Below are 70,913 nucleotides of genomic sequence, written 5' to 3'. Positions count from 1 at the left end.
AGCCTTGGCAAAAGTTTGTGTTCAAAGTTTGTAATTTTCAGGTTTCGCATATTCACCCCCCTATAGGCGACTTCCATAACTAAATTTTGGTTTTTGAAGAATGGTAACCGAATAAAGCTACGTTTTGATTGGATCCAGTTTTTTCGGTTTTGGTATTTTCGGTTTCGGTTTTTATGCCTAGGCCTAGTGGGCACAAGTAGGGGTGCCGAGGACAACCCACTTCCTCTGTCATAGTATGTATCTAAAAGTATATCTACGCCCTAAGTGGTTTTTGGTGTTGTAACGCCCTGAATTTGGGGGTAGAATTTTTTCTTCTTTTCTCTCACCAAATTCGGGCGTTACTCTCTTTTCTCTTCCCTGTTTCGCTCCTTCTTCCCAATTTCAAACCAGTATAGCGACAGGTGTCTGTGTCATGTATAAACCAAAACCTAAGTGTCATGGGTGTTGCATCATGCCGAAGCACATTTCTTTGTCTGATGTTGAGTGTTCGTCTCGTTCTGTTCCGGATTTCGATTCGCGATTTAATTCCGTTTAGTGGTCCGTGCACGTCGTGGGTTTTCGATCCGCGAAGTGGCCCGGCCCGGCCCGGTCCGGCCCGGCCCTGCTGAGAGCACCTAGAGGGGGGGTGAATAGGTGATCCTGTAAAACTTGAAACTTAAGCCACAAAAACTTGGTTAAGTGTTAGCACAATAATGCCAAGTGGCTAGAGAGGAGTCTCACAAAACACGATAACCACAAAGATATCAATCACAGAGATGGCACAGTGGTTTATCCCGTGGTTCGGCCAAGACCAACGCTTGCCTACTCCACGTTGTGGCGTCCCAACGGACGAGGGTTGCAATCAACCCCTCTCAAGCGGTCCAAAGACCCACTTGAATACCACGGTGTTTTGCTTTGCTTTTCTTAATCCCGTTTGCGAGGAATCTCCACAACTTGGAGCCTCTCGCCCTTACACTTTTGATGTTTACAAAGAATCACGGAGTAAGGGAGGGATGAGCAACTCACACAAGACACAAAGATCACAGCAAATACGCACACACAAGACCCAGACTTGAGCTCAAAAGACTAGCACACTAGAACGGGGCTCAAATCACTAGAATGGCGAACAAGTGCGCAAGAATGATGTGTGAGTGATCAATAGTGCTCAAAGGATGCTTGATGTTCTCCTCCATGCGCCTAGGGGTCCCTTTTATAGCCCCAAGGCAGCTAGGAGCCGTTGAGAGCAATCTGGGAAGGCAATTCTTGCCTTCTGTCGTCTGGCGCACCGGACAGTCCGGTGCACACCGGACACTGTCCGGTGCCCGATTTCTTTCCTTAACTGGCGCAGCCGACCGTTGGCAGCCAGAGAGCCGTTGGCGCACCGGACATGTCCGGTGCACACCGGACAGTCCGGTGCCCCCTTCTAGCCGTTGGCTCGGCCACGTGTCCCGCGCAGATCGCGCGGCCGACCGTTGGCCCGGCCGACCGATGGCTCACCAGACAGTCCGGTGCACATCGGACAGTCCGGTGAATTATAGCCGTACGTCGCCGGTGAATTCCCGAGAGCGTCCAGTTCGCTCGAGCCAGCCTGGCGCACCGGACACTGTCCGGTGCACCACCGGACAGTCCGGTGCTCCCAGACTGAGCAGAGTCTTGGCTGCTCAAGCCAAGACAATTCCAATTCGATTTTTCCTGTTTCCAGCACTTAGACACAATACATTAGTCTCTAAAACAATGTACTAAGTCTGAGAAACATACCTTTATCCTTGATTTGTACTTTGTCCACCATTTTACACTTAGGCACTTGTGTTGGACACTAAATCACCAAAATACTTAGAAATGGCCCAAGGGCACATTTCCCTTTCAATCTCCCCCTTTTTGGTGATTTATGCCAACACAATATAAAGCAAGTAGAACAAATACAAACTTACTTCAAATAAGAACTCAAATTGTTTTGATTCAAATTTGACATATATGGATCACTCTTTGCCACCACATGGTTTGTTTTTGCAAATCAAACTCAAATTTCTATCTCTAAGTCAAACACACATGTTAAGACATAAAGAGAGTCATTCCAAGAGAAATTGATTCAAGATTTCAAAAACTCCCCTTTTTCCCATAATCAACATTTCTCCCCACAAGAAGCCAACTTTTGACAAGAGAGACAGTAAAAGAGTTTTGACAAACCAAAAGCTCTATTCTACTATTTTCAAAATCTCTCAAGTGGTAGCTGATCCATTTATCGCTTTGGCCTTTATTTTCTCCCCCTTTGGCATCAAGCACCAAAACGGGATGAATCTTGGCCCCAGAACCCCATTGCCTCACCAAAATCTTCAATAAGAATACAAAGGCAATAAGAGTACATGAGATGAACTTGGAATAAGTTACCCTCTCATCGGAGTGCAGTGGAAGTCTTTCATGGTCCAAGTCCATCTTTTCCCTTTCAAACCTCCTTTGAGACTAAAACAAGCAAACTCAAGCACATGGTTAGTCTCAAAGGGTCAAGTTGTAGCACAGCCCCCCCTAAATATGTGCATCATTTGCAAAAAGGACTTGTGAGGTCCGGGGAGTGTTTGTACAACTTGAGCACCATAAGTAAGCAACGAAATGTGTAAGGAACATGATCAAGGGCATAAACACATGTATGCTATAAATCAATCCAAGTTCCGCGAATCTAAGATATTTAGCTCACTACGCAACCTGCAAAAGGTCTTCTCATCTAGAGGCTTGGTAAAGATATCGGCTAGCTGGTTCTCGGTGCTAACATGAAACACTTCGATATCTCCCTTTTGCTGGTGGTCTCTCAAAAAGTGATGCCGGATGTCTATGTGCTTTGTGCGGCTGTGTTCAACAGGATTTTCCGCCATGCGGATAGCACTCTCATTATCACATAGGAGTGGGACTTTGCTCAGATTGTAGCCGAAGTCCCTGAGGGTTTGCCTCATCCAAAGTAGTTGCGCGCAACACTGTCCTGCGGCAACATACTCGGCCTCAGCGGTGGATAGGGCAACGGAGGTTTGTTTCTTAGAATTCCATGACACCAGGGACCTTCCTAAGAATTGGCACGTCCCCGATGTACTCTTCCTATCGACCTTACATCCAGCATAGTCGGAATCTGAATACCCAATTAGGTCAAAGGTAGACCCCTTTGGATACCAGAGCCCGAAGCAAGGCGTAGCAACTAAATATCTAAGGATTCGCTTCACTGCCACTAAGTGACACTCCTTAGGATCGGATTGAAATCTAGCACACATGCATACGCTAAGCATAATATCCGCTCTACTAGCACAAAAGTAAAGTAATGACCCTATCATTGACCGGTATGCCTTTTGATCAACGGACTTACCTCCTTTGTTGAGATCAGTGTGTCCGTCGGTCCCCATCGGAGTCTTTGCGGGCTTGGCATCCTTTATCCCAAACCGCTTCAGCAAGTCTTGCGTGTACTTCATTTGAGAGATGAAGGTGCCATCCTTGAGTTGCTTCACTTGGAACCCAAGGAAGTAGTTCAACTCGCCCATCATTGACATCTCGAATTTCTGCGTCATCACCCTGCTAAACTCTTCACAAGACTTTTTATTAGTAGAACCAAATATTATGTCATCGACATAAATTTGGCACACAAAAAGATCACCATCACAAGTCTTAGTGAAAAGAGTTGGATCGGCTTTCCCAACCTTGAAAGCATTGGTAATTAAGAAATCTCTAAGGCATTCATACCATGCTCTTGGGGCTTGCTTAAGTCCATAGAGCGCCTTAGAGAGCTTACACACGTGGTCGGGGTACCGTTCATCCTCGAAGCCAGGGGGTTGCTCCACGTACACCTCCTCCTTGATTGGCCCGTTGAGGAAAGCGCTCTTCACATCCATTTGGAACAACCTGAAAGAATGGTGAGCGGCATATGCTAGCAAAATACGAATGGACTCTAGCCTAGCCACAGGAGCAAAAGTCTCCTCAAAGTCCAAACCCGCGACTTGGGCATAACCTTTTGCCACAAGTCGAGCCTTGTTCCTTGTCACCACTCCGTGCTCGTCTTGTTTGTTGCGGAACACCCACTTGGTTCCCACAACATTTTGCTTAGGACGAGGCACCAGCGTCCAAACTTCATTCCTCTTGAAGTTGATGAGCTCCTCTTGCATGGCCAACACCCAGTCCGGATCTAGCAAGGCCTCTTCTACCCTGAAAGGCTCAATAGAAGAGACAAAAGAGTAATGCTCACAAAAATTAACTAATCGAGATCGAGTAGTTACTCCCTTGCTAATATCACCCAGAATTTGATCGACGGGATGATCCCTTTGAATCATTGCTCGAACTTGGGTTGGAGGTGCCGGTTGCGCTTCTTCCTCCATTACATGATCATCTTGTGCTCCCCCTTGATCGCACGTCTCCTGTTCATCGTCTTGAGTTGGGGGATGCACCATAGTTGAGGAAGAAGGTTGATCTCGCTCATTTTGTTCCTGTGGCCGCACCTCTCCAATCGCCATGGTGCGTATTGCGGCCGTTGGAACGTCTTCTTCATCTATATCATCAAGATCAACAACTTGCTCTCTTGGAGAGCCATTAGTCTCATCAAATACAACGTCGCTAGAGACTTCAACCAAACTCGATGATTTGTTGAAGACTCTATACGCCTTTGTATTTGAATCAAAACCTAACAAAAACCCTTCTACAGCTTTGGGAGCAAATTTTGAATTCCTACCCTTCTTCACTAGAATGTAGCATTTACTCCCAAATACACGAAAGTACGATAAATTGGGTTTGTTACCGGTTAGCAGCTCATACGACGTCTTCTTGAGGAGGCGGTGAAGGTAGACCCTGTTGATGGCGTGGCAAGCCGTGTTCATAGCTTCCGACCAAAAACGCTCGGGGGTCTTGAATTCTCCAAGCATCGTCCTCGTCATATCGATTAGTGTCCTGTTCTTCCTCTCTACCACACCATTTTGCTGTGGTGTGTAGGGAGCGGAGAACTCGTGCTTGATCCCTTCCTCCTCAAGGAACTCCACTTGAAGGTTCTTGAACTCGGACCCGTTGTCACTCCTTACCTTCTTCACCTTGAGCTCAAACTCGTTTTGAGCTCTCCTTAGGAAGCGCTTGAGGGTTCCTTGGGTCTCAGACTTATCCTGTAAAAAAAATACCCAAGTGAAGCGGGAAAAGTCATCCACAATAACTAAACCATACTTACTTCCCCCTATGCTTAGATAAGCGACGGGTCCGAAGAGGTCCATATGTAGCAGCTCCAGGGGCCTTGATGTGGTCATCACATTCTTGTTGTGATGTGCTCCTCCCACCTGTTTACCTGCTTGACATGCTGCACAAGGTCTATCTTTTTCGAATTGCACGTTAGTTAAACCTATCACATGTTCTCCCTTTAAAAGCTTGTGAAGGTTCTTCATCCCCACATGTGCTAAGCGGCGATGCCACAGCCAGCCCATGCTAGTCTTAGCTATTAAGCATTCATCTAGACCGGCCTTCTCTTTTGCAAAATCAACTAAGTAAAGTTTGTCGTCTAATACACCCTTAAAAGCTAGTGAACCATCACTTCTTCTAAAGACAGACACATCAATGTTTGTAAATAAACATTTGTATCTCATATTGCATAATTGACTAACAGATAGTAAATTATATCCGAGAGACTCAACTAAAAACACATTAGAAATAGAGTGCTCATTTGAGATTGCAATTTTACCTAACCCTTTTACCTTGCCTTGGTTCCCATCACCGAATATTATTGAATCTTGGGAATCCTTGTTCTTGATGTAGGAGGTAAACATCTTCTTCTCCCCCGTCATATGGTTTGTGCATCCGCTGTCAATAATCCAGCTTGAACCCCCGGATGCATAAACCTGCAAGGCAAATTTAGGCTTGGGACTTAGGTACCCAACTCTTGTTGGGTCCTACAAGGTTAGTCACAATTGTCTTAGGGGCCCAAATGCAAGTTTTATCTCCCTTGCATTTTGCCCCTAATTTCCTAGCAATCACCTTTCTATCCTTTCTACAAATTGCAAATGAAGCATCACAAGCATGATAAATTGTAGAAGGTTCATAAACTTTTCTAGGAATATTGACAACATTTCTCCTAGGCATATGATGAACAATATTTCTTCTAAACACATTTCTACCATGCATATAGGAAGAATTAGAAGCAAACATGGCATGAGAGTCAAAAGCATTATAAGCATTACAACTCCTATCATCATGAACATTTCCAGAAAATTTTCTATCATGGTACATGAAGGCATGGTTCTTTTTAGCATTACTTGCCATAGGGGCCTTCCCTTTCTCCTTTGTGGAGATGGAAGCCTTATGGTTTGTTAAGTTCTTGGCTTCCCTTTTGAAGCCAAGCCCATCCTTAATTGAGGGGTGTCTACCAACCGTGTAGGCATCCCTAGCAAATTTTAGTTTATCGAACTCACTTTTGCTAGCCTTAAGTTGGGCATTAAGACTAGCCATTTCATCATTTAACTTTGCAATAGAAGCTATGTGTTCACTACAAGCATCAATATCAAAATCTTTACATCTATTGCAAATAACAACATTTTCTACACAAGTTTTTGATTTACTAGCTATTTCTAACTTAGCATTCAAATCATCATTAATGCTCCTTAAGCTAGAAATTGTCTCATGGCAAGAAGATAATTCACAAGAAAGCATTTCATTTCTCTTAACTTCTAAGGCATGAGATTTTTGTGCTTCTACAAATTTGTCATGTTCTTCATACAACAAGTCCTCTTGTTTTTCTAAAAGCCTATTCTTATCATTCAAGGCATCAATTAGTTCATTAATTTTATCTACTTTGGTTCTATCTAGGCCCTTAAATAGACATGAATAATCTATTTCATCCTCATCACTAGATTCGTCCTCACTTGAAGAAGCATAAGTAGAGTTTCTAGTACATACCTTCTTCTCCCTTGCCATAAGGCATGTGTGACGCTCGTTGGAGAAGAGGAATGACTTGTTGAAGGCGGTGGCGGCGAGTCCCTCATTGTCGGAGTCGGAAGAGGAGCAATCCGAATCCCACTCCTTGCCTAGATGCGCCTCGCCCTTTGCCTTCTTATAGTTCTTCTTCTTCTCCCTCTTGTTCCCTTGATCTTGATCACTATCATTGTCGGGACAGTTAGCAATAAAATGACCAAGCTTACCACATTTGAAGCATGAGCGCTTCCCCTTTGTCTTGGTCTTGCTTGGCTGCCCCTTGCGACCTTTTAGCGCCGTCTTGAATCTTTTGATGATGAGAGCCATCTCTTCATCATTAAGTCCGGCCGCCTCTATTTGTGCCACCTTGCTAGGTAGCGTATCCTTGCTTCTTGTTGCCTTGAGAGCAAGTGGTTGAGGCTCATTGATTGGACCATTCAATGCGTCGTCCACGTATCTTGCTTCCTTAATCATCATCCGCCCGCTCACGAACTTTCCAAGTATCTCCTCGGGCGTCATCTTGGTGTACCTAGGATTCTCACGAATATTGTTTACAAGATGAGGATCAAGGACAGTAAAAGACCTTAGCATTAGGCGGACGATGTCGTGGTCCGTCCATCGTGTGCTTCCATAGCTTCTTATCTTGTTGACAAGGGTCTTTAGCCGGTTGTATGTTTGAGTTGGCTCTTCTCCCCTTATCATAGCGAATCTCCCGAGTTCGCCTTCCACCAACTCCATCTTGGTGAGCATTGTGACATCATTCCCCTCATGAGAGATCTTGAGGGTGTCCCAAATTTGCTTGGCATTATCCAAGCCGCTCACTTTGTGGTATTCATCCCTGCACAAGGAAGCTAGAAGAACAGTAGTAGCTTGTGCATTTTTATGAATTTGCTCATTGATAAACATGGGACTATCACTACTATCAAAATGCATTCCATTTTCAACTATCTCCCATATGCTTGGATGGAGAGAGAACAAATGACTACGCATTTTGTGACTCCAAAATCCGTAGTCTTCTCCATCAAAGTGAGGAGGTTTACCAAGTGGAATGGATAATAAATGAGCATTTGTACTATGCGGAATACGAGAGTAGTCAAAAGAAAAGTTTGAATTAACCGGTTTCCTTCTCTCGCAATCGTTGTCGTCGTTGTCCTTTTGGGAAGAAGTGGACTCATCGCTGTCGTCGTAGTAGACGATCTCCTTGATGCGTCTTGTCTTCTTCTTCTTCCCATCTTTGCGTCTGTGGCCCGAGCCCGAGTCGTTAGGCTTGTCATCCTTTGGCTCGTTGACGAAGGACTCCTTCTCCTTGTCGTTGATCACGATTCCCTTCCCTTTAGGATCCATCTCTTCGGGCGGTTAGTCCCTTTCTTGAAGAGAACAGCTCTGATACCAATTGAGAGCACCTAGAGGGGGGGTGAATAGGTGATCCTGTAAAACTTGAAACTTAAGCCACAAAAACTTGGTTAAGTGTTAGCACAATAATGCCAAGTGGCTAGAGAGGAGTCTCACAAAACACGATAACCACAAAGATATCAATCACAGAGATGGCACACTGGTTTATCCCGTGGTTTGGCCAAGACCAACGCTTGCCTACTCCACGTTGTGGCGTCCCAACGGACGAGGGTTGCAATCAACCCCTCTCAAGCGGTCCAAAGACCCACTTGAATACCACAGTGTTTTGCTTTGCTTTTCTTAATCCCGTTTGCGAGGAATCTCCACAACTTGGAGCCTCTCGCCCTTACACTTTTGATGTTCACAAAGAATCACGGAGTAAGGGAGGGATGAGCAACTCACACAAGACACAAAGATCACAGCAAATACGCACACACAAGACCCAGACTTGAGCTCAAAAGACTAGCACACTAGAACGGGGCTCAAATCACTAGAATGGCGAACAAATGCGCAAGAATGATGTGTGAGTGATCAGTAGTGCTCAAAGGATGCTTGATGTTCTCCTCCATGCGCCTAGGGGTCCCTTTTATAGCCCCAAGGCAGCTAGGAGCCGTTGAGAGCAATTTGGGAAGGCAATTCTTGCCTTCTGTCGTCTGGCGCACCGGACAGTCCGGTGCACACCGGACACTGTCCGGTGCCCGATTTCTTTCCTTAACTGGCGCAGCCGACCGTTGGCAGCCAGAGAGCCGTTGGCGCACCGGACATGTCCGGTGCACACCGGACAGTCCGGTGCCCCCTTCTAGCCGTTGGCTCGGCCACGTGTCCCGCGCAGATCACGCGGCCGACCGTTGGCCCGGCCGACCGATGGCTCACCGGACAGTCCGGTGCACACCGGACAGTCCGGTGAATTATAGTCGTACGTCGCAGTGAATTCCCGAGAGCGTCCAGTTCGCTCGAGCCAGCCTGGCGCACCGGACACTGTCCGGTGCACCACCGGACAGTCCGGTGCTCCCAGACTGAGCAGAGTCTTGGCTGCTCAAGCCAAGACAATTCCAATTCGATTTTTCCTGTTTCCAGCACTTAGACACAATACATTAGTCTCTAAAACAATGTACTAAGTCTGAGAAACATACCTTTATCCTTGATTTGTACTTTGTCCACAATTTTACACTTAGGCACTTGTGTTGGACACTAAATCACCAAAATACTTAGAAATGGCCCAAGGGCACATTTCCCTTTCACCTGCGCGCCCCTGGCACCCACCCCCCCATGCGCCCCCTTCTCTCTCTCTCATTTGGATCTCCCGCGCAACAACCTCCCCTCTCCCTCTTCCACCTCTCTCTCCCCGTGGTCCCCTAGGATTTGGAGACGGCGATCACCGGATTTTGGACCCCGAGGTGAGCTCCCCTCCCCTTCTCCTCTCTCTCTCTCTCCCTCCTCTTCTTCCTCCCCCGCGCGCGCCCCTCTTTTTTTTCCCTGCTCGCGCGTGCCCCTGCCCTTCCCCGCTCGCCGGCGGCGCGGCCGGCCCCGCCCGCCCCCATCCGCGGCCGGCCCCGCCCCTCCCCGGCCCCGCGGCGGCGCTCCCCGCCCCCTGCCCGCCCGCGGCGGCGCCCCCCGCCCCGCCCCTCCCCCGGCCCGCGGCGGCGCTTCCCCGCCCCCTACCCGCACGCGGCGGCGCCCCCGCCCCTGCCCGGCCCCGCGGCGGCGATCCCGCCCCTCCCCGGCCCGCGGCGGCGATCCCGCCCGCCCCTGCTCGCCGGTGCGCGGTCCCCGGCGCGGCCCCGGTGGCTCGGCCCCGGTGCGGCCCCCGCCCCCTGCTCGCCCGGCTCGGCCCCGGCGCGGCCCCTGCCCCAGCGCGGCCTCGACCCCCCTGCGCGCGTCGTCCTGGCCCTCGGCGTGGCCTCGCGCTCCCCGTTTGCCGCTAGCGCATCCCCGCGTGCGCAACCCGCGCTCGCTGCGATTATTTTTGGTTGGTAGTTAATGTCAAACTCCGTTAGTTAGCGTGCTGCGTCGCGGGCTTCCCCGCGCGACGGATTTGTCTAATTTCAGGTTCTATCTATGTGTTGCGCCGTGCGCTTCGTCGCGCGACGATCCATTTTAATTTCAGGTTGTTTAAGGTGTAACGTCGCGCGCGTATTCACGCGACGTTCCACTTTGGACTCAGTTTAGTCGACGTATGCCGTCGTGCGTTTCGTCGCGCGACGCTTAACGTCTCTTCATAACTAAGGCGAAGTGCCTCGTTGCGTGCTCGGTCGCGCGATGAGTCGTTAACTTCTTAATTTGTTTTAGAGTGCTATGTCGCGCGTCTCGCCGCGCGACAATCCTTTTTTTTATCTTCACCTGCTTATAATGATTAGACATGAAACTTGACTTTACTTTACGCTAAACATAGTGTCTACATTAAATTTCCTTCCATTAAGCGAGTGGGTAATTTATAATCATGTAACGTGACCGTTTCTCGACTGTCTTGTTCTCTTTCTCTCTTAATTGTAACTGCGAGCCCGCATGGAACGTCTGTTTACTTACTGCATTCTATTGTATGGTGTACTGTTCTTTTGTATTAAATGTGTGGATATATGTGTGTTTGCGCTCGCATAGAGGACAATCCGGTCGGAGAACCCGAAGAACTCGCAGGAGAAGCCCCTGAGCAGCAGTCGGTTGGTGGAGGCAAGTGTCCCTTGACCTATCTCTGTCCTATTCATTCTTTAATTCACCTCCCGCATTACACATTTATGCCTAAGGATTGACTAGTTTTGATATCCATGTCCTTGTTTACCTATTTGGGTTGGATTATTATTGTTTAGCTTTATGCTATTGCTCAAACTCTAATCAATGAACATGATGAGTTTATCTATGATACGCTGTTTTCCCTCTTCTTATTATGATGTTATACTTGTGGCCTTTAAGGGGGCTCGAGCGGTTTCTCGAGTGCCTCTCCGTAAGGACCTGTTCTATGGATGTCCGCCCGGGAAAACAGTGCAACCATGAGGGTGGAATGGGGTGCCCTTAGCTGAATAGTTAGAGGATCCGGGGTGTAGTTCGCTTAGCCGTCGTGCCGTCAATGGGGCTCGGTGTATGCGGCTCGATCTGCCAAGTTTGGGTTCGCCCCTTGGGGAGGAGTGCGGTGCATTTAGGAAACCTAACGGGCGACTACAGCCCCGGGGAATCTTTGTAAAGGCTACGTAGTGATGCCCTGCTGGGTCACCTTGGTAGTGATCAATGGAGAGTCATGATCTCCGGGCAGAAAGGGGATCACGGCTTGTGGGTAAAGTGCACAACCTCTGCAGAGTGTTTGAAAAACTGATATATCAGCCGTGCTCACGGTTATGAGCGGCCAAGGGAGCTCCAGTGATTAGTGGTACTTGATCAGACACACTTTGGTTTACAGGTGGCTATGAGATCGATGGTTCTGATTATGACTATGGTGCTGGTAAGTGGTATTCTTTCCGTTTGGAAAGGGTACATCGGGCTAATAACTTGGGTTAATGCTAAAACCTGGCTTTCTATTAGTAAATAATAATCTGACCAACTAAAAGCAACTTCTTGACTTATCCCCACATAAAGCTAGTCCACTACAGCCAAACAGGATACTTGCTGAGTATGTTGATGTGTACTCATCCTTGCTCTACACACCAAACCCCCCCATCCCCAGGTTGTCAGCATTGCAACCACTGCTCAGGCGAAGATGAAGTTGTGGAAGGAGACTTTCAGGAGTTCCAAGACTACGACGAGTTCTAGGCATGGGTTAGCGGCAAGCCCCAGTCGGCTGCCTGTGAAGGCCGTGTTATCTACGTTTCGTTTTCGCACTTTGATTTATTGTAAGGACTATATGGACGTCTCAGACGTATGATGTAATCGACTATTATTTCCCTTTTAATACTATTTTGAGCACTGTGTGATGATGTCCATGTTATGTAACTGCTGTGTACGTGAATTACTGATCCTGGCACGTACATGGTTCGCATTCGGTTTGCCTTCTAAAATCGGGTGTGACATAAGTGGTATCAAAGCCGTGCTGACTGTAGGACCGCTAACCTAGAATAGAATGGTCGTTCTAAGGACTATAGACCTCTGTCCCTGCCTTGACTTTGACATCCCTTCAAAAGTTGGTCATACCGACCAAACCTATGTTCTACTATACATTATACCTTGCTGAAAATTGTGTTTTATTCTAATCCTTCATTTATTTATGATTCATTATTTGCTGGTCATATTAATTCTGTCCTCACCCTTTTGCTTGCGATGTCTTTTGTAGATGGCTCGACTTAGACACACTGCACGAAAGTCCGTCATCCCCTTCTTACCCTCCCGCCTTGCTGAGCGTCCGCTTCGCCGTCCCGTGGCCGGACAGTCCAGCCACTTGGAGAGACTGCACCACCGCCTGCATGAGGAGCAGGAACGTCGACGACAGGAGCAGCAGGGGCAGGGCTCTTCCTTCTCGCTCCAACAGGAGATAGAGTCCGTGAGGAGCTGCTCCCCCGTGCTTCCCCTGGAGGCGCCCCCTGCACCATCACTGGGCGCCCCAGCTTCTGGAGTAGCTGCTGGAGGAGACCCAGACGACGGAGGCGGCGACGACAGCTCGAGCCACGACACCGACTTCTCTGCTAACCATGAGCCGGAAGGATGGGTTGCTCGACCCATCGCTCGCGACGCTGCTCGCTGGTGTCACTTCCATGATGCGCTCGACACCCTGCTACGTCGGGCACTTAACCGGCGTACTTGGTCCATCGAGTATCGCTGTGTGGTCTACCAGCACAGTCGCGGGGTCTACCCGGACCGCTGGGAGGCAACCTGCTTGGTGCGCCGTCCGGAGAACAGTCTCCAGGGTGCAGAGGCCTACTCAGAGCACTATTCTATCTCTGAGCGGGACTCAGCTGAGGCAGCCATGCAAGATGCTGCACGGCGTGCGCTTTCGCACTACTGCTCGGTTCTCGGTGGGGTAGCTGACGGTCTCGACCTGAAGTATTACCCCCGCCGTCCATCTGGCAGCACAGGAGGCGTGATTGTCTCACCTGTCGGTGAGGACAATCCTAGGTTGAGCAGCACAGTCAACCTAGCCGTCGTGCTAAACACAGAGCTGGATCATGCATTAGACGAGCTGAGTAGGGCTCGTGCTGAGATCGCCCTGCTGCGGGCTGAGCGCGCGGAACGTCGTCACCTGGACGATGGTTCCCCCGCTCCCGTCGGGACTCAGCACCCGTACCGCTCACCTCAGCGTGGACACCAGTCTTATGGCAATCCCGACTGCAAGACCAAGATAAATCTAGAACCATAGATCGTTAGAGTTGGATCTTGTAATTAATACAAAATATATACGTAGAAGCTACAGTCTTAGCGTTAGTCTCGCTCTTAGTTAGTCTTAGTTAGACAGGGTAGTTTGCTATATCCTGTGCATTTATGGTTGTCATGATGAACTTTGTTTGGTTTGGATCGTTGTAATGACTGTCACCAGAGTGTGGGTATCCCCTGCATTTTGGTTTACCTATTATGTTAATGGAGTTAGTTATATAGTTGGGAAACCTTTTATTCCACTTTCCTCTTTGTCTGAGAAGCTGTGTGGTCTGTGTTGGAGATCAGTGAAGATGCTCATCTGTTCAGTGCTGTTGAAGAATTCTATACTCTTTTCTTATGCTGCAAGATTTGCCAGATCAGTTCTGATGTGTGGTTGCATTCTGCAGATGTCAGAGAACAGGCGCAGAGGAGGAAGGCGTGCTCAGCAGGAGCGAGCCGCTCAACAGGAAGAGGTGCCCCAGCAACAGCACCTGCCGCCCCCGCCCCCGATGTCGATCGAGCAGATGTTTCTGATGCAGACTCAGGCAGTTCAAGCCATCGGTCAGACTTTGGCCGCCATTCAGCAGCAGCAACAGCAACAGCAGCAGGCCCCACCTCAGCCTCAGATGCCTCAGATGCCCAGAGACAAGCGTGCTGAATTCATGAGAGGTCATCCACCGACGTTTGCTCACTCTTCTGACCCCATGGATGCGAAAGACTGGCTGCGCACTGTGGAGCGGGAGTTGCATACCGCTCAGTGCGATGACAGAGAGAAAGTCCTGTATGGTCCCCGTCTGTTGAGAGGAGCAGCCCAGTCATGGTGGGAGTCTTACCTCGCCACCCATGCCCACCCTGACGCCATCACCTAGGAAGAGTTTAGAGGAAGCTTCCGTCAGTACCATGTTCCTGCAGGTCTGATGACAGTGAAGAAGGAGGAGTTCCTGGCCCTCAAGCAAGGGCCAATGTCTGTCAGTGAGTACCGGGATAGGTTTCTGCAATTGTCTCGCTATGCTCCTGAAGATGTCAACACTGACGCCAAGCGGCAGTACCGTTTCCTGAGAGGCTTGGTTGACCCTCTTCGGTATCAGCTGATGAATCACACCTTCCCGACATTCCAGCACCTGATTGACAGAGCAATCATGATAGAGAGGAAGCGTAAGGAGATGGAGGATCGTAAGCGCAAGACCAGTGGACCCCAGCCTGGAAGCAGCAGTCGTCCTCGTTTTTCAGGCAATCAACCTCAGCAGTTCAGGCAGAACCAGCGTCCACCTCAGCAACATCAGCAGTTCCAAAGACAGTATCCTCAGCATCAGTATCAGAATCGTCAGAGCAATCAGTCAGGAGGTCAGTTTCAGAGGCAGAATCAGCAGACACCTCGTCTTCCTGCCCCTGCAAGCCAGCAGAGCAATCAGGCAGCACCATCTCAGGTTGGAAACATAGCATGTTTCCACTGTGGAGAGCAAGGCCACTGGGTGATGCAATGTCCGAAGAGGGCAGCCCAGCAGCAGTCAGGCCCCAATGCCCCAGCCAAGCAGAATGTGTCTCAGCCTGGAGAAGGCAATCGCCCTCAGCCGCGCTATAATCATGGAAGGCTGAACCACTTGGAGGCTGAAGCAGTTCAGGAGACCCCCGGCATGATAGTAGGTATGTTCCCAGTCGACTCCCATATTGCAGAAGTGTTATTTGATACTGGAGCAACACATTCTTTCATTACTGCATCATGGGTAGAAGCACATAATCTTCCAATTACTACCATGTCAACCCCCATTCAAATTGACTCAGCCGGTGGTAGAATTCGAGCCGATAGCATTTGTTTGAATATAAGTGTGGAAATAAGGGGGATAGCGTTTCCCGCTAACCTCATAGTAATGGATACTCAGGGAATAGATGTCATCCTAGGGATGAATTGGCTGGATAAGTATCAGGCAGTTATCAGTTGTGATAAAAGGACCATCAAGTTGGTGTCCCCACTAGGAGAGGAAGTGGTGACCGAGTTAGTCCCGCCTGAGCCAAAGAAAGGAAGTTGTTATCAGATAGCTGTCGATAGCAGTGAAGCAGACCCAATTGAGAGTATCAAGGTCGTGTCCGAATTCCCAGATGTGTTTCCAAAGGACTTACCGGGTATGCCACCAGAGCGGAAAGTTGAGTTTGCTATAGAGCTTCTTCCTGGAACCGCCCCTATCTTCAAGAGAGCTTACAGAATATCTGGACCAGAGTTGGTTGAGCTTAAGAAGCAAATTGATGAGGTGCCAGAGAAAGGTTACATTCGGCCAAGCACCTCGCCTTGGGCCGCTCCTGTCTTGTTTGTGGAAAAGAAAGATGGCACCAAAAGGATGTGTATTGATTACCGAGCTCTGAATGAAGTCACCATCAAGAACAAGTACCCTTTGCCCAGAATAGAAGATCTGTTCGACCAGTTGAGAGGAGCCAGTGTGTTCTCCAAGATTGATCTGAGGTCAGGTTATCATCAGCTCAGGATCCGACCTTCGGACATTCCGAAGACAACATTCATTTCCAAGTATGGGTTGTATGAGTTCACGGTGATGTCTTTTGGTTTGACCAATGCACCGGCCTTTTTCATGAACTTGATGAACAGTGTATTCATGGATTATCTCGATAAGTTTGTGGTGGTATTCATTGATGACATTCTGATTTATTCTCAAAGCGAAGAAGAGCATGCAAGTCATTTGAGGATGGTATTGCGGAGATTGCGAGAGCACCAGTTGTATGCAAAGTTGAGCAAGTGTGAATTCTGGATCAATGAAGTCCTGTTCTTGGGTCACACAATCAACAAAGAAGGATTGGCTGTGGATCCGAAGAAAGTGGCAGACATTCTGAACTGGAAAGCGCCAACAGACACTCGAGGAATCAAGAGTTTCATTGGAATGGCCGGATATTATCGGCGATTCATTGAAGGGTTTTCGAAGATTGCGAAACCAATGACAGCGTTGCTAGGCAACAAAGTTGAGTTCAAGTGGACCCAGAAATGTCAAGAGGCCTTTGAAGCGCTGAAAGAGAAGTTGACTACAGCGCCTGTCCTAGTCTTGCCTGATGTGCACAAGCCCTTCTCGGTGTATTGTGATGCTTGTTACACAGGTTTGGGATGTGTGTTGATGCAAGAGGGAAGAGTTGTGGCTTACTCGTCCCGACAGTTGAAGGTTCATGAGAAGAACTACCCAATCCATGATCTAGAGTTGGCAGCAGCGGTTCACACACTGAAGACATGGAGGCACTACCTGTATGGACAAAAATGCGATGTTTACACAGATCACAAGAGTCTGAAGTACATATTCACTCAATCAGAATTGAACATGAGGCAACGAAGATGGTTAGAGTTGATCAAAGATTATGAGTTGGAGATTCATTACCATCCAGGCAAAGCAAACGTAGTGGCAGATGCTTTGAGCAGGAAGAGTCAAGTCAATCTGATGGTCGCTCGTCCGATGCCTTATGAGTTGGCCAAAGAGTTCGACAGGTTGAGTCTCGGATTTCTGAACAATTCGCGAGGAGTCACAGTCGAGTTGGAACCTACCTTGGAGCGCGAAATCAAAGAAGCGCAGAAGAATGATGAGAAGATCAGTGAGATCCGGCGACTGATTCTAGATGGCAGAGGCAAAGATTTTCGAGAAGATGCAGAAGGTGTGATATGGTTCAAAGACCGCTTGTGTGTTCCCAATGTCCAATCCATTCGGGAGTTGATCCTCAAGGAAGCTCATGAGACAGCCTATTCGATTCACCCTGGCAGTGAGAAGATGTATCAGGACCTGAAGAAGAAATTCTGGTGGTACGGAATGAAGAGGGAAATCGCAGAGCATGTGGCTACGTGCGATAGTTGTCGAAGAATTAAGGCAGAGCACCAGATACCAGCTGGGTTGTTGCAACCGTTGCAGATCCCTCAGTGGAAATGGGATGAAATCGGTATGGATTTCATAGTCGGATTGCCTCGCACTCGAGCCGGCTACGATTCCATTTGGGTAGTAGTGGACCGCTTGACCAAGTTAGCCCACTTCATACCTGTCAAGACCAACTACAACAGTGCAGTATTGGCAGAATTGTATATGTCTCGGATCGTTTGTCTTCATGGTGTGCCAAAGAAGATAGTGTCAGACAGATGAACGCAGTTCACCTCTCATTTCTGGCAGCAGTTGCATGAAGCCTTGGGCACGCATCTGAATTTCAGTTCAGCTTATCATCCGCAGACAGATGGCCAGACCGAAAGAACCAATCAAATTCTTGAAGATATGTTGAGAGCCTATGCGTTGCAAGATCAGCCCGGATGGGACAAGCGATTGCCTTATGCAGAGTTTTCCTATAACAACAGTTACCAGGCCAGTTTGAAGATGTCACCATTTCAGGCGCTTTATGGGAGGAGTTGTAGAACTCCGTTGCAATGGGATCAGCCTGGAGAGAAGCAGGTGTTTGGGCCAGACATTTTGCTTGAAGCCGAAGAGAACATCAAGATGGTCCGAGAGAATCTGAAGATAGCGCAGTCAAGATAGCGAAGCTATGCAGACACAAGAAGAAGAAAGCTGAGTTTCGAAGTCGGAGACTTTGTCTATCTGAAAGTGTCACCGATCAGAGGAGTCAGAAGGTTCGGAGTCAAAGGCAAGCTAGCACCCCGCTACATTAGTCCGTACCAAATTCTCTCAAGGCGTGGAGAAGTGTCCTATCAGCTCAGTTTGCCAGAGAATTTGTCTGCTGTGCATGATGTTTTTCATGTGTCTCAGTTGAAGAAGTGCTTGCGTGTGCCAGAGGAGCAGCTGCCAGTGGAAGGTCTTGAAGTCCAGGAGGACTTGACCTACGTTGAGAAGCCAGTGTAGATCCTTGAGGTTGCAGACAGAGTCACCCGAAGGAAGGCCATCAGAATGTGCAAGGTTAGATGGAATCACCATTCAGAGGAAGAAGCAACCTGGGAGCGTGAAGACGATCTGATGGCTAAATACCCTGAGCTCTTTGCTAGCCAACCCTGAATCTCGAGGGCGAGATTCTTTTAAGGGGGATAGGTTTGTAACGCCCTGAATTTGGGGGTAGAATTTTTTCTTCTTTTCTCTCACCAAATTCGGGCGTTACTCTCTTTTCTCTTCCCTGTTTCGCACCTTCTTCCCAATTTCAAACCAGTATAGCGACAGGTGTCCGTGTCATGTATAAACCAAAACCAAAGTGTCATGGGTGTTGCATCATGTCGAAGCACATTTCTTTGTCTGATGTTGAGTGTTCGTCTCGTTCCGTTCTGGATTTCGATTCGCGATTTAATTCCGTTTAGTGGTCCGCGCACGTCGTGGGTTTTCGATCCGCGAAGTGGCCCGGCCCGGTCCGGCCCGGCCCTGCGCGCCCCTGGCGCCCACCCCCCCATGCGCCCCCTTCTCTCTCTCTCATTTGGATCTCCCGCGCAACAACCTCCCCTCTCCATCTTCCACCTCTCTCTCCCCGTGGTGCCCTAGGATTTGGAGACGACGATCACTGGATTTTGGACCCCGAGGTGAGCTCCCCTCCCCTTCTCCTCTCTCTCTCTCCCTCCTCTTCTTCCTCCCCCGCGCGCGCCCCTCTTTTTTTTCCCTGCTCGCGCGCGCCCCTGCCCTTCCCCGCTCGCCGGCGGCGCGGCCGGCCCTGCTCGCCCCCTGCCGCGGCGGCGACCTCGCCCTCGCCCCCGTCCGTGGCCGGCCCCGCCTCCCCCCCCCCCCCCCCCCCCCCGCGCGCGGCGGCGCTCCCCGCCCCTCCCCGACCCTGCGGCGGCGCCCCCGCCCCTCCCCTGGCCCGCGGCGGCGATCCCGCCCCTCCCCGGCCCGCGACGGCGATCCCGCCCGCCCCTGCTCGCCGGTGCGCGGTCCCCGGCGCGGCCCCGGCGGCTCGGCCCCGGCGCGGCCCCCGCCCCCTGCTCGCCCGGCTCGGCCCCGGCGCGGCCCCTGCCCCAGCGCGGCCTCGACCCCCCTGCGCGCGTCGTCCTGGCCCTCGGCGTGGCCTCGCGCTCCCCGTTTGCCGCTAGCGCATCCCCGCGTGCGCAACCCGCGCTCGCTGCGATTATTTTTGGTTGGTAGTTAATGTCAAACTCCGTTAGTTAGCGTGCTGCGTCGCGCGCTTCGCCGCGCGACGGATTTGTCTAATTTCAGGTTCTATCTATGTGTTGCGCCGTGCGCTTCGTCGCGCGACGATCCATTTTAATTTCAGGTTGTTTAAGGTGTAACGCCGCGCGCGTATTCACGCGACATTCCACTTTGGACTCAGTTTAGTCGACGTATGCCGTCGTGCGTTTCGTCGCGCGACGCTTAACGTCTCTTCATAACTAAGGCGAAGTGCCTCGTTGCGTGCTCGGTCGCGCGATGAGTCGTTAACTTCTTAATTTGTTTTAGAGTGCTATGTCGCGCGTCTCGCCGCGCGACAATCCTTTTTTTTATTTATCTTCACCTGCTTATAATGATTAGACATGAAACAAGACTTTACTTTACGCTAAACATAGTGTCTACATTAAATTCCTTCCATTAAGCGAGTGGGTAATTTATAATCATGTAACGTGACCGTTTCTCGACTGTCTTGTTCTCTTTCTCTCTTAACTGTAACTGCGAGCCCGCATGGAACGTCTGTTTACTTACTGCATTCTATTGTATGGTGTACTGTTCTTTTGTATTAAATGTGTGGATATATGTGTGTTTGCGCTCGCATAGAGGACGATCCGGTCGGAGAACCCGAAGAACTCGCAGGAGAAGCCCCTGAGCAGCAGTCGGTTAGTGGAGGCAAGTGTCCCTTGACCTATCTCTGTCCTATTCATTCTTTAATTCACCTCCCGCATTACACATTTATGCCTAAGGATTGACTAGTTTTGATATCCATGTCCTTGTTTACCTATTTGGGTTGGATTATTATTGTTTAGCTTTATGCTATTGCTCAAACTCTAATCAATGAACATGATGAGTTTATCTATGATACGTTGTTTTCCCTCTTCTTATTATGATGTTATACTTGTGGCCTTTAAGGGGGCTCGAGCGGTTTCTCGAGTGCCTCTCCGTAAGGACCTGTTCTATGGATGACCGCCCGGGAAAACAGTGCAACCATGAGGGTGGAATGGGGTGCCCTTAGCTGAATAATTAGAGGATCCGGGGTGTAGTTCGCTTAGCCGTCGTGCCGTCAATGGGGCTCAGTGTATGCGGCTCGCTCTGCCAAGTTTGGGTTCGCCCCTTGGGGAGGAGTGCGGTGCATTTAGGAAACCTAACGGGCGACTACAGCCCCGGGGAATCTTTGTAAAGGCTACGTAGTGATGCCCTGCTGGGTCACCTTGGTAGTGATCAATGGAGAGTCATGATCTCCGGGCAGAAAGGGGATCACGGCTTGTGGGTAAAGTGCACAACCTCTGCAGAGTGTTTGAATAACTGATATATCAGCCGTGCTCACGGTTATGAGCGGCCAAGGGAGCTCCAGTGATTAGTGGTACTTGATCAGAGACACTTTGGTTTACAGGTGGCTATGAGATCGATGGTTCTGATTATGACTATGGTGCTGGTAAGTGGTATTCTTTCCATTTGGAAAGGGTACATCGGGCTAATAACTTGGGTTAATGCTAAAACCTGGCTTTCTATTAGTAAATAATAATCTGACCAACTAAAAGCAACTGCTTGACTTATCCCCACATAAAGCTAGTCCACTACAGCCAAACAGGATACTTGCTGAGTATGTTGATGTGTACTCATCCTTGCTCTACACACCAAACCCCCCCATCCCCAGGTTGTCAGCATTGCAACCACTGCTCAGGCGAAGATGAAGCTGTGGAAGGAGACTTTCAGGAGTTCCAAGACTACGACGAGTTCTAGGCGTGGGTTAGCGGCAACCCCCAGTCGGCTGCCTGTGAAGGCCGTGTTATCTACGTTTCGTTTTCGCACTTTGATTTATTGTAAGGACTATATGGACGTCTCAGACGTATGATGTAATCGACTATTATTTCCCTTTTAATACTATATTGAGCACTGCGTGATGATGTCCATGTTATGTAACTGCTGTGTACGTGAATTACTGATCCTGACACGTACATGGTTCGCATTCGGTTTGCCTTCTAAAACCGGGTGTGACAGGTGTATTGATGACGATCTAATTAAGGATCTAATTAAATTTATTAGGTGTGGAAGGTAACATATATGCATAGGTGTATAACAACACATGATACCCCAAAAATTTTTGGTGGAGTCTGTAATCTTCAATGCTTTTGATTTTAGTTTTGAATTCAAGTATAGGAACCATCGTATTATAAAGGAGAAAATATAAGTATTTAGGAAATGATGTGCTCACACTTCAAACCAAAATATATAGAGCCAAAAGAAATATAGAAAAAACATATTTCCTATTTTGTTGTGGCATGTGTAGAAGTTCTAGATCGAGGAAATCCCATGTCAAGCATAGAAAAACTAAGTCCAAGCATAGAAGTTTCATGACTTGGCAGTATTGTTGGATGTCTAACGTGGATGAGTATTTATACCACTTCTCTTTGAGAGCACCTAGAGGGGGGAGGTGAATAGGTGATCCTGTAAAAAATCAAATACTAATAGCCACAAAACTTAGTTATAAGTTTTAGTACGGCTGAGTAGCTTGAAGCGAGCTCTTGCGAACACAAATAATCACAGAGAGGAGCAACACAAGAGACACACGATTTTATCCCGTGGTTCGGCCAAGTAACACTTGCCTACTTCCACGTTATGGCGTCCCAATGGACGAGGGTTGCACTCAACCCCTTTCAAGTGATCCAATGATCAACTTGAATACCATGACTTTCTTACTTATAGTCTTCTTCCCGTTTGCGAGGAATCTCCACAATTTGGAGCCTCTCGCCCTTACAATATTGATCACAAAGAACGCACATGTGAGAGCACCTAGAGGGGGGGTGAATAGGTGATCCTGTAAAATTCAACAACTAATAGCCACAAAACTTGGTTAAGTGTTAGAATGGCTAAGTAGCGAGCTCTTGCGAACACACAAGTATCACAGAAAAACAATCACAAAAGACACGCGAGTTTATCCCGTGGTTCGGCGAGTATAACACTTGCCTACCGGACACTGTCCGGTGCCCCCTGCCGACCGTTGGAGCGGGCCACGCGTCGCCCGCGGATTTGTCGGCCGATCGTTGCACTGGCGGCCGTTGGCTCACCGGACAGTCCGGTGCACCACCGGACAGTCCGACGAATTATAGTCGTACACCGCTGAAGTTTTCCCAAGAGTGGCTAGTTCGCCGGAGACCAGCCTGGCGCACCGGACACTGTCCGGTGCACCACCGGACAGTCCGGTGTGCCAGACTGTGCTGAGTCTTGGCTGCACACATGCACTCTCTTCCAATCTTTTTCTTTTCCTGTTTCTAGCACTTAGGTAACTTCATTAGTACCCAAAACAAATGTACTAAGTCTAGAAACATACCTTCTTGTTGATTTTCACTTCATTCATCATTTGACATATAATAACCCACTTAATATGTGTTGGACACTTAATCACCAAAATATACTAGAAATGGCCCAAGGGCACATTTCCCTTTCAATCTCCCCCTTTTTGGTGATTTATGCCAACACATCAAAAAGCAACAAATAGAAGTGCAACATCAATGCAATTGAAAACAAAAATAGTCTATGACAAGATTTGATATATTTGTATCGTTCTTTGCCACCACTTGGTTTGTTTTTGTAAATCAAATTCATTTTCCTATCTCTAAGTCAAACACACTTGTTTGGGTACAAAGAGAGATAATCCAAGAGTAAAAATGATTAAGAGCCAAAAACTCCCCCTTTTTCCCATAATCAAACATTCTCCCCACAAGAGACCAAATTTTGACAACAAGAGTATTTTGACAAATCAAAAGTTCTAACTCTACTATTTTCAAAATTCTCAAGTGGTAGCTAATCCATTTGCTTTGGCCTTAATTTCTCCCCCTTTGGCATTAAGCACCAAAACAGGATCATTATTGGCCCTTTAACCCCATTGCCTCACCAATATTGTCAATTAAGAGCAAAAAGGCAATAAGAGCGTAGATATGAACTTGGAGTTAATATCGGAGTGCAGTGGAAGTCTTTGCATGGTCCAAGTTTATATTTCCCTTTCAATTCACCTTTGAGGCTACATGAAGTAAACTCAACACAAATGTTAGTCTCAAAGGATCAAGTTGTAGCACTTCTCCCCCTAAATATGTGCATTACTCACACATGGACTTGTGAGGTCCGGGGATCCCTTGCACAACTTGAGCACCATACATAAACAACAAATCTCATAAATGCATAAAGTAACTTGATCAAAGGCATAAAACACATGTATGCTATAGATCAATCCAAGTTACGCGAATCTAAGACATTTAGCTCACTACGCAACATACAAAAGGTTTTCTCATCTAAAGGCTTGGTAAAGATATCAGCTAGCTGGTTCTCGGTGCTAATATAGAACACTTCGATATCTCCCTTTTGCTGGTGGTCTCTCAAAAAGTGATGCCGGATGTCTATGTGCTTAGTGCGGCTGTGTTCAACAGGATTATCCGCCATGCAGATTGCACTCTCATTGTCACATAGGAGTGGGACTTTGCTCAGATTGTAGCCAAAGTCCCGGAGGGTTTGTGTAACGCCCCGAAATTTTTTTGGAGTTGAATTTTTCTTTTCTTCGCTCACCAAATTCGGGCGTTACCGTTTCCTTTTTCCTTTTCCCCTTGCTAAGCCTTGATCTTTTCCAAAGTTATAGCGAGATTCAACTTGAGATCTCATGTAAGTAAACCCTAGAAATACTTTCTTTTGTTTGATGCACAATGTCGAACCATGCATTTGTTTTGATTGATTGAAATTGTGAAAACCATTCATCTAGATTTAGAGAAAAAGGAAAACCTTTTCTTTTTCTCCCTTCCCCCCTCCTCCCCTTTCGGCCCAGCCGGCTTCCCCCTGGCGTGGCCCAGCTCGCCCCCTCCCCTCGCGCGCGGCCCAGTCGGCCTGGGTGGCCCAGCCGGCCCCCCCTTCCCTCCCCCGCTTTGGGGCCATTTTGCGGCCCAGTCGCCCCCCCCCCCCCCCCCGCTCCCCTCGCGCGCGCCCCGCGCGGGCGGTTGAGCCGCCGCCACCACCCCCTGGTGGGGCCCGCTCGTCAGCCGCGCCCCCCCCCCCCAATCGCCTCCCTCTTTCTCTCTCTTTCCCCTAACCCCCCCCCCCCCCCCCCCCGCGCGCACGATCTCTATCCTCCTACCTCACACAGCTCCTCTGGCCCGCCCCGGCTCGCCCGTCGTCCGACCCCCGCGATGAGCCCTTCTTCTCCCTTCCCCGCCCCCTTTTCTTCTTGCTTGGCTCGGCCGCGCCCCCTCCCTCTTCCCCGCGCCCGCCGGCCATGGCGGCTTGCCCTCGGCGCGCACTCGCCCCGCGCGGTTCCTTCGCCCTCGCCGCCCCGTGCGGCCGCGCCCCCCCGGAGTCCTGCCCGCGCTCGACGCCCCTCCCCCTTCTCCTTGGTCCGGCGCGACCCCCTCCCTCACGCTTGCCCCGGCTCCCTCCCCCCCCCCCCCCCCCCCCCGCGCGGCGGCGCTCGGCCTACGGCCCTGGCGCCCGCCCCGACCCCCTCCCCTCCCCGCGCGGCACAGCCCCCCTCGTCTCCCCCGCGGCGCGGCCAGGCTTGGGCACGGTGCGCGCGGAGCCTCGGCGAGCTCGCCGCACCTGCGGCTCACGGCCGTGGCGCGCGGCCCGGCGTCCCCGGCTCGCCCGCCCCTGCCCGGCGCACCCCCCTACTGCCTCGGTGCGCGCGCGGCCTGTGACCCTTCCGCGCGACGCGCGCGTCTGCGGTGCCTCAGCCCCGGCTCGGCCTCCCTCGCGCCCCGTCCTCGGCGTGGCCATGGCGGCGCGGCCTCGGCGCGGCGTGCCCGCGCGGCCTCGCGTGGTCGGCCTCGGCGTGGCCCCGTTGCCGCTCGCGGCACGCAACGCGGTGCGTGCGCGGCTCGGCCCCAACGTGTGCGCGGCTCGGCCCCAACGTGTCAGCGCGGTCCTGCGCGTACGTGCTCGCGTGGAGCGCGCGGTGCTTTGGCACGGCTCGCCGTGCCCTCGACGCGCTCGTCTACCCCCTAGACGCGCCCGTCTACCCCTCCCGTGTAACCCATGCGTAGTGATCACGTTATTTCTATCAATAAATGGAAACTCAATTTGGAAATTGGTTACGTTAGTTATTTCCTATAGCTAATCCTGGACCTCATGTAATGTTGATCAATTGAAAATAGTTATAATTCTACTAGTGCATGTGACTAATACTTGTTAGTGTAACTTGATGAAACTAGATCACGTAATGATTTGTTATGTATCTACCCGTAATACGCTTCGAGTATAGCTTTAACCACCGCGAGACCTTCTTTCTTCTCTTTCTAGCCATGGCGAATGCAATATCGTATGTCATATCTTATGCATATTTGACTTATCTGCTCTCTTGTATGGTGTATTGTTTATTTCCTAATTCGAATGGATGGATGTATGTATGTTTGCGCTCGCATAGAGAACGATCTGGTTGAGGAGCCCGAAGAACTTGCAGGAGAAGCCCCTGAGCAACAGTCGGTTGGTGGAGGCAAGTGTCCCTTGACCTATCTTTGTCCTATACATTCTTTAATTCATCTCTCGCATTTCACATTTATACCTAAGGATTGACTAGCTTTTGCTATCCATGCCCTTGTTTACCTATTTGGGTTGGATTATTATTGTTTAGCTTTATGCTATTGCTCAACTCTAATCAATGAACATGATGAGATTTATCAATGATACACTGTTTCCCTTCTTTACTATGATGTTATACTTGTGTCATTCAAGGGGGCTCGAGCGGTTTCTCGAGTGCCTCTCCGTAAGGACCTGTTTGTTGGATGACCGTCCGGGAAAACAGTGCAACCATGAGGGTGGAATGGGATGCCCTTAGCTGAATAATTAGAGGAACCAGGATGTAGTTCGCTTCGCCATCGTGCCGTTAATGGGGCTCGGTGTATGCGGCTCGCTCTGCCAAGGTTGATTTGTCCCTTAGGGAGGAGTGCGGTACATTTAGGAAACCTAACGGGCGGCTACAGCCCTAGGGAATCTTTGTATAGGCTACGTAGTGATGCCCTGCTGGGTCACCTTAGTAGTGATCAATGGAGAGTCATGATCTCCGGGCAGAAAGGGAATCACGGCTTGTGGGTAAAGTGCACAACCTCTGCAGAGTGTATGAAAACTGATATATCAGCTGTGCTCGAGGTTATGAGCGGCCAAGGGAGCTCCAGTGATTAGTGGTACTTGATCAGAGATGTTCGGATTGTAGGTGGCAATGAGATTGATGGCTCTTTGGTATTGGCTCCGGTAATGGTAAGTGGTACTCTTTCCGTTTGGAAAGGAGTACGTTTGGGTTAATAACGTGGGTTAATTCTAAAACTTGGCTTTCTCTACTAATCTGACCAACTAAAAGCAACTGCTTGACTTACCCCCACATAAAGCCAGTCCACTATAGCCAAACAGGATACTTGCTGAGTATGTTGATGTGTACTCACCCTTGCTCTACACACCAACCCCTCCCCCCAGGTTGTTAGCATTGCAACCCCTGCTCAGGAGAAGATGAACCTGTGGAAGGAGACCACCAGGAGTTCCAAGATTACGATGAGTTCTAGGTGTGGGTTAGCGGCAACCCCCAGTCGGCTGCCTGTGAAGGCCGCGTGTATCTACGTTTCTTTTCCGCATTTGATTATTGTAAAGACTATGTGGATGTCTCAGACATATGATGTAATAGACTATTATTACCCTTTTATATTATTATTTGAGCACTATGTGATGATGTCCAGTTATGTAACTGCTGTGTATGTGAATTGCTGATCCTGGCACGTACATGGTTCGCATTCAGTTTTCCTTCTAAAACCGGGTGTGACAGTTTGCCTCATCCAAAGTAGTTGCGCGCAACACTGTCCTGCGGCAATGTACTCGACCTCAGCGATGGATAGGGCAACGGAAGTTTGTTTCTTAGAACTCCAAGACACCAGGGACCTTCCTAGGAATTGGCACGTCCCTGATGTACTCTTCCTATCAACCTTCCATCCAGCATAATCGGAGTCTGAATATCCAATCAAGTCAAAGGTAGACCCCTTTGGATACCAGATCCCGAAGCAAGGCGTAGCAACTAAATACCTAAGAATTCGCTTAACGACCACAAGGTGACACTCCCTTGGATCGGATTGAAATATAGCACACATGCATACGCTTAGCATAATATCCGGTCTACTAGCACATAAATAAAGCAATGATCCTATCATAGACTGGTATGCCTTTTGATCAACGGACTTACCTCCTTTGTTGAGGTCGACATGTCCATCGGTTCCCATTGGTGTCTTTGCGGGCTTGGCGTCCTTCATCCCGAACCGCTTGAGCAAGTCTTGCGTGTACTTCATTTGGGAGATGAAGGTGCCGTCCTTGAGTTGCTTCACTTGGAACCCAAGGAAGTAGTTCAACTCGCCCATCATCGACATCTCAAATTTCTGTGTCATTACCCTGCTAAACTCCTCACAAGACTTTTGGTTAGTAGAACCAAATATTATGTCATCGACATAAATTTGACACACCAATAGGTCACCATCACAAGTCTTAGTGAAAAGAGTTGGATCGGCTTTCCCAACCTTGAAAGCATTAGCAATTAGGAAATCTCTAAGGCATTCATACCATGCTCTTGGGGCTTGCTTAAGTCCATAGAGCGCCTTAGAGAGCTTACACACATGGTCGGGATACTGTTCATCCTCAAAGCCAGGGGGTTGCTCCACGTACACCTCCTCTTTGATTGCCCCGTTGAGGAAAGCGCTCTTCACATCCATTTGGAACAACCTAAAAGAGTGGTGAGCGGCATAGGCTAATAGAATGCGAATAAACTCTAGCCTAGCCACAGGAGCAAAAGTCTCCTCGAAATCCAAACCTGCGACCTGGGCATAACCTTTTGCCACAAGTCTAGCCTTGTTTTGTGTCACCACCTCGTGCTCGTCTTGTTTGTTGCGAAACACCCACTTGGTTCCCACAACGTTTTGCTTGAGATGTGGCACCAGGGTCCAAACTTCATTTCTCTTGAAGTTGTTGAGCTCTTCCTGCATGGCCAACACCCAGTCCGGATCTTGCAAGGCCTCTTCTACCCTGAAAGGCTCAATAGAAGAGACAAACGAGTAATGCTCACAAAAGTTAGCTAGTCTTGAGCGAGTAGTTACTCCCTTGCTTATATCACCCAGAATCTGATCGATGGGATTATTCCTTTGAATCGTCGCTCAGACTTGAGTTGGAGGGGCCCGAGGTGCTTCTTCCTCCATAACTTGGTCTTCTTGTGCTCCCCCTTGATCACATGCCTCCTCTTGAGGAACCTGTTCAAAATCTTGAGTTGGGGGGTGCACCATTATTGAGGAAGAAGGTTGATCTTTCTCTTGTTGTTCCTGTGGTCGCACATCTCCAATCGCCATGGTGCGAATTTCGGCCGTTGGAACGTCATCTGCATCTACATCATCAAGATCAACTTGCTCTCTTGGAGAGCCATTAGTCTCATCAAATACAACGTCGCTAGAGACTTCAACCAAACCCGATGATTTCTTGAAGACTCTATACGCCTCTGTATTTGAGTCATAACCTAGTAAAAACCCTTCTACAGCTTTGGGAGCAAATTTGGAATTTCTACCTTTCTTCACCAAAATGTAACATTTGCTCCCAAATACACGAAAGTATGAGACGTTGGGTTTGTTACCAGTTAGAAGTTCATACGAGGTCTTCTTGAGGAGGCGATGAAGGTAGAGCCGGTTTATGGCGTGGCAAGCTGTGTTCACAGCTTCCGACCAAAACCGCTCGGGCGTCTTGAATTCTCCAAGCATCATCCTCGCCATGTCTATGAGTGTCCTGTTCTTCCTCTCTACCACACCATTTTGTTGTGGTGTGTATGGAGCGGAGAACTCGTGCTTGATTCCTTCCTCCTCAAGGTACTCCTCCACTTGTAAGTTCTTGAACTCGGACCCGTTGTCGCTTCTTATCTTTTTCACCGTGAGCTCAAATTCATTTTGAGCTCTCCTTAGAAAGCGCTTTAGGGTCCCTTGGGTTTCTGATTTATCCTGCAAAAAGAATACCCAAGTGAAGCGGAAAAAATCATCAACAATAACAAGACCATACTTACTTCCCCCGATGCTGAGGTAGGCGACGAGTCCGAAGAGGTCCATATGAAGTACCTCCAGAGGTCTTGATGTGGTCATCACATTCTTGCTGTGATGAGTACTTCCCACCTGTTTACCTGCTTGACAAGCTGCACAAGGTCTATCTTTTTCGAAACATACATTTGTTAGTCCTGACACATGCTCTCCCTTTAAAAGTTTGTGGAGGTTCTTCATCCCAACATGTGCTAGACGGCGATGCCACAACCAGCCCATACTAGTCTTAGCGATTAAGCATGCATCTAGATCGGCATCCTCTTTCGAAAAATCAACTAAGTAGAGTTTGCCATCTAGTACACCCTTAAACGCTAATGAACCATCACTCCTTCTAAAGACAGATACATCAACATTTGTAAACAAACAATTGTAGCCCATGTGTCACAATTGACTAACAGACAGGAGATTATAGCCTAGCGACTCTACTAAAAATACATTAGAAATAGAGTGCTCATTTGTGATGGCAATCTTGCCCAAGCCTTTGACCTTGCCTTGGTTCCCATCTCCAAAGATAATCGTGTCTTGGGAGTCCTTGTTCTTGACGTAGGAGGTGAACATCTTCTTCTCCCCCGTCATGTGGTTTGTGCATTCGCTGTCGATAATCTAGCTTGAGCCCCCGGATGCATAAACCTGCAAGACAATTTAGGCTTGGGTTTTAGGTACCCAACTCTTGTTGGGTCCTACAATGTTAGTTACAATAGTCTTTGGGACCCAAATGCAAGTCTTGTCTCCTTTGCATTTGGACCCCATCTTTCTAGCAACCACTTTTTCATTTCTACATGAAAGTACATACGTAGTGTTGCAAGCATGAAAGACAGAGGTAGGTTTATTACACATTTTCCTAGGAGCATGAGACACAAAAATTTTCTTAGGCCTACCATTAAAATTGGAACTTGAAGCAATCATGGCATGTGAGTCAAAAGCATTATAACTCCTATTATAATGAGAATTTCTAGAAAATTTTCTATCATGGTACATGAAAGCATGATTCTTTTGACTACCACTAGCCATAGGGGCCTTCCCTTTCTCCTTGTTGGAAATGGGAGCCCTTTGACTTGTTAAGTTCTTGGCTTCCTTTCGAAAGCCAAGTCCATCCTTAATTGAGGGATGTCTACCAACGGTGTAGGCATCCCTAGCAAATTTTAACTTATCAAAGTCATTTTTGCAAGTCTTAAGTTGGGCATTAAGACTTGCCACTTCACCATTTAATTTTGCAATAGAAGTAAGGTGTTCAACACATGCATCAACGTTAAAATCCTTACATCTATTACAAATACTAACATGCTCTACAATTGAACTAGACTTATTTGCTTCTTCTAATTTAGCATTTAAATCATTATTGATGCTCTTTAAATTAGACACAGTTTCATGACAAGCAGATAATTCATAAGAAAACATTTCATTTCTTTTAACCTCTAAAGCAAGCGATTTTTGAACACTAACAAACTTATCATGCTCTTCATACAAAATATCCTCTTGCTTTTCTAAGAGTCTATTCTTTTCATTTAAAGCATCAATCAATTCATTGATCTTATCAACTTTAGTTCTATCTAAACCTTTGAATAAACTTGTGTAATCTACTTCATCATCACTAGAGTCATCATCACTTGAAGTAGTATACTTAGGGGGTATCTCGAGCGCTTACCTTTTTCTCCTTTGCCATGAGGAAGGTGTGGCGCTCGTTGGGGAAGAGAGATGACTTGTTGAAGGCTGAGGCGGCGAGTCCTTCGTCGTCGGAGTCGGACGAAGAGCAATCCGAATCCCACTCTTTGCCAAGGTGCACCTCGCCCTTCGCCTTCTTGTAGGCCTTCTTCTTCTCCCTCTTCCCGCTCTTTTCTTGTTCCTAGTCATTAGCATTATCGGGACAATTTTCTATGAAATGACCAGTCTTACCACATTTAAAACAGGAGCGCTTTCCCTTTGCTTTGCTCTTGTTGGGATGCTCCTTGCGTCCTTTTAGTGTCGTCTTGAAGCGCTTAATGATGAGGGCCATTTCATATTCATTTAGCCCGACAACTTCAACTTGTGCCACCTTGCTAGGTAGCGCCTCCCTGCTGCTGCTTGTTGCCTTGAGTGCAACGGGTTGGGGCTCATAGATGGGCATTGGGCCATTCAATGCATCATCAACGTATCTTGCTTCCTTGACCATCATACGCCCGCTCACAAACTTTTCGAGTATCTCCTCGGGCGTCATCTTTGTGTACCTAGGATTCTCATGGATTAAGTTCACAAGATGAGGGTCAATGACAGTAAAAGACCTGAGCATAAGTCGGACGACGTCGTGGTCCGTCCATCTCGTGCTTCCATAGCTCCTGATCTTGTTGACCAGGGTCTTGAGCCTGTTGTACGTTTGCATTGGCTCCTCTCCCCTGATCATGGCAAACCTTCCTAGCTCGCCTTCCACCAACTCCATTTTGGTGATCATGGTGGCGTCGTTCCCCTCATGCGAGATCTTGAGGGTGTCCCATATTTGCTTGGCGTTGTCCAAGTCGCTCACCTTGTTATATTCATCCCTGCACAATGATGCTAACAAAACAGTGGTAGCTTGTGCATTTTTATGAATTTGTTCGTTAATGAATACAGGGTTATCCATATTATCAAATTGCATTCCATTCTCAACTATCTCCCAAATACTAGGATGGAGAGAGAAAAGGTGACTGCATTTTGTGACTCCAAAAAGCGTAGTACTCTCCATCAAAGTGTGGAGGTTTACCGAGAGGAATAGAAATCAAATGGGCATTGGAATTATACGGAATATGAGAATAATCAAATGAAAAATTTGAGTTAACTGGTTTCTTTTTCTCGTCGTCGTCGTTGTCTCTTGGGGAAGAAGAAGACTCGTCGCTGTCATAGTAGACGATCTTCTTGATGCGCCTCTTCTTCTTCTCGTCCTTCTTCTTATGACTCGAGCCAGAGTCATTGGGCTTGTCGTCCCTCGGCTCGTTGAGGAAGGACTCCTTCTCCTTGTCGTTGACCACCATCCCCTTTCCCTTTGGATCCATCTCTTCGGGTGATTAGTCCCTTTCGTGAAGAGAACGACACTGATACCAATTGAGAGCACCTAGAGGGGGGTGAATAGGTGATCCTGTAAAATTCAACAACTAATAGCCACAAAACTTGGTTAAGTGTTAGAATGGCTAAGTAGTGAGCTCTTGCGAACACACAAGTATCACAGAAAAACAATCACAAAAGACACGCGAGTTTATCCCGTGGTTCAGCGAGTATAACACTTGCCTACCTCCACGTTGTGGCATCCCGATGGACGAGGGTTGCACTCAACCCCTTTCAAGTGATCCAATGATCAACTTGAATACCACAATGTTCTTCTTTGCTTATCTCTTTTCCCGTTTGCGAGGAATCTCCACAAGTTGGAGTCTCTCGCCCTTACAACAAATATCAAAGTGAGAGCACAAGAGTAAGGGTGGGAAGCAACACACACAAATCCACAACAATACGCACACACACAAGCCAAGACTTGAGCTCGAATGAAGCACAACGAGTTCACTACTAGAACAGAGCTCAAATCACTAACAAAGTCAATCAAGTGCGCAAAGACGGAGTGTAGAAGACTTAGAATGCTCAAAGTATGCTTGAGTGCCTCCTCCATGCGCCTAGGGGTCCCTTTTATAGCCCCAAGGCAGCTAGGAGCCATTGGAGGCATTCTTGGAAGGCTAATCTTGCCTTCTGTCGGGTGGCGCACCAGACAGTCCCTGTAGCTGTCCGGTGCGCGATCTCCTTCCTTTTCTGGCGCATCCGACCGTTGCAGATTTGTGGCAGTTGGCGCACCGAACACTGTCCGGTGCACACCGGACAGTCCGGTGCCCCCTGCCGACGTTGGAGCGGGCCACACGTCGCCCGCGGATTTGGTGGCCGACCGTTGCACTGGCGGCTGTTGGCTCACCGGACAGTCCGGTGCACCACCGGACAGTCCGATGAATTATAGTCGTACACCGCCGAAGTTTTCCCGAGAGTGGCTAGTTCGCCGGAGACCAGCCTAGCGCATCGGACACTGTCCGGTGCACCACCGGACAGTCCGGTGTGCCAGACTGTGCTGAGTCTTGGCTGCACACAGGCACTCTCTTCCAATCTTTTTCTTTTCCTATTTCTAGCACTTAGGTAACTTCATTAGTACCCAAAACAAATGTACTAAGTCTAGAAACATACCTTCTTGTTAATTTTCACTTCATTCATCATTTGGCATATAATAACCCACTTAATATGTGCTGGACACTTAATCACCAAAATATACTAGAAATGGCCCAAGGGCACATTTCCCTTTCAACAAGAGTAAGGTTGGGAATAGCAACACACACAAGACTCAAATACGCAGCACAACCACGCACACAAGTCACGACTTGAGCTCGAAACACAACACACAGAGTTCACAACTCAAATGGAGCTCAAATCACTAACACAAAGAATCGAATGCGTGAAGTTGGAGTCTTGGAATCTTAGGATGCTTAGTGAATGCTTAGGTGACTCTTCCATGCGCCTAGGGGTCCCTTTTATAGCCCTAAAGCAGCTAGGAGCCGTTGAAGATCAACATGGAAGGCTATTCTTGCCTTCTGTCGAGTGGCGCACCGGACAGTCTGGTGCGCCACCGGATAGGTCCTGTAGACGGTCTAGTGCCTGATCTCCTTCCAAATTTGGCATATCCGACCATTGCTCCTCTGGGCTGATTGGTGCACCGGACACTGTCCGGTGCACACCGGACAGTCCGGTGCACCAGCCGACCGTTGGAGCATTCCACGTGTCGCGCGAAGATTGCGCGGCCGACCGTTGGCACAGGCGACCGTTGGCTGATTGGCTCACAGGACAGTCCGGTGCACCACCGGACAGTCCGATGAATTATAGCCATGTCGCCCCTTTGCTTTTTTCGAGGGCGATGAGTTCGCCGCGAATGACTCACTCACCGGACAGTCCGGTGCACCACCGAACGGTCCGGTGAATTATAGTCGTACGTCGCCGTCGAGTCCCGAGAGCGGCCTTTTCACGCGGACCAGCCTGACGCACCGGACACTGTCCGGTGCACCACCGGACAGTCCGTTGTGCCAAACCGAGCTGGAGTTGGCTGCACAGAGCCAAGTCTTTTTCTAATTCTTTCTTCCCTATTTCTAGCACTTAGACAAAATATGTTAGTACTCAAAACAATGTACTAAGTCTAGAAACATACCTTTTTCTTTGATTTGCAGTTCTCACTTTACTTGGCACATAAGAACTTAATTAAACATGTTGGGCACTTAATCACCAAAACATTATAGAAATTGCCCAAGGGCACATTTCCCTTTCACTCTTCTTATTCCAATGGTCGCCTACACATTTTACAAACATTACCAACTCGTGGACAAGCTCTCTCTCTCTTCCATTGAAGACCACCCAAGCGCACCTTAAGTTCTTAAAGATTTTCCATTGCGAGATTGTTTTTGAGGGTGGATTAGAGAGCCATTCAACAAGAGCAACTTTTTAAGAGCTTTGGTTCTCCCCCTAGCTTGTGCTTTATGTTTGTTACTCTTGGAGTTTGGGATCCTAAACGTCTAGGGGTTGCCCATGAGCTGCCAATCAGTTGTTGTTAAGCACTAAGGAGTTTGTATTACCTTTATGAAGATTAGTATAAACCTCAAACTCAAACTTGGTGATTTGCTTGAGAAGATGCGGGAGGTAGAAGAGAGTCAAAGCCTTTATTGCTCCCTCAACAGCGAGGATATATGCAAGCCTAGTCGACTCATTTAAACCTTGCGGTAAATCATGTATCTCCTCTCTTGTTGGTGAGTTTTTGCCTCTCTCTTGCTTGAGTAGCATTTCTAGAATTTCCACCTAATCTACTTATATAATACATTACAGTTTTAGGTATTAGGTGCAAAAGAAAGTTTAGATCACCAAGAAGGTGGGTATTTGACTTGATCTACTTTTCAAGTATGATTTGTTTCACTTGTTGTTATTTTAGCCACTAGCCTAGAACTTCTGCAAATTTGCATGAAACTTTTTTGATCAGGCATGAAAATTCTATGTTAATCCATGGAACCTCCATAGTCTACCGACTATTGTGTCTGTGTTTGATTTTAAGTAGGACCATTCATCTCCCTCTATGTCTTGCTTGATCCTTTCAATTTTGTATCGGAGCCTAATCATCGTGGTTGACGCTTTTATTGCATGAGGAAAAATGTCAAGTACCACATAGAATCTTCCTAGTGAGGGATAAAAGAAAGAAGAAGCGACTATGAGGTCGACAAGTGATGATAATTCTTATGCTCAACTATAATAGGAGCATTGTATCAGCAAAAAAAACGCATGTGGTGTCCTACACTCAGTGGCGGAGCATCCCGATATGGTTTAATGGCAGCTGCCATACCTCGACAATCAAAACTTTCCTATATTCCATTCTAGGAAACATATGTGGTATGGTAGTCATGCTCTAGCCTTTGAATTTACAGGTTATAGGTTCAATTCCTACAACATACAATTACACACCTACGGAGGGATAATATTACGTAGAAGATATGTAACACAAATATTGTTAGAGCTAGTTTGAGAGCAAAGGATCTAGAGGGATTGGGGGGACAAAAATCCCGCTAAAACCCCTTCCTTTTTCAAAAAGTTTGGTAGCAAAAGGAGACTAGAATCCCCCTTCCTATTTTAGGCCCTCACCCACCAATTACTTTGCTCCTAAACTAGAAAAAAAACTCAAAGAGTTAGTTTGGGAGCAACATACTTCCTATTTAATTTCCTCGAATTCTCTTGCTCTTAGCAAAAAAACTTGTAGGGCTAGTTTAGAAGTAAATGATTGTTTATTCAATTTTTTCTCCCAAACTAGCCGAAACAATTTATCGGGCTAGTTTAGAAGCGAGAGAATTAGAGTAGATCTAGCATGTTGTATATAACGTCTACCTGTTCGATGCGGTTGGATTAAGGTTGTTCAGAGTGCTGTAGTTGCAATTGATAGAGATAAAATACTATAAAAAATAGAAGCGTTTAAATCCGCGGTACGGTTACACACCTACGGAACTACGGAAGGATCAGGTAACAGAGACATCAGACATCACACGCCGTTAAGAACAAGTCTAGTCAGGTCAGCCACCCCAAACGTTGTCTCGGTCAAATTCAATTCAATTGACCTGGTTCAACCGCGACCACCAGAGCCAGCACCGGACGGGTCCACCGAACCGCGTGTACAGTTGTACAGTGTACACACGGCCACCACGCGACGCCTTACCTCTCCACGTGGTCAACGGTTTGAGTTGACCCTCCTCCCCTCTGCTCCGTCCACCTTTCAAAGCCGAGGCGCCCCGGCCGCCTCTTCCACCTCCACGGCTCCACCTCCACCCCAGTCCACAGCACCCCTCCCCTCCGGCCTCCCTTCCCGCACCGCGGACGACAAGTCAAATACCGCGCGTGCGTACCACTTGGAGCCATCCGGCACCACGCCACGAGTCCACAGTCCGCGCGCCCCCCACGGGCCGTCGTCGCCCCGGCTTCTCCTCTCCTTCCCGGCTTCCCCCAACCCCTCGCGAAAGCTCGCCGCTGCTGCGTCCGCGCCCCGTGGCGGCACGGCGCGGCACCTCGTGGGGAAACCGACGGAGGCCTTCGCCGAGCCTTTGGGGGCCGGCGCTTTTTCCTGGTGCCGTCCTTCTGTACTGCCTGCGGGTGGGTTGTTCCGATCATAACCGACAAGGCGCGGCGTGCTCTCTTCCCTCGCGTTGTAGACTCTCGCGGGATCTGTCTCGGCGGCGGCGGCGGGGGTGGGGGTGGGTTACTGGGCTCGCTTCATCCTCCCGGATCACGGCGGCGGTTTGTTCAGGTGAGTGAGCCTAGCTGATTGCCCTCTCTCCTTAAGTCCTTACTCCTTACTCCTTAGTGTATGCAGAGGACGGTTCAAGGCTGGATTTTCGTTCCTGCTCTTGGTACCTTACTATCGGGCTTTTCCTGGTTCCTGGTCCCCCTCCCTGTTCACCAAGAAATGAATTAGCCCAATTACTTTCCATGTCTGTTTGTTGTTCTCTCTGACGGACGTGCGTAGGCTGCTTCCTTCTCTTGGTTGATTTCTTGCGAGACGAAGGTTCCAGCTGAATTACTGACGCTAGTTAACGAATTTCGATTCGCCAATGGTCATGAGTAATGTGGTTGTTATTGGTTAAGTGTAGTCACACGCACTGAAATCATTGGTTGGACGATAGGTATCAGCTTGCGATGGCAGGCGCACATCAGAGCTTGCCTGAGATAAATTAGTTGGATGTATGGGACAGATAATCATTGATGCACCGTCATGGCTGTCCAATAATGGATTTGCACTGAATAAATACTGAAAACTGTATTGTTTTTTTTTTCAATAAAAAAGTGTGTGCCAGTTGTGTGGACTTTGTCTGATTTTCATTTTTGTTATGACCCTAAGTCAGCTGGCCTCACCTGCCCGCGTGAACCAAGTAATTGTGTTTCAATGATTATCTACACGCACGCGCTGAGCTCTCATATATGTATATGCTGCTTGTAAGCTTGAAGCACATCAGCATTGTTTGTCTGGTTGAAATCTAAGCAAAAAGATGGCCACTAGAGTTATGCAAGCAGATTGCGCATGTATTTTTCTTACAGCTTATTACAGAATTTACTGCAAGTTCAACTACTGCACCTTATATATACTGAAACCAACACATGCTTTTCTGGTTGCAAGCATTTTAGATATCCCCATAATACATATAGTGGGTTCTTGTAGGTTGTTGTTAGAGTGGACGCACTAACCAATTCAACCCAAAAGCTCTGCCAGGATTCGAACTCGAGACTTCTGGCTCTCATACCATGTTATAGTGGACGCACTAACCAATTCAACCCAAAAGCTTAAGCTGATGGGAAAAGGTAGTTTATCCACTTATACACTTCAACAGTTGCAACATCCACTGGACAATCTTGGCCAGAATTTTAACCATAGGTTGACTTAACTTCGAAAGCATATGTATTCAATATAGCTCTTTCTACTGGTACCTATAACCGAAATTCACTCTTTTTCAGAACATGTTAGAAGCCAGGGAAGATCGGTGAAATGCTTGCATTGATATAATAAGTCCAGGCTGAAGTTATTGAGCTGACAGCACTAAGATATAATAGTTTGAGAATCTCAATGGGTTGCTTTTCTACATTTTGCAAGAAAAGAAGGGCAACGCGGCAACCAAGTTCCCACCATAATGAAGGTAGAGATCTCGTACATGGGGTACACACTTAAATATCCCTTTTTATACATTATAGTATACTGGCCCCTAGCTTGTTTTGTTTCTTATTGTGATACAACTTTGCTTTTGTAGACGTACCTGGCTGTTCAAATATAACAAAATACACTTACAAGGAGCTAGTAAGGGCGACAAATAACTTTAACCCATTGAACAAAATTGGTGAGGGTGGTTTTGGTTCCGTTTACAAGGTAATGTGCATAGCCTTCAACACAGAAACCACTGAAGTTGCGAGTAATTTAGACGTGTTTGATATTCAACAACTTAATGATGCAGGGACAGCTCAGGAATGGTACAGTTATTGCTGTCAAGGTCCTTTCGTCGGAGTCAAGACAAGGAGTAAGGGAGTTTCTGAATGAACTCGTGGCAATTTCCGACATCTCACATGATAATCTTGTGAAACTTTATGGGTATTGTGCGGAAGGAGACCAAAGAATCCTTGTTTACAATCATCTTGAAAATAATAGCCTTGCACAAACACTTCTAGGTATGGCATAGTAACTATTCTTATAGATTTAAACCAAATAATGCATAAGCATATACTATTTTTCTTTAACTATTCATCACAAAGTAATATAATAGGCCAACCGTTGCAGTTTCTGTTTAAACTTTCGATATAAGTTGGCCCTGGTCTTTGGTCCAAAAAAAAAACTTCGGTTAATTCATATATACTGTATGTCCTAACCCTTTTTATACTATTTATGATCAGGCTCCAGCCACAGCAATATCCAGTTTGATTGGAAAACACGAGTAAATATTTGCCTTGGCATTGCACGGGGATTAGCATACCTCCATCATGGTGTCAGTCCCCACATTGTTCATCGAGACATTAAAGCAAGCAATATACTTCTTGATAGGGACCTTACCCCAAAAATCTCTGATTTTGGTCTAGCAAAGCTTCTTCCACCAAACGCAACACATGTTAGCACAAGAGTTGCAGGAACACTGTAAGTGAGCGTCTGCTTTTATATTTTTTCGATTTCTTCTCTTATTGTTTCTCGAGCGCCTAGAGAAGCTCGTTCTTGTACCATCCTTTTCATTTTAGTTGGATGATACTCCCTCCGTCTCATGATATAAGGCGTAACCACTTTTTATTCTTGTCCCGCAATATAAGGCGTGCTCTCTCTATGCATACGTATATCGATGCAGTGGTATAGAGACAATTAAATGTATTTCTTGGTCTTTGAACCAGAGGTGGTTACGCCTTATATACTGGGACGGAGGGAGTACTTGTTAAATTTTAAGAAATGTCCAGAGAGTTCAGCAAAGCAATAACATTTGTACTTACCTGTATATGATATATACATGTGGCCTATGAATACTTTTTTCAGCTTTGCTTACTCCGTTTTAATTGGCAGGGGTTATTTGGCTCCTGAGTATGCTATTCGAGGACAGGTGACACGCAAATCAGATGTGTACAGCTTTGGCGTGCTGCTTCTGGAAATTGTTTGCGGGAGATCAAACAGCGATACAAGATTAGCATACGGAGATCAGATACTCCTCGAAAAGGTCAGATGACGCTCTAGAGTACAGTTGACATGTCTTTCCATCGCTGCTTGTGTAGTTGAAGAATTTTGTTTCGCGATTGTTGATTTTTTTAGGCAATTACTGTAGGGGGGTCCCCTACAGTGTTCATCAACCAAGGAGTATATTTACAGATTGTTGATTTATAGCACTACTTTCTATTATCTGAAAATGAGTACGACAATGATGATGCATGATTCGGGTGCGCAGAACTGTAGTCAATGTTTCTCTTTGTCAATGGCATTTCAAAATTTCTCTTCTCAGAATTAATGTAGCTAGTATGGGTATGGCCAATGCCGCACACTTAAAACTGGTGCTATAGACCACCAGGAGCTTTGTTTTCAGCTCCCTCGGTACCAAAATATAACTCGTTTTAAACTAATCACATATTCATTAAGTAACATATGAATGTTGTATTATTATCATTTGAATGAATGTGGACAGGGAAAAAAAAGTGGGATAGAAAGAACTATATTTTGAGACGGAAGGAGTTACCTTTTTTGGATTTTTCCTGAAAACTCATCGTACGACACAAACCTTCTAAACACAGCTTTTTGTTCTTTACTGCCACAGTTCCCAGAGATCACCAACGGGGCTCTCCTCTTGCAGACATGGATGCACTACGAGCAGGGGAGTCTGGAGAGGATCATAGACAGGTCCTTGGGCGGCGGCGACCTGGACGTGGCGCAGGCCTGCAGGTTCCTGAAGGTCGGGCTGCTGTGCACGCAGGACGTGACGAGGCACCGGCCCGACATGCCGAGGGTCGTCGCCATGCTGACGGGCGAGTGGGACGTCGAGCCGGAGACGGTCAGCAAGCCCGCCATAATCAGCGACTTCATGGACCTCAAGGTCAGGAGCACGAGGAAAGCGAGCGACAACGTGGCCACGCCGCCTACGTCCTCCTCGACGTTCCTGTCCTCCCTCATGGCGCACTCCTCGCCCTTGCTGTCGAACGAGTCCACGCAGGCCTCCATGGCGTTCACCGGGGTGTCGGATCGCGAGTGATCCTTGATCCCTTCGTCAAAGACTGGTCAGGCTGGCTGGTAGTGACCTGAGTTGGTTGGAGGTGTGGAAGACATGTGTAGTGTAGGCAGGCAGGCACAGATGGATTTAATTGCTTCGTTTGTAGGCGCAACATCATTGTTGAGTCAAAAGGTTCAAGTACATGTGAGGAAACTGCTTTGTGTGCAATTTTGGATTGAAGACGCGATTCTTTTTTCCACGGTGTAAGTACAAGCAAGCCCAGAAGAAGAGGTTACCGCGTCCGGCCCAAGAACAAGAATGTATCTGGCCCAGATTGGGTTTCTAATACAATTTCCCTTCTCTACTGAAACTGAAACTGTCCTCGCCGGCCGTCGCCGCCGAGGCCCCGATCTCCTCCTCTTCCCCGTTTCCGACTAGGTCGCTAACACTCGGATGCATCAATGATCCAGCGAGCTTCAGTTACATCACTTTCGATAACTGAGACACTGATGCGTTGTCCCGTAGGCGTCCAACATCGTCGCACGCACAGGCGTTCGCGGTTCGTCCATCGTCCAAGCAGAAGCAGCTGCCATCCGTCCTGTTCCCTGTCTCTGTCACCGCAATTATGCGAGGTCGTCGCCGTGCAAGACGGGACCCAGGTGTTCCGTGCTCCTCCCAACCAGAGGACTCCAAACAAATCTTGGCACGGTCCTTGTGGATGCCGGGCTGCGTACTGGCCCGCCGCTGACCCCCTACGACATGCATGCGCACGTCTTTGTAGCACTGCTAGCTCCTGCCCGACTTGGTCCATGCACTGAAGCCTGCAGGTCTGCAACAATGGCGGCTGCTGCTGCTGCTGCCTGTTGTGTGCTGACTGGCTGGCCGGCCAAGCGGCCAGGAAGGCGGGAGCTAGCACGTACGACATACGTGGACGATGAATGAGTGACCCGTGCAGTGCAGTGGCCGTGGCCGTGGCCCTTGCCAAAGTGGCAACGGCATGCGTGGTGATCACGGAGAAAATGGTGTGGTGGTGTATGCAGCTCATTCAAAGTTAAGCAGCTTTGCATGAAATGCATGCGTTATGTTCAGATCAGAGGCGCCTCATCTGTCCCTCTGTGTGAATTGAAGGCACACCTGCTGGCTTTTCTACAAGTTTGTTTCTGCTGCCAAAATGCAGGAACCAACGTCAACCGAACAGATGGATCCCAAAGCTGTTTTTTTTTACTTCCAGAAGCAACTGCATTTTTATAGTCAGTTTTTCTAGCACCTTGTGTACTCTTTTTTTTGTTTTATCTTGCTATTTTTTAAAAAAAAAATTGGTGGAAAATGGGAAGACGTTCTATAGCTGTTTCAACTTGAACAAATTTTTCACAGCTCATAGTTCAACTAAATAGACTCTAAATTCTAGTAGTAGCTCGCACATGACACTTCGTTCCATGAACCGTGGAAAAAAGGAAAATTTCTAGTAACCAGCTGTCTATTTGAAACAATGGAGAGACATGATTTTTTTTGGGGGGAAGGGGAGGGGGGAGGAGGATGGGCATTTCTCGGTTCACTCAATATACTCTCTTTTAATGAGTACACCCCTACAAATCGTAATACGCTGCTTTGGAAACTTAAACTCCCTCAAAAATATATAATTTTCTTGTGGGTATCTAGGTAGGGCCACGGAGTTGTTACTCTCACCAGTGACAACTTAGCTAAGCTCGGGTGGAATCTGGAAAGGTAGCATGAAATGCAAGTTTTGTAATTAAAATGATAGTATTTAGCATTTTTTTAAATTGTTACCTTGCTATAATTATTTGGAGAATTACTTACCATCAGTATTAATCATATAATGGGCAATTGGGTTGCTAACAATAATCTCGCATATAGAAAAAACTCCTAATTGGAGTGACGGTATTGTTTTGGTCTTTTGGCTTTGTCGCAATGATGGTGTTTTAAATTTTAAACCAAAACCTATCTATTATGTAGGTTCTATTCAGGGGAACATACTGGTTCAGATTTTGGAGATTGTTGCAGAAAGAAGAAGCTCAACAAAAGATCCTTACAGTATGTCGAGCCTTAGAGGTGTTAGATATATAGAGATCTTTGCAAGCTATGATTGGAGATCCAATGCTAGATTAGAGGGTGTTTGATTCGTTTATGTGTTTTCTCTTAGGATGTTTCCTTTTGTTTAATGGTGGATGTTTGTTATTTTCAGATCTGCAAAGCTGTATGCAGGAGAGTGCGCAAAAGGCTAGATTTTTTTTTCATTATAAAAAAACTATATTCAACGTGTTTTGGTTTCTTTTCAGTAGGCAGTATCTGTCAAGAGGACCCACACAGGCCACAGCAAGCCCCAATGCAAAGCATAAAGCTGGGGGGAGCATGAACTGAGCTGGCACAGTCCAACTTTCTGTTCGTGTACGGATATATACCGGACAAGCGCGCGCCCGTAATTTAAGCTAGCTAGACATTTGCTTTTAAAGATCGAGCAACAACCATCATGAAAATTGTAAAAAAATGTGCAACTCTTTCACGTCATCGTTGCACAAAAGCCCTCATATAGCTAGACAATTGAGCTAGAAAAACTAATTCGTACGTTCTTCGTTCAGATTTCAAGTCGTTTTAGCTTTTAAGATCTGTAGTTTTTAGCGTCTATCTAAAATTCTAAGTGCAGTGTGTATGTACAATTAATGTTTAGATGCATAAAAAAAGGAAAAGTTAGAATAGCTTGTAATTTGGAACCGAGGAAGGAATACTAGCCATGCAGATGGATGATGCCAAAAGAAAGTTCAGTGTTCGGATAAACACGTACTCTCTAAGCTAACTCATGCACCGAGGACGCATGTGACGATGGTGTGATTGCATGAAGATGCAGTGCAATGTTTACTTTGTTTGGATATTTTAATATTTATCTTAATACATATGGATTGACGCGGGTATAAGTTAAACTAATTTACACCCCCAATCTAACCCGAACAAAGCCTGAGTTGGTGTCAAACTGTCAATGCTCATCGGTTTTGTTTTGGTTTCTCCGATCGGTCTGCTGGTGCTTCGATCTGGGCCTGTTTTTTATGTTTTTTTCTCTCTAAGTAGTAGACTGGCGGTTGGTGTTGTATATCAGGGACAGGGTGGTTTTCTTTTTCTCGTCTAATATATTAATCAGAAAATCTCTTATCGCCTTTTTTCCCAAAAAAAAAAAGGTTGCCCTACTTCGCAAGTATTTTCTAGTACTTGATGATGTTGAAGTGAGCATATGCTAAAACCAACATGGGTGAAAAAGAAAACATACATAATGAATGAAGTAAAATTGCATCCAGTGGCCTTATGAAAACGCATGTAACCAAGTATATATATTGAGATATATCTGCAAGTGTGTTTCTTTTTTAAACAAAAAGGAAAACAACTGGTGAGAAATTTGGCGGCCATATGTATTAATATCGAACAAGAAACTTATTACACAAACAACACAAAACACATGCATGCATCCACACAACAACAGCAGAAGCGACAACATGACACACACTCCACAACATAAACTGAGACACGCCATAACAATAAACCGCTAACATAATTAACCACCAAGGCAACCTAATGCCAACCTGCATGCCGCAACAAGCGCGGTGGGGGAAGGGTCACTAAAATGATGCCTATATGGAGGAATATTACATGTACAGTAGATGCCTTCACTACCCTAAATTTAGATGATGAGGTCGTCATCTACTCTCTTCAGTAGCATCCTCTAAACGATCCTCTAAATTTAGTGAACGCTGTTGGATTCTCTCTCTATATAGTTTCTCTAAACGATCCTCTATCCATTTGCATACTTAAAACAACCGGTTTAGAAAAATTAAAATATGTACAATACATTTAAGAATATGACAAATACGTCTGTACAAAAATTAAAAATTTAAAAATGTCTTTAATATATGTATTTACGTATAGAGTACGTGATTTAGAAAACGTTGTTGGAAAGAAAGAAGATATATGGGATGAAATCTTTTAGAGGAGACTATATTAAACGGATATAGAGGACGTTGCTGGAGACAGTCTTAACACCAACCGGAGAACCGGTACAAGATCTTTCAATCAAAAACCACTAGCTAGGCATGCATTACACACAAACAACTACTCTCTCTTTCTCTCTGTTCTAATAAACTATATATAAGGTGTCCCAATTTTTCTGCATACGTTGTTTTCATTATGTATCTAGACATAATGTATATATATTTAAGTACATATATAATAATGTCCATGAATCTGAAAAAAGTTAAAATGTCTTATAATTTGTATCAGAGGGAGTAAATTTAAACGACATATATGAATATGATATCATCACTTAATCTACCGCATATACAATGACTACAAGGATTATATGTATGTGTACTTTCTCTGTCGTTCAAAATTAACCTTTTGGGAAAAAAGATGTGTGTGGTCCCTCGAAAACCTTTTGAGAGAAATTCCTTCGCGCACTGTTCACTGTGCTAGCTAGCTACAAGCAGCTCCTTCCACGTACTGATCATATGATAAGCCCCATGCATTGGAGAAACACTAATATATAACTATATACAGTATAAGGGCTAGTTTGGGAACACTATTTTTCTAAGGGTTTTTCATTTTTCTAAGGGAAATTAGTTTATTTTTCCTTGGGAAATTGGAAATCCCATGAAAAAATAGGGTTGCCAAACTAGTCCTAAGGATTGAACTGAACTGAAAAAAAATCAAGGAACAAAAGAAATTAATGAAAACCCAGACACCCGCCTTTTAACGGGTTAATTTGTTGATTCATGTAATGTAATGTAGTCCAGTAGGAACTGGGCCTTGGTTGTGTGTTTTACATTTGCAGCACCAATCCTAGCTAAATGCGTGGCAGTTTCATTTGAAAACAACAGTAATAATAAGCGGAAAGATGCCTATATATATGAATGATGTTCACTGTAGAGAGGGCAGAAGAAGCAGTAGAAAGGATTGACAGATAAGAAAAGCGAGCATGTAAAAAACAGAAATAAATCAAACCAAAGCATGATCACGTTGACAAATGACAATGTATATACTCAATTCAGATTAATAATACAGTCTAGATCAAAATAAAGATCGATGGTAAAAAAATGTTGTGTGTATGTTTCTGGAATTCAGGGATCACACGACGTACGCACGATGGTATATTGAAGCATACATATCCCAAAGCATGCAGAAGGCGAGCTACTAGCGATATGTGTACTTCATTTGAGGCAAAGGATGATCGATCTGCCATGTGTTAAAAACCACAAACAAATTGAAACCATACAAGTTCCTGATAACCTCACAGCTGGTTTCTTCTCGGAGCTGAGCAAGCTGCTGCCATTATTCTGGCAAACTGGCCGGTGAGGAGAAGCACACAAAATTGTAATCCACACACCAGTTTGGCTATAGCTTCCTCCCTTGGGCCGGCTCCCTGTGCAAAAAGAATGGAGGAGATGTATATATATGCATGCATATATACCAAACATGAAATTACATCATATCGAAACATGAACATATGGAAACACACACATGGTACTAGCCATCAAAAAGTGGCATGAAGAATGAATCGAACAAAAGTGCATGCATGCATGGATGCATGCTTGGCCCCTTGCACGCCACCCACAGCAGGCAACCTTAGCATCTGGGTTGGGCGCTACATGTGTGGCATACAGGGAGCCAGGCACGCACACAAATCTGAATTTGATCAAACCTCTTTATGTACGTATTTGACTCTCTGTTTATCTCTGTCACACAACTGTATTTGCAACTGTGCAAGGAATGAAGAGACTGGCCGGCCAGGAGAGCACAAACATGTGTTCCGTTTTGGGCATGCAGTATAACGCTATATGTAGCGAGCTAGGAACAGAACTGGAGCACGATGAGCAACAAAGACAGCAAGATGAACAGACTTGTGCTAGCTGGAGGGGAGGAGGAAGGTAGCAGAGATCTAGGGTTAGGGTTGAGAGAGGAGGAAAGAACAGCTAGCGAGAAGGCGTGAAGGAGATGGAGGTAGAAGAAAGAGCAGGAGCTGGATTTATAGAGGAGAGGAGATCGATCGAGGGGGGGCAGCAAAGCATATGCTAGCAGCTGGACAACACATGTAGGAAGAGGAGTACACACAATACAGCACAGCTCAAGTAGCTCCATGGCCACCTGCTCACCGAAAAAGTACTGTGGAGTATAGTACAGCAGCTACACAAAGGAGGGAATGCAAAGGACATGGAGCACAAGACACTGGCGAGAATACTTCCCAAGGGGACTAAAGGATGATGCAGCTTTTGATGCAATTTTTTTATATATATATTGAACCTAAAGCGCTGGCCGGCCTAACGTCTCTCTCTCTCTCTCTCTCTCTCCGGCCGGCAGCACCACCCAAAGCAGCCAATGGTGTGGTAAAGCATGTCGCAATCCAACTATCAAAGCAGCTCTTCCCTAGCTACTAGCTACAAGTTAGGAGTCCTACCTATGGCACTATCTCTCTTCCTCCCACGTCCCTGCAGGGCTAGCATGCCCACGAAGCCGTCGAGTGCTAGCTATACAGGCGGCGAGCTCTGGCGGCAGAGACGACGGCGACGACGACGATAGAGACTACGTGGACGAAACGGCAACCTAGGGTATGGTATCGCCTTCCTCTTCCTACGGCGGCCGCCACTTTGCTGTGCAGACGAGCGAGGGACGCAGCTTCCTCTCACTCTCTGTCTCGCAGTCCCACGAGGGCCAGCGCGGTGGAATGGAAGGAAGTGGGAAGCGCGCGGGAACGAAAGAGAGAGGGCAGCCACGGATGGGAGGTTTGGTGGTGCATGTAGACGGTCTGTAAAGTTTGATGACTCTGACTGATGAAGTGGATTTTGTCTGGAGCACTTGGCCGGGCTCCAGATTCCCCCCACCCTTCTCGCTAACACCGAGCCACCAGTCCACCACCATACTAGACCGTACCACCAGCAGTCCACCAGGCAAAGGCAACGGACATGTCTACATAGAATAATGCGTTCATCTCCAGGATATTTAATACTAAAAGCATGTTTGGTTTCTTTATTCCGGTGACTTTTAGTTCCACAATTAAAATTTAGTCTAGACCTTATTTGGTTCTAGGGAACAAAAATATTCAGAACGTTTGACAATTTAGGGATTGAAAATAATGGACTAATCTTTAGTCTCTGTGGCGCCTAATATATTGCTACAATACACCCATATACTATTTTCTATTTGTAAAGAGTATATCTCTATATTTAAGACCTATATATGGCTCGATAAAATATCGTAAACAAAAAGGTATATCTCTATATATATAATGTGTGTGGTTATTTTTACAATTCGGCCTTCAATTGCAAGTTTTATAAGTTGTTAGGATGTCTGTAGCAGTTTACATATCCTATCTTTCATCTTATATCTTAATATGTTCGTTTGGCTTTAATCCGTACCAGCTTCTATTACTTCTACAATATTTTTGTCTCTATAGATTGCAGTTGCAGCAGTACCATGGTACGGTCTACATAACAAAATAGTGTTTTTCCACGACTATATACACGATCAGACAACCTAGTGGTAGTTTTCATGTTTTGACCTCTACTTGGTAGCCTTTTTTTTAAGGTGGCTAGTTGTTGTTTTTATATTGCTAGTGTATGTTTTATATATGTGTCTACATTAATTATCATCTATTTAAATATAGACATAAAAATTAACCAAAAGCTTTAAAAACTACTATTTGGGACAGAGGGAGTATTACATTATAGGATGGAAGGAGTATTGAGTATAAGTGTATAACTTTGTAGCTTTCTAAAAACAGAAATTGCAGAAATATTTTTCCCAAAAAAATCTTGCATTAGGGGTTATTTTCGTTCACTGGTTTTTAGGACGTGTTTGGCCTGGCTCCACTTCGCTTTAGAGTAGATCCACTTTAAAACTCTAAGTGGAGCAACTCTGATCCAGATTTAATTGGTTTTCTCATAACCAGTGGCAGTGACGGGTAAATAACTCCAAACACCACATCTAGCTTGCTTTTTTAGAGTTTGTGGAGCAGCAAAAGAGATACTCCAAAAATCTATATTGCAGCTCTGAAAACTTTATGGAGTTTACAACTCTGTACTTATGGTGTTTGACAGGCTCTTGACAGGTTCTTCTTAGAGTTCTGCTCTGGAGCCATGCCAAACATGCCCTTAGTATGGTGAATGTTCTCTAATTTAGATCTGGGGGCAATGGCTCGACAACCACCCTGTAGTTAACTACTGGATTTTGAATATTATGGGAGCATTTGGCAGAGCTCTCATAGCTTCGCTCCCAACGAGAATCAGTCCCGCAAAGCCAAACGGTAAAAATCTGAACTGCTCCATTATGGGAGTAGAGTAAATATAGTCTCTATTTTGTACTAGAAAGTGAGAGCAAAAAAACCTGCTTCCCACCGATCCCAATCTACTCCCTACTCTCTAACCCATCAGGAATTATTTCACAGCCTATTTTACCAAACAGTTTTCATCAAATAGATTCACTTTTGCTAGAGAATCACTCTATTAGAAAATTAGCTCTCGGAGCTAGAGAATTATGAAGCGGAGCTCTGCCAAACGAGCCCATATATACATCACAAAGATTAGCTTGCTTCACCCGACAGGGATCAACTAACAGAGGCGGTGTGTATATATATATGTATATACAATAATTAACAGAACCCTTTGCTCACCAAAGCTAGCTAGCATCCACATCTGTGACCTGCAACACTAGGCCTTGTCTGCTCCAGACCGTTACACGCACCACACAGCGTTGTTAATTACTTCGCTTGCTCAGCTCACTCATGCCGTCAAGCTAAACCACCCCATCATCAGGTGTATTGTTCAACGCAAGATGATCTCAAGTTTTTTTTTTTTTTGGATTTTTCAGATCTCACGTATTTTGACTAATTGCAGTGGTCGCTGTCGATCGCTGAGGGGCACGTAGCCGCAATGGGCTAAATTTTAGTCCATGTTACGTAGGATGTTTTATGTTAGTTAAAAGTATTATTAAATGTAGTGTATTTATAAAACAGATTGCACATATGTATACTAGACGGTATGACGAATCTATTAAGCCTAATTAGTTCATATAATTCATCAACGTGATGCTAGGATAAATATTTGCTAATCCTAGATTAATTAGGTTTAGTGTCAGTTTGTTTCCCTTCATTTTGAGTAACTAGAATTTAACTAAAGGAGTAGGCTATTTTTTTAGAATGTGACGTTCCACAATTTTCTAAAATATACATATAAGTCTATCTCAAATTCATAGGGTGAAAGATGAAAATTAATTTTATAGATTTACATGATACTTTTTCTAACGTACAATTTATAGCATACTCTTCTGCTACTTGTTTCTCTATAACATAAATGTAGTGTATAACTATCTTTCTGATATGATTTAGGATAACATACAAATGCATGACATAAATAAATATATTAACTCAATTAGTTTTGTCTAAATTATAATTATTAGAATAGAATTCAATTCCAACGAAACAAATTAAACGGGGCCTTAGTGAGTTTGTCTTGTTAATTCTTTTGTAATTTAACTACATTTAATGTTTGTAATTGTTAATTCCGGTTTGTCACGAACCAAGCTTTGGCCAGGATAACCGACCACCCTCTGAATTATTATTATAAAAAAACGGCCATGCTGGCCTACATGCACGCGACAGGGTAAAGCTGCATGCATGCGTGCATGGTGCATGAGTGCATCTAGTTAGCTTAGAGACCCTGCTTGCGTTGCGCTGTTGTGTTTTGATCCATACGCACATCCGCCGCCGCTGTAGCTGTAGCTGGCGATGGATGGATGGTTGCTGCCTTGCTGGCGCAACGCGTGCATGGCTATCATATCATGGCTTGTAGTGCTTGGGGCCTTTCTCCCGTGGGGAGAACAAGGGAATGTTCTCCAGTTTTGTTTTTTCTGCAGGTACACCGGTCGAGACTACACGGAAACGGTATCACGTGGCCTGTGGCTCTCCTGCAAAGAAACAATATAGAAGTCCTGCAAATAAGCAATATAGAAGTGTTTTTTTATCTATTTGTACTAATGTTTTTTTTTTTTCCAGATCAACTGGTAGAAACGTTTAATTTTCACAGGCGGCGGTTAATCGAAGGAAACGATCTCTCTACTAACGGCAGCAAGCAAACGTACGTAGACATGTGGTTGGTGAAAGCAAAGCAGATCGATGAGGAGGCCGGCCGGCCCGGATCAACAACAAGATCCACAAAGGTGGGATTTACTTGGACGTACGACGACGTGCACGGGAGTGCGTTGGCTTCCTTGAACAAAAAGGCTCGTGCTTTACGTTGCGGTCACCGGTCAGTACCCAGGACTAGGATCAGGCCCAAGACGCTGTCGCCGCGGCGGTTCGAGGCCCACGGCCCAAGCTTCTTGCGTAGGTATCCATGGCGGACCAAGCAGCTGGATTCTGAATGGCGCGGCGAGACCGGGCCCGACCCCGCGACAGGTGCGTGCGTGGACGCGTCACGTCGCCACGCTTTGCTGCCCCTCCTGCGCCGCCCCGCCTGGCGGCCTACCACTCCTGCCGAGTAATAAATGCAAGCGCGCGGAGCCATGGCGATCTCTAGCTCCGTTCGCGTGCAGGATCTTTGCGTTGGCAGCGGGGAGAGAGCATAGTTGTACCACTCTGTTGCTTGTCTTGTATTTTTTTACGTACGAAAATGATGGTTAGAATCTCAGTGAATCCTTGACTGAGACCATTATGTAACTTTGCGTATCAACGGCTTATGTTTACTTTCCAGTGGGCTGTGGGCCGTCCACATCCGATGAACCGAGAATTGAACACGGACGAGCACCAACGTGGCAGCTGAACCCATGGGCGCGCAGGCCTGTTTGTTTCAGATCAGGTGCGGACGGTCTGGCCTTCATCAGTCGTCGTATCGTATCCGGATGGATGGCAGGGCACCAGGACAGGGTGGATGATGGGCATGGGATTGGGGGGGGGGGTGCGCATGCAAGCAGTGCAGACTGCAGGGGCGCATCAGCTGCCTGCCCGAGGCATAGGCATGGCGCGTGTCGCGTCAGCGCGCAGGCGCCGACGACGTCCGCCCCGCCTGGCGCCTGCGGCGATCCAGTGCCAGAGCGCAGGCGCATGGCGATTTTAGGGTCTATTTGGTTTGATGTATAACTTACCACACTTTGCCTAACTTTTTTGTCTAAGTTTAGTTCTTAAATTCGAACGACTAACCTTAGATAAAGTGTGACACATTTAGCCACGAACCAAACAGCCATTTAATCTTGCTGGGCGCAAGGCAGCAACACCACCGCTCACTTGCGGCCTGCTGCTGCTGCTGCGGGCCTGCGGCAGGTGATGGGGTGAATGAATGAACGAATGAATGACCCAAACAACCAACGCAACGCAAGGGAACGGAGGGGCTGTGAATGCCCAAGGCTGGGACGCTGGATGGTCGATGATGGCTCCGGTCCCGGGCGGCCATGCTGCCTGCTTGACTAAGAACCAATATCGCGATATATTCCGATATTTGCAATTTTTAAAATTTGAGAATAAATTTATTTTCCCGCTATTTAAAACACCGCTAAGAACCCAGAACCCTACTGCTACTACTGGCATCCACCCTGACCGCATCGCTGTCGCCTGTCGACCTGAGGTGAAGGATCCCGTGGGGGCCCCCAGTCCTTGTCTAGCAGCCTGCAGCCAGCAGCGTTGCGATGCAGTTATGTAGCGGCAATTACTCACGTCGCTAAGTCCAAGATTAAAATAAAAAAATAAAACGTACATAAATCTAGGTGTATTTATTTTTTTCTCTAAAAAATATAGAGCTTTTAAAAAAAATTGGCCAAAACATATCCCTCCCCCGTCCTTCATCGTTACGTAATACAGGTGCATCCACACCCTCCATTGCGTACAGCCGGCCGGAGTAGACGCGCGCGCGAGCAGGAAGACGACGCGCGGTCCTTTTACCTGCTCGGAGTCGGGACAAATGATTGCGGCACCCAGACGGACGCTTGGCCGTCGCGTGCCGTCCGATTCTCCGATCACGCGGGGACAAAATTCTTGACGCGGGAGACGAGTGAGTTCTCTCTCTCTCTACATATATATATATATATATATATATATATATATATATATATATATATATATATATATATATATATATATATATATATATATATATATATTTCTATTAAACGGATGCAGCCCCGCGACCAAAAGCAGCATCCACGTCGCTTAAAAAATCTCCTCCGCACACGTGTCCCATATCACTTCACCTTGGCGATACAACGAATCAGCCGCTAACATGCCTTCTCTTCAACTTCCCAACTAAATAAAATAAAAAGAAAGCAGAAAGAAAGCATAGCGCCCAAAAGGCTCTCGACCTCTCGCTTTGCAGCCTACAGCTACTCACTCTCTCCCTCTACATGGTTTAGTCGACTACAGCACCTCTGGCCTCCGTGATTTTGGCAGGCCATACGCGCGGCAATCTATGGCAGGTGTTATGGAACCGTACTTGTGCTTATGTATGTTCTTGTTCTCCCACATGGCGGCCGGGTTTACTTCTCTTCACCCACTCGTACGTCCATATTCCCGTGTAATTGCACCAACTCCCTCCATCTTATTAAAGAAAAATAGTACAGTCCTGGCTTTTCAGTAGACGAGAGTAATTTATCGTGCCTTGAACCTGTTCGGTTTAAGGGCTAGTTTACCTTTTAAAAAAATAAAAATTCCTCGAAAAAATTTGGTTTCCAAAGTAGCCTTTTAAAGTCCTGGATGGTAGTACCCTCAACCAGGCAGCCTATTATCTTGACAGGCAACCAAAATGAGGTGTCTTTGACTTTGTTTGATTCAGCTTCTGGCCACCAAAAGCTGTTGCTGACTGTCAAACGCTTAGATTTTCAGTCAGCTTCTATAAAATTTATTAGAAAAAAAAATTATTCAAAATCGACATAAACAAATAATCGGTTGAGTCGTTGTAATTGTAGGAATCCGTGACTTTTTAGATCCTGAGCCCTATAAACATATTTATCTTACCCATACGCACGTAAAAGCTTCGAGGTTTGAGACTCGAGAGGCTGCTCATCTAGTAACAAAAAAGAGGAAAGCGACTACCGCCACAGGTTTTCCACGTAGCACGTGGACGGTGGACGGCAAAAGCAAAGCGAGTCTTTTTCGTGACCAACTTTGCACCTCGGTGGCGCAGCAAAAGGCAGGTATGTGGCAGTACCGTTACCGTCAAAGCCTCCCGTCTCACTTCCACGACGGGCGGCAGCAGGTAGCACAGCAGCACCTCGCGGTCCGGGCCAGCCGCAGTTTATTAACTCCGGCAGCGAACGTGGCGGCCCGGCGGGCGGGGCCAAGACAGCTGGCCGTCACGTGCCGCGCTCGCGCGGGGGTGCCCGCCCCCAGGCGGAGGCCTCGGCCGTCCGATGCGTGCGACGGAGCAGACCCGCCACGCCCTCTCCCCGAAAGGGCTCTGCGCCCAGCAGCAACGTCTCTTTTGGGGCGCAGCATGGACCATTGAGGGAAGCGAGCCCATGGACACGGTGGTGCGTGGTGGTGCTAGTGGCGCGACTACTGTGCCATGGGCCCATGCCCCCCGCCGCCCCCCTCGAGTCTCGGCGCAGTCAACATTTGGTGGAATGACCTAATTCGTCATACTAGTACTAACTAACTATAAGGAATGAGTGATGATGTATCAACTCATTCCATTCCACAAACCAAATAAAAATAGTAAGTAGTGAGAAGATTATGTACTAACTTATTCTTCAACCCAAAACGGCCTAGCATAAAGCGGTTCCACGACACTTTTCACCGTCACGGGCGGTTGGTCAGGTCAGCCGCCCCGCCCGGTCAAGGTCACAGCCACGGCGCCGCCGGTGCGGTGCAGGACCGCAGCCCGTCACGTCGGCGCTGTACTTGCCGGTGCACCACTGCCCAGCAGCGGACCCGTCCGTCCGTCCGTCGCGGCCAAACGAGAGGCATTCGCTCACGGATCAGGATCACACTTCCGCGTCGCCGTGTGGCCCGTACCCGTGTCGGTAGGCACTGTTTTGGGTCGGCACGTATCGTGGCAGCCACCTGCTTGCTGCGTGGCTGCTGACTGTTGGGGGCCAAGCCAACCAACCGTCCCCGTGCCCCCATCTCCGAGAGGTGACCCGCCGACGAGACTTGGACAGGGCTGTCCTCTCCTGACATTTTACGGCCACGACCGAGGCCCCACCGACGAGTTTTTTAAAAAGATTTTTTTCGTTTCATGAAACAATCACATACACAATAAATAAGATTCCATATACAACAGAGACAGTAGAATAAGTCTGAGTCCAGTGCACAGCCTCTCTCTCTCGCCTCTGCCACGTCAGCTCTCGCCTCCACTCTCGTCTCTGCTGTTCCAGTGCACAGGCTGTAGCAGGCTATAGCCTCAGCCCACAGCCACATCAGCTTTTCTATTTCAGGATTAAATAATTCACACAGATTTATTTCAACGCTTACAAATCACACAACATAATATTTTTTATTGAATTTAAAATTACAAAGTGTATAATAATTAAAAGAAAAGTACATGACAATTAAAAAATTACATAACAATTAATAGAAAATTACATAAATCTAATTATGACCTCCAACAGGTAGGGATATTTATAGATGGATTGGGAATGAAATTTGTGATTTTTTGCATTTTTTTTCGAATTTTTTGGACTCCAAACGGTAAAAAACGGCTAGTCCACGTGGCACACGTGGACCAATCACGTCGCGCCACCGCACTCTCGTCCCGTCAGTGCGTCGCCCCCCTCTCGCCTCCCTCTCGCCCAGACGCGCGCGCCAACGCGGGCGAGAGCGGGGCGATATCGCCCGCTCTCGCCGGGCGTGAGTGCCGTCGCCCTCTCTCTCCCTCTCGCCTGCCTATCGCCTCGCGCGGGGCGGTAGAGGGCCCTTCTCGCCTCCCTTCTAGCCTCCATTGGCACCAGCCTAACAATTCAACTATTTAGCATGCTCAAAAATTTCCTTTAGCAGACAATACTTCATCTACACATCACTTGCATTAACCTTTTAATCACTCGCGCATAATAAGAAAAGAGTTTCGTACATATTTTTTTTGGCTTATGCACCCTGTATAGAATAATAAATGATCAATCATTAATTTATGAGATTGAAGAAATACACACATATAAAATACGAGGACTAGTACACTGCACACTATGGCTATATGCATTTAACAAAACACGCATTCAACGTGTCGTCACGTCAGATTAGCAGTTTTGCGATGGTTTGTTTCCTCTAAGACTGCGACGGTCTCATCGATTTGTTTCTTGGTTTTTCCAACAAGCTGCAGTTAACAAATAGATAACGGATAGACTACCAAATGGAAACTAAAACTAAGACCAATTACTAAAATTTCAAATCACACATCATATACTCGATACATACTTAGGGGCATATAGTTTTGGGGCCCAGGGTGGCCGCCCCACCCGGCGCCCCTCGGGGCCGACCCTGCCTTGAAGCGGGACACCTCTCTATCTGTGGTCGAGCGACCACACGCGCAAAGTTCAAACGGCACCATCGCATATATAAACAGTAAAACACGGATCTAGTAATAGATAATCCACATTATGGTAGACCTAAACAGATCTTAGACAACTCGAGAATTAAAACGACAACCGAACTAATCAAGAAAACAACATTGGTTAACCAATGCTATAGATTTACTTACACTACTCCTGCTAGAGCGACGAGGAACACGAGCAGACGACACGGGCAAGCCCGCGCATGTGGTCAGTTCATAGCAGCCTTCATAGTCGTTTGTGTGTCTCAAGTAAAGGGTAAAGCACACCCTGGCATATAAAGTTAATTATCTCCTACTTAGACGAGCAACGTAGGACTAAAGTCTATCGTCATAGCTTTCTTAGAGCAACTCCAATAGTTATGTAAATTTTAGCTCTCTAAATCACAGATTTAAGAAGTTGCTAAATGGCTTTTGGAGTAAAAAAATGTGAGTTCTCCAATAGTTCTCTAAATATAGGTTGTAATTTTGTTTTGTATTTATCCACATAAAAAATAAGTCACAAAAACTATATAATGCAGTCAACATTTTTGTTTAGGGAGTTGTTAAATGGTTGCCAAATGTAGAGAGAAAATGAGGTTAGATGATAAATTGTTAAATTTAGAAAGTTCATTTAGAGAACTGTTGGAGAATAGTTTTCATATTAATTACCTAAATTATTGATTTAGGAAGTCTTTTAGAGAACCACTGGAGTTGCTCTTAGATCATGTACACTAGTTCCCTAAAAAACTCTCCAAATTCAGATTTAGCAAGTTGCAACTTTGGTCTCCAACAACTCCTAATTTGTAGGTTGCTAAATATATTTAAGTTATGTTAACTCGGCTTCTATTTGTTACTAGTATTTTTTATTTTGTACGAGATCACGATTATCCATCCTTTTCGCAGCACAAATCATTCAAAGTACATAACTTGTACATGAGATGTGGATTCGATGACGGACAAATGATTTCTTTGGTTTGACTGACGCGCGAAATATGTTATAGGGAGTGTAAAAAATGTCCCTAAATCTGGAGACTAAATATGGGTATTAGGAAGTTGGTATATTTGAAGATTTCATTTAAGAAATTGTTGGATGTTGTTATTTGGTTAATAAAACTATAATTAATCTTAAAAACTTTTTTAGGAACTAGTGGAGTTGCGCATATGAATTGGTCCAACCACTATTGAGCGTAAAAGGGGCCATATTTCAACAGTAATGGCGAAAGATTCTTCCAAATTCGTGCACGAAAGTATCAATAGTGGTTGATTAGTGCGTGCTTGTTGTTTAGCCCGGCAATCAGCTGCCCTATCCCATCACTACTGGTCACTTATCCTGCTTCTCGCGTGGCACGGGCAAAGCTGGCGAACGTTACGACTACAGCAGTGCAGACACAGCGTTAACCAGCATTTGTTAATAATAACGTGTCAGAATATTTTGTAGAGGGAAGGAGCCAAAATCGCTGAAACGTAGACAGGGGTTGCCCTTGTGCTGTAACATTACCAACCTACCTTATTAACCAGTGACGACGGATTAACCCTCGTCTCAAGCCCCTCACTCAGCCTCAGACACGACACCCGCGAGACAGCCACGTGGCCATCTTCCAATGGCTGGCTCGGATGGCCGGGCCCGCGCGTCAGGAAATTTACCGTGCCCGGCTATATAATGGCGCTGCCGTTTACCGGGCTACTCCTGTCCTGTCCCTGTCGCCTGCTCACGTTCCATTCATCGCCCGGCTTCAGCGAAGCCAAGTACAGTGCTCGATCGCACGCTGTCTGCCTGCCCCCGCCACTGGATGCGCCTCGCCGCCGGCAATGGCGTCCGCCGTAGCTAGCAGCGTGCACGCGGGACCCGCCGCGGCAGGGGCCTTGACGTTCGGGTGGCTCGGCCCGCGCCTGTCCCTGGGCGGCCGCGACGCCTCCGCCACCGCCGCGGAGGCGGAGGAACCCGCCGCGGCGTCCAATGCGGCGGAGCCGGCGATCTCCAAGGACTTCATCGACTTCGAGTTCTGCCTCGGCGTGTCGTCCACCACGATGCTGCCCGCGGACGAGCTCTTCGCCGACGGCAAGCTGCTGCCGCTCCGCCCCCCGCAGGCGGCCGCCGCCCGCGGGGTGGAGAGGCGGCGGGACACCGCGCTGGTCGAGGAGGTCCCGGCCGCACCGGAGCTGAGCCGGGCGGCGCGACTCTCCGCGCCCGAGGCGGCGCTGGACCTGGACCCGTACGTGTTCTCGCCCAAGGCGCCCACGTGCTCTAGCCGGTGGCGGGAGCTGCTGCGGCTCAGGAAGGCCGGCCAGACGCCGTCCGCGTCCGCGTCGCCCCCGGCATCCCCCGCGGCGACCCCTTCGTCGAGGGCATCCAGCTCCTCGGCGGCCAGGTCGCTGAAGCTGCTCCTCCAGCGGAGCGGCGGCGGCCGCGTGGCGGACCTCGCCGCGGCGCCTCTCCTGCTGCGCGACAGCTCCGACTCGGAGGCGTCGCTGTCGCTCACGTCCTCCCGCTACTCGCTCTCGTCGTCGTCGTCGTCGTCCGGGCACGACCACGACGACTTCCCGCGCCACTCCCTCGACTCCGTGGACCCAACCCCACGTCCCCGCATCCGCCTTGTCCGCTCCCACCCCCAGGCGCCGCAGCCGCAACCACACCCGCCCGTCTCTGCTTCGGCCTCTGCTCCCGCTCCCGCTCCTGCGCGCGCCGCGCATAGCCCCGCTCGCCGCCGCCCGTCTCCGTCGCCCTCGCCGCCGCCGCCGCAGCAGCAGCAGCAGCAGGCAAGCGTGATCTCGGTAGACTCCCCCCGCATGAACGCCTCAGGCAAGATCGTGTTCCAGGGCCTAGAGCGCAGCTCCAGCTCCCCCGCCGGCAGCGCCCACTCGTCCATGCGGTCGCGGTCGCGGTCCCGGTCCCGCGTGATGGACCGGTCCTACTCGGCCGGCGTCCGCGCCACGCCGGTCGTGCTCAACGTCCCGGTGTGCTCGCGCCCGGTGTTCGGCTTCTTCAAGGACAAGAAGGAAGCCGCGGCGGCCGCCGCGCGGTCGCGGTCGGCGCTGGGCCGGAGGACGACGACGACGACGACTGCTGCGGCCGGTGGAGTGGGCGGCAGAGATCTCGGCAATGGTAAACTGACATCGTTCGTTTTGGCTGACTAAAAGAGCTAGTAGGCGACAATTAGCTAGTGGTTCTTCGGCCGCGACAAGGAAATAGATCAAAAGGAGTTTGAGGACTTGGGGGTAGAAGAGGTGGGTGGGGGCTTAGTTTGGGATCTCGTCCGGAGAAGAGAGACGATTGGGTGGATAGTTTCGGTCAGCTGATTTCGTTTCGTGAGGCAAATAGTTTTGCGAGCAGTTTGACCAAACACCCCGGGACCGTTTTGCTCCTGTAATGCAATTATGCAAATCCTGCCTGCCCCGTGGTCTTTTTGCTAGTCTTCCCCGTATGATCCTTTGTAGTAGTCCACTGTACTAGGCTACCAGCACATTTGTTGACCTTTTTAGGCTCTGGCAGGTCCGCAGTGAGGAGAAAAAGAAAAGAAAATAAGCTTTTGTGCATTTGTTTGTTTGTTTGTCTGCCAGTTCTTTGCCGTACCAGCACGCACATTTGTGTGAACTGAAAAGCTGGGTGGAAAAAAAGAAGAGAAAGGGACTTTGTATGTTTTAGTAAACATGAAACATCGCAATTGTGTTTGTCATTGCCTGGTTAATGAGCGTGTAAAACCGAGCTGAGATTCTCGGCTTGATCGAAGAAGAAGAAAAAAAAATTGAAACAAGGGAATCGGTACCGGTATCTTATCTAGTACTAGAAATCAGCCGGGGATAAGATATCTGAGCGTTAGAAATAAGTGAGAGAAAAAAGAGAAAGTTGCCGGTGTTGTGTTAATCATGGTGGTCATGGTGCCATGTGTCCCCTGTTATTAATAACTCCAGTTCACTTGAACCAGCCTGCCACCCATGCACGCACCTGCGCTGCAGTAACTTCTTGTTGGGTTCTTCCAGTTTCACTTTCTACCCTCGCCTCGCCTGCGTGCACTGCACAGCACTGGCCGCCCGGCCGTCGCTCTCTCTCTCTCTCTCTCTCACTCTCTCTGCGCTCCTGCTGCAGTTCTTAATTAATTGAAGGAGATGCCGGTCCGAGCAGGCGAGCCGGAGCATCCTGGCGCGGCTCCGTGGACGGCCATGTGTGCCGCCGCTGAGTGCTGAATCGGGCACTGTGCGCCATGTGCGGCCATCCGAGGAGACACCCGCGTAGAAGAAAAAAAACCAGTCGGAAAAGGCAGTAAAAAAAAATCCGTCTCCCTCGGACAGCAAGCGGCAACGCTGGCTGTCTCCCCGGGCGGGCGGGCGGGCCGATCCGTACGCCGTGCCGCGCCCTGCGCCCACGTGGGCTGAGTCTCCGATGCCGTTGCCATGCCTCCACCCCTGCGGTTTTGAGAGTGCTGTGCTGTGCAGGGGTCTCTCGTTTCGTTTCCGCTGCGTGTCTTTTGACTGGTGCCAGCCTTTGGGCTATGGCTCCTGACGGAAACGCTGTTCAGTCCTGCGCGCGCGCGCGCTGCACCGCCACCGGCGATCAGGGGGCACCTGCGTCCCTTGTACTCGATCTCGATCCAGTGGTGTGGATACTACGGTGCTTCTACAACGCAGAGCATGGCATGGGCAGCGCCAGCGAGATGTAAGTAACACAGCCCGGTGGATCTTGCACTTACCTCGAACAGCTGTAAAAGAGAGCGCTGTCAGCGCCAGCGAGTGAACCTGGGCGGGCAAGAGTGAGGAGATCATAGCAGAATCCGTGCACCAGGCGTGCGTGGTGGCGAGCGCAGCGCAGGGCACCTGTAGTACGCGGCCGGTGTCCTCGCTCTGCGCCAGCCCAGCCGGCCAGGCCCAGCCTTTGCCCTTTTGCTGAATTGCTGCCTGTCCCCTATGGTCTCTGGCGCGCGTGATGAGTGTGTCTAGCTGATCGGTGCGCGCGCGCGCGGGCAGGGATCCGACGGCTGCTGGGACTGGGAGGGGTCGGGCTCGGGGCTCTGCGGCCGCCGCGACGCGAATTCCTGCCCTAGTCTCTACTCTGCCACGCGCCCACGCCCCAGCCCCTCCTCCGCGTCGTGCAGATGTGCAGCCACGCGCCATTGGTGCCGGCCAAATAAGATGGGCCGCGAAAACGTACTCCTAGGCGTCGACTACCTGTTCCGGCCCAGGCCGAAAGGCAGTCGGATATCTGGTGTGCCCGAGCCTGGCCCGCTCATCGGTTGGCGGTTCCTGTGCTGGACCAACTGGGCCGCCATGGCCAGGCCGCGTGTTTCCGTTCGTCTACACAACCAACCATTCAACCCCGTTCGCACCGTCCGATATATATATATACTAGTCGGTTGCCCGTGCGTTGCGACGGCTTACAACAATACCCACGTAAACTATCCATCAAAAAAAATTCAAGATTTTTATTGATTGTCTCCGCTCTCTGTATAATATATTTTTTGATTTGGCTAACTGATGTTATTGTTTACTCTATGCAAATATGTCTTGGTACAACACGACCAATGGATTTATCTATTAGAAGAGAGTTCACAACGATTGACTGAATGAACAGAGATTATAAAATGACATAATTCCATCATACAGAGACCAAATAAGAGAGTTTGTGAGATCAAGTTTATAAAATAAGTCCCATGAAGTCAAACTTATAAAAAAGATAGATCAAAATATGGAGTGATTGCTAAAGTCAGGCATCAATAAAAACTGGATGCGCTCCATATAAATTACGCTACTTCGTAGCAATTACTAACGTTTAAAACCAACAAATAAACTTTCATTTTGTTGTTAGTGTGACAAATCATTGTTGCTCCATCCAATTCAACAACCTCAAAAACTATGTAGTTCATTGCGCCAATGTGGTCTCAGAAACGACCTAATGCTTGCAAGAGCAAAGAACGACGTGTCGTGCTTGGGCTGTAGCCTCGGCCCATAGTACTGGCCCGACCCGACACGATTATTTTTTATTTTACAAAAAAACGTATATACCTATATACAATTTATATTCAATATTAAAAACATCTTAGCGTGATGTTCTACTGGTTAGACAGTTTCACCCAGTGTTCGAACCCCACCTCCTGCACTGTTTTTTAACATTTTATGCTGGTTTAATTAAATGGATCGACGGGCTAACGGGCTGGCCCGACACAGTTAGCAAGCCGGCATGACATTCCTGTGCCATAGTTGTGACCCGCGTGCATCTAGCCCGTGTCGGGCGTCGTTACGCTGATTTAATTAAATGGATCGACGGACTAACGGGCTGGCCCGACAGAGTTAGCAGACCGACATGACGTGTCTGTGTCATAGTTGTGGCCCACGTGCATCTAGCCCGTGTCGGGCGTCGTTTGGCATCTATAGACGTGCAGCGGATTAATTTGAAATAGTTGTATGGGGTTATTTGTAAAAAAATGACGCATGACGACCGTTGAAACTGGTGCTTTAAGTATAGTATAGAAACTGGTGCTTTAAGTATAGTATAGAAATGCCACATACGTTAGCTTGCCCTGCCCCTGCTTAATTAATCATCATCGCTCGCTCGCTCGCTCGCTCGCTTTATTAGTAATTTGCTATTTTGCTTGACCATTGTTTCCGAGATAAATAGCTAAACGATAGATAGCTTTCAATATATAATTACAAGAAGCCCAGTAAAAAACATAACCTGTTACAGACTACGTACAGTATACAACACATTAGCACGCACGACTATATATATCCTCGTATACTGTATAATACTGTACCAGAAAACAAAACACCAAACAATAAGCACATGCATGATGCATCATGTGCTAGTTATTTGTTTTTCTGAGTTACGAACTTTAACATTGCAATTGATATCTCTAAATTTGTAAAAATAAATAAATAAAAAAATGGTAACGCACGTCCCTAAACTTGTTAAGTGATCCTTGAACTTGCAAATGCATTTGCAACTATGAAGAACCAGAACAAAACTTTGGTGGTCTATACAAATATCAGATATCCGTTAGATCCCATAATGCTAGATCTGAAACTAACCTTTTTTTTTTGTGTGTGTGTGGTGGTGCTGTGTCCTATCTTCTGGATATCGACCGAACAAAAACTAGTGGCAACGTCTGCTAACAGCTCAGAGATAGTTGCGTTATGTCAAGCTACATCGGATGACTAATCACGTCATGCATGTAAATGTGACACCGTCGTAAACAGCCTCACAATTATCTATGGAAATAATATGGCATGCGTTGCATAAATAAAAAATGGGCTTTTAAGTGAAAATATCCAACTAGTCAATCCCTGTAATAATCTAGCTAATTTATTCGCTAAATCCTATATAGGGCCTGTTTGGTTTGTGGCTAAATGTGTCACACTTTGCCTAAGGTTAGTCGTTCGAATTGAATAACTAACCTTAGCCAGAAAAGTTAGGCAAAGTGTGGCAACTGAGGTAGTGAACCAAACAGACCCATAATACGCCCGACAGCCATCACCAAAGATATATCCCAACATGAGTTAGGTCTTTGACTCTGCTTAATACTATACTGCAATCATAGTCTTCTTCTTCTCGCCGAGCGCTGACGTGCATCTACAATTGAGAGAGCAGGTCTGTGTAACCCGTCGTCCGCGAGATCTTGCGACTAGAGAGGGTGAATAAGGTTTTTGGTAAGCGTCTTCATGCGACTGCTCACATGCTTCCCAACGACCGTCGTCGCTCTTGCTGCTTCGGCATCTTCATATAATATGTTTAATTGATACGCGTCATCTGATCTAATCTCGTTCTTCGGTTTATCTGTTCGTATAGATGTATTCTATGTATTGGTTACTAACCTATTAGGAAACAACATACTAGTTTCTTTATTGTAATCATGATTTATATTCAGAATTTAATCTAGAAACTGTATAAATTTTTAACAATCATTTATGCGGAGCACTATAAACGTCGACACAGCAGGAGCCACACATGGTACAACCATTAATGGCATCATCGCCCGCTCAATCTAGTCCGACTTGCGACAGTGGCTAGTCAGCTAAATCACCTATTGTATGATACATACACCATTCGTTTGTGGCCAGACTAGGTTGCAGACATTGAAGGCGATTTTTTTTTGAAGCGTTTTCAGGGCATAAGATCTTGGAAGATAAATTTGCCTCACAATTGCAACTCATAAGCAATATGTTTGAATATTGTATTTATAGATTTCGTATCTACTTATTATTAGGCCTTTACTTTGTCCGAATCCGTCACTGCATATCCGTTATCACTAACCTTATGAACTTAACTCTCGTTGAGTGGAAATTAGATTATCACTGGCGGTTTATTTACATCAACCGTCAATAGAAATACTCCATCTCCTCTAGCGGCTTTGACGGTTAAATATAAACAAATTATAAAACTAGTTATATAGTTAATGATTAAATCCTAATCAATCCGTAATTAACAAATATTTATTGTAGTATTACATGAGAAATCACGAACTAATTAGATTTTAATAAACTTTTATTATCGTTTATATCTTATCTATATAATTAGTTCTTATAATTAAATTATATTACCTTTTATTAATTTCTAAAGTATTTTCATTTGTGGTTGGTGTAACTAAACCGACAATAGAAATTAGATTATCGCTGATGATTTAGTAAACGTTATTTTATATTGTAGATTATACTATTCTTAAAGTAAGGTTTGAAATAATAGATACGATGGATAAGATGCTGTAGACAGCCTAGCTACCTCATTTGCCATTTCTTTATGCCTTTGTGGCTTTGTGATAAAACTCATGGACTACCAGAACTTGCTGCGAGGATAAAGTAGTCAAACGATCGTTGTCTCTATCTGAAAGCATTAAAAGTTGGTGGCACTCCATGTTCCTTATCTTATGAACCCAAAAACCCAGTCTACAATATTTGTATCCAAAGTCCCTTGTTCCTCATCGGATTTCATCCCCAATCTACGATAAACGAAAGTCATAGCTCCTGTCATTTGCTTCGAAAAAAAATTCTATAACTGATTTAGATGCCGGCAAAACGTGTTTGGAACTTAACAATATCTTTTTCCCAGCTCTAGTTTATCACAACTTGCTTGGAACCAAAAGGTTTTATTATTGTTGGTGAAGTTGTGTGCTTGACATCCTCAAACTCCGATACAGGATTTCAGGTTCTTGATGAGCAATACTGTATAAACCATGGCTTCATAGGTATGTACTACTGTATCAATATGCATATTAGTTGGACCATATTCTGAAAATTTGTTCCGAACTACAATTACTACCACTTGTGAATTTTTAAGTGTTCATTGTAAATACCCGAAGACGGTGCTTGCAAGTTAATATGGTCCCAATTTTTATGCGGAAGAGACTTGTACTTCTTATTGTTATGTAGTGGCCAACATGATTTAATAAGCATCATGCCCCTTCGTTTGTATTCCAACCTTGTTCTTATAATAAATAGAAGGAATGCTCTTATGACAGTTCTAAGCCGCTGCTTTGGGACCTCAAACAATAAAAGTGTCCCACCCTTTGCGATTCCATTTCATATAAACAATTTAGGAGACGATCAACTGTGACTGAAGCACAGGCACGAGTTTAGATTTCAGGTGAATAAATCGCAATGACTGAAGACCGTTTGCTTGATGATTCATAGGAAAAAATGCATGGAAATTATGAAGCACATCTGCTCTGTTGCTAGGCGCATATTTGCATCAGGTTGTGCTATAACTATAAAGCTGCGATAGTTTTTTTTTGGGGGGGTCTAAGTCAACTGAGTTGGAAATCTGCAAGATTTGTAGCTGTCATGTATGAGTTGGATTGGAAAGCTGTATTTGCACATGTGCTTAACTGAAAGTACATGATAATGATATGCATGATCCAAGCGGTTGTTTGCTTGTGCTGTCGTCTGGATAACTGTATACGCGTCATTGCGTGTGTTCTGTGGGCAAAGGCGGCCGTATACCTAGTGACGCCCGTAATGATATTTACTCTCTGTTTTAAATTATAAATTATTTTGTTTTTTTAAGTCAAAGCAACCAAATTTATATAATAATTAATAAATATTTGCGATATTAAATAAATAGTATTAGTTTTTTGTTAACTATAAAAAATATTTTATATTATATCTTTTGATGTCACAAATTTTTTTATATTTTTATCAAAGTGGATATTTAAAACGGATGGAGTAAATATTTATATAATTCCTTGGCGTAATGGCGTGGCTACCCTACCTCACAAGTCCAAATCAGTTTGTCTGCTCCGCCCGTTGCCCGTGGCCCGTCGGTCTCTCTTGCAGTCTCGCCGCTCCCCTTCCTCCCCCGCAGGAATCCGAATCAGTAAGGTCAGCTCCAATCTTTAGCCTTACTGGCAGCATGTTGCCACCGACAGAAACTGGTTTATTTCCCTCTTTTCTTCTTCTTGGAACTGGAGGCTATCCTCTAGCTTGGGAATTGGGAATCTCACCTGCAAGATTCGTTTTTTTTTTGGCTAATCCAGTCCGGCGACCTAGGTCTCTCGGCTTGTCCGCAGCCCGCCGGTCAGTAATGGCGCAGGATGATCCGGTTGTTTCTGCTCAGTGGCTGCACGAGCACCTAGGGATGCCTGATGTTAAGGTAAAAAAAAAACATCTAGTTTGCGTGTTCATATTCACTTCAGAGACACTTCAGTAATGCTTCCTTCATCGAAGAAGAAAGTTCAGAGATATACTTCTTCTATCCCCTGCGTTACTGGTATGTGGAGAATATAACAGTTTGGTTGTCTATCAATTTGATATTCCCTTTTATGTGTTGTGTTCTTATTACTCCCAGAAATAATTAGAGGGTTAGGGACATATGTGCTTTGTGACAGTTATCAGCTTGTTTTAGGTTTTGGATGCTTCCTGGTACATGCCGGTAGAGAACAGGGATCCATGGAAAGAATATCAGGTTTTCAGCATCAACTATAACGTGTCTCATCTTCCTTTTTGAGATAATTTTTGGAGCTAAGGTGTTCTAATATCCGCAGGTGGCACACATCCCCGGTGCGCTATTCTTCGACTTAGATGGCATAGTTGATCGGACAACTGATGTGAGAATTGTTTCTGGATATACTTGCATCCTCATTTCTTCATTATTTTAGTTGAAGTATAGATACAGCGACGATTTTCCTAGGATTGTGGTGGTTCATACATCTTTCTGCAAATCTCATGTACTTAGATTTTGCCACCAACTGGAGACTTATTCTTTCAATTAGTTTGTGTAAGATAGTGGCAATATATGGTTTGTCTTTTTTCCTAAAGCATTCTATGTTTACCTATGCTATTGTTTCAGTTACCGCACATGCTGCCATCAGAAGAGGCTTTTGCAGCAGCAATTTCTGAGCTGGATATAAAAAACCAGGATAAAGTTATTGTCTATGATGGAAAGGGATTCTTCAGTGCACCTCGTGTTTGGTGGTAAGCTGAAGTCTGTATCCAGTATCCACCTCATCAAAATGGTGAAACCAGTAGAAAAACTTGCTATTCAGTTGTGCAGTTGATATAAGAAGTATTCAAAATGACGATCTTATCAAGGACACTATTCCTTTGTCATAAGAGTTTTCTGATTGTTTCACTTAACTAACATGATTTCGTTCAAGATGTTCAGGATGTTTAGAGTGTTTGGGCACAAGAAAGTCTGGGTACTAGACGGCGGTTTGCCTCAGTGGCAAGCTTCTGGGTTCAACGTGGAAAAGGCCAGCCCTGACGATGACGCAGTTCTGAAATCAATCGCTGCAAACAGGGCTGTCAAAAGGGTTTATAATGGTGAACAGGTGAGCTCAAATGATGCTACCCATGTGGTTACTAAACATTCTTTTTTTTTCTTATTGGATAATTACAGTTTTTTTCTTTTGGGTCTGTGCAGACAAATACAATCTCGTTTCAGACTGAATTTCAGCCTAATCTATTCTGGGCACTGGAAAAGGCTAGTGACTTTTTTTAACCTCAAAGTACTAGCTTTGCATGGGTAGAAAATGAATAATGTATCAGTCTGGTCATATGATCCCCTTTTGCTTTCTTTGATTTAACATTGATGCCCCACCCAAAATTCCGTGGAACTCCATAAACTTGATCGATTCTCTGAAGTAATAGGATCAGCTCTGAATTCTGTAAATATGATCAACTCAAAAAGGAGCTATGAAGATCATGACTAAGCGAAACATTAATGCTAGTCCCATGCAAACTGAGTTGTTCGATTCATGCGACAGGTCGCACAAAACGTCACTGCTAAGACGTACCAACAGATAGATGCCAGAGCAAAGGGCAGGTACCATCTCACTCTTTAATTGCACTTAGTAGATGTTCTGGTGGTAACTGAATATGGTTGGTTTGCAAGTACAAGCTTAGGTTAGTAAACGCAGTGGTCCTCCATTTTCAAGCAAGGCTCCGCCCTCGCCCTCGCTCTGAATCCAAAGGAACCGCATTTAGTTTAATCTGTTAGATGTACAAATGAAACCAGTTTGTGAACCTGCTAATTGCCAAACGAATTGTTACAAAGTCGCGTTATACGCATTGGCAGCTGATAGCAATTTTTTCTTCTTCTTATTGTTACTCAGTCATCTTCCTAATAAAGTTGGCTTGAGGTTCCTTGTATTTCTGAAGAAACTGACCCACATTAAACCCCCCCCCCCCCCCCCCCCCCCCCCCCCCCCCCCCCCCCGCAGATTCGACGGCGTGGCGCCAGAGCCACGGGAAGGGGTAAGGAGTGGGCATATACCAGGAAGCGTCTGCGTTCCGTTCCCCGAGGTTGGTATGGTCCAAGGATTATTCGGTACGTAGCTTGGATTATTAACCACATAGTTGCTAAGAAAATGGTGGTGTTTGGCTCCACTACCCCTAGATGTTCGACGGCGCACCACCGAGCCTTCTCCTCCCCGCCGACGAGCTGCGGCGGAAGTTTCAGCACGCAGGTCTCCCCGTTCTCTCGCGGCTCAGTTTTGTAACAGTCCCCAGACAAGTAATAACAGTATACATTGGTGCGTTTGGTGCTTCTTCAGGAATCTCCCTGGACCGACCCATCGTCGTGACCTGCGGATCCGGCGTGACTGCCTGCATACTCGCTCTGGTCCGGAACCTTCCCAGTTCATCTTGGACTTTTACTACCAGTACCAGGCGCCTAGCAGAGCGGATCCTTGATAAGATCTGTCTTTTAATTACAGGGGCTGTACAGGATCGGAAAGCGTGATGTGCCAGTCTACGATGGGTCCTGGACGGAGTGGGAGGGTCAGTCGGACTCCGATTACCCCAAAGTCACCGCTCCTGGTACAGCTTGAGCGTCTGGGACTGGGAGTTGGCAGTTTTAGACTGCCAGCATGATGGCATTGTGTTTGCGACAGGCTGAACCGATTTTATCGAGCACTGGAAGCATTGTATTCGCTACTGGTAGGCCTGCTAATGGCAAAAATTCCAACCCACGCCCACCCATACCCAAATCTAATAACTTGATATTCATCCCACTCCCACCCAAAAATATAAGAAGAAAATTAAACCTAACCCATCCAATGATATTATTGATCCCTAAACCAACCCGTAATTGGGTGGAAACCCATAAAAACCCTGTGGGTTTAGCTTATCGTCTCACATCAAGCCAACTGTATACATATACACGGATACACAGTGACAGCTTTATAGGTAGTTTCATTGACATACAAGAACACAGTCCATGACATACAAAAATAGTGACATACATTGATACAAAAACAAGTTTGGTCGATAAACATTTAAATCTCGAGAGAATAACAAAAAAACATCTGTTAAAGATCCTTAATGAACAATAATCTTTTCAGTAAGAAACATAAACTAGCAGCAGTGGAAAGAGTATCTGATCAAGCTCGAAACTAGCAACAGTGGAAGGCACATCTAGGTAGCATCAGAAGCACACCGAACAGCGCATAAATCTCCCGGGAAGTGAAAAGAAAAGAACCATGTGTCAACGGTCCCTAGGGCGGCAGTGTGTTTGCTTCGTACGCAAGAGCGTGCGCCAGGGGACAAGGTGAAAGTGTCTAATTAGCGTCGGTCGTCAGTAGGGGCCAGGGGAGCTCTGTGCGCCGAGGTGAAGACTTG

The 70,913-nt window shown here is 46.8% G+C and overlaps 3 protein-coding genes and 1 long non-coding RNA gene across 17 annotated transcripts; 3 read left to right on the top strand and 1 right to left on the bottom strand.

The window, feature by feature from the left end:
- The first annotated feature begins 36,919 nt into the window (after window positions 1-36,919).
- Window positions 36,920-41,789, top strand: LOC100194403 (putative protein kinase superfamily protein). 6 transcript variants are annotated; one of them, XM_035966688.1, is made up of 8 exons: window positions 36,966-37,475; window positions 38,385-38,524; window positions 38,678-38,856; window positions 38,968-39,083; window positions 39,169-39,379; window positions 39,602-39,839; window positions 40,251-40,401; window positions 41,026-41,789. In XM_035966688.1, exons 3-8 carry the CDS (start codon window positions 38,787-38,789, stop codon window positions 41,419-41,421), a joined length of 1,182 nt encoding a protein of 393 aa, XP_035822581.1. In that variant the 5' UTR covers window positions 36,966-37,475; window positions 38,385-38,524; window positions 38,678-38,786; the 3' UTR covers window positions 41,422-41,789. The 6 variants fall into 6 exon arrangements, with proteins under 6 accessions (XP_035822582.1, XP_008676646.1, XP_008676647.1 ...); XM_008678423.4 differs by having other exon boundaries at window positions 40,990-41,789; XM_035966689.1 differs by lacking the exon at window positions 38,385-38,524 and having other exon boundaries at window positions 36,920-37,475; window positions 39,175-39,379.
- LOC103654891 (uncharacterized) lies at window positions 41,608-48,105 on the bottom strand. The gene is made up of 2 exons (XR_004857986.1): window positions 46,897-48,105; window positions 41,608-46,798 (listed from the first exon to the last, which is right to left on the bottom strand). It is a non-coding gene; the product is annotated as an uncharacterized lncRNA (long non-coding RNA).
- A 10,197-nt stretch (window positions 48,106-58,302) lies between these two features.
- LOC103654890 (flocculation protein FLO11) lies at window positions 58,303-60,562 on the top strand. The gene has a single exon (XM_008681705.3). It carries the CDS (start codon window positions 58,491-58,493, stop codon window positions 60,009-60,011), a length of 1,521 nt encoding a protein of 506 aa, XP_008679927.3. The 5' UTR covers window positions 58,303-58,490; the 3' UTR covers window positions 60,012-60,562.
- Window positions 60,563-66,828: 6,266 nt separating this feature from the next.
- LOC100272428 (uncharacterized) lies at window positions 66,829-70,270 on the top strand. 9 transcript variants are annotated; one of them, XM_008678504.4, is made up of 13 exons: window positions 67,051-67,228; window positions 67,331-67,446; window positions 67,524-67,563; window positions 67,699-67,758; window positions 67,875-67,900; window positions 68,143-68,267; window positions 68,458-68,623; window positions 68,716-68,775; window positions 69,059-69,117; window positions 69,515-69,596; window positions 69,691-69,760; window positions 69,848-69,915; window positions 70,010-70,270. In XM_008678504.4, exons 1-13 carry the CDS (start codon window positions 67,207-67,209, stop codon window positions 70,121-70,123), a joined length of 1,008 nt encoding a protein of 335 aa, XP_008676726.2. In that variant the 5' UTR covers window positions 67,051-67,206; the 3' UTR covers window positions 70,124-70,270. The 9 variants fall into 9 exon arrangements, with proteins under 9 accessions (XP_008676731.1, XP_008676730.1, XP_008676733.1 ...); NM_001359712.1 differs by having other exon boundaries at window positions 67,073-67,175; window positions 70,010-70,264; XM_008678507.4 differs by having other exon boundaries at window positions 67,079-67,170.
- Window positions 70,271-70,913: the final 643 nt, after the last annotated feature.

This window comes from Zea mays, chromosome 4 (assembly GCF_902167145.1).
Source record: "Zea mays cultivar B73 chromosome 4, Zm-B73-REFERENCE-NAM-5.0, whole genome shotgun sequence".
In the NCBI taxonomy this organism is placed as follows: Eukaryota; Viridiplantae; Streptophyta; class Magnoliopsida; order Poales; family Poaceae; genus Zea; species Zea mays.
This window is presented reverse-complemented; position numbering and strand designations above follow the sequence as displayed.

Bases quoted from the DNA above. Each gene is read 5' to 3' on its own strand.
- LOC103654890 (XM_008681705.3), top strand. From the start codon at position 58,491: ATGGCCGGGCCCGCGCGTCAGGAAATTTACCGTGCCCGGCTATATAAT.
- LOC100272428 (XM_008678504.4), top strand. From the start codon at position 67,207: ATGTTGCCACCGACAGAAACTG. The intron at 68,268-68,457 runs GTAAGCTGAAGT...CAAGATGTTCAG, and splicing joins AGTGCACCTCGTGTTTGGTG to GATGTTTAGAGTGTTTGGGC. The intron at 69,916-70,009 runs GTCCGGAACCTT...TTTTAATTACAG, and splicing joins CTGCCTGCATACTCGCTCTG to GGGCTGTACAGGATCGGAAA.
- LOC100194403 (XM_008678423.4), top strand. From the start codon at position 38,787: ATGGGTTGCTTTTCTACATTTTGCAAGAAAAGAAGGGCAACGCGGCAA. The intron at 39,084-39,168 runs GTAATGTGCATA...TTAATGATGCAG, and splicing joins GTTTTGGTTCCGTTTACAAG to GGACAGCTCAGGAATGGTAC. The intron at 39,380-39,601 runs GTATGGCATAGT...ATTTATGATCAG, and splicing joins CCTTGCACAAACACTTCTAG to GCTCCAGCCACAGCAATATC.